At 44.6% G+C, this 71,692-nt stretch overlaps 2 protein-coding genes and 1 pseudogene across 2 annotated transcripts; all 3 read right to left on the reverse strand.

The window, feature by feature from the left end:
• Positions 1–12,829: 12,829 nt before the first annotated feature.
• On the reverse strand, positions 12,830–13,802 carry LOC129151933 (MYG1 exonuclease-like; annotated as a pseudogene).
• A 2,854-nt stretch (positions 13,803–16,656) lies between these two features.
• Positions 16,657–37,679, reverse strand: CKAP2L (cytoskeleton associated protein 2 like). Its single transcript, XM_008160250.3, has 9 exons — positions 37,605–37,679; positions 35,879–35,945; positions 34,204–34,255; positions 30,832–32,072; positions 27,363–27,570; positions 23,405–23,560; positions 20,006–20,069; positions 18,433–18,625; positions 16,657–17,709 (listed from the first exon to the last, which is right to left on the reverse strand). The coding sequence occupies exons 1-9, from the start codon at positions 37,633–37,635 to the stop codon at positions 17,484–17,486; spliced, it is 2,238 nt and encodes a 745-aa protein (XP_008158472.2). The 5' UTR covers positions 37,636–37,679; the 3' UTR covers positions 16,657–17,483.
• A 5,344-nt stretch (positions 37,680–43,023) lies between these two features.
• On the reverse strand, positions 43,024–51,337 carry IL1A (interleukin 1 alpha). Its single transcript, XM_008160251.3, has 6 exons — positions 51,291–51,337; positions 50,262–50,310; positions 49,263–49,485; positions 47,577–47,750; positions 45,467–45,585; positions 43,024–43,280 (listed from the first exon to the last, which is right to left on the reverse strand). The coding sequence occupies exons 1-6, from the start codon at positions 51,335–51,337 to the stop codon at positions 43,089–43,091; spliced, it is 804 nt and encodes a 267-aa protein (XP_008158473.2). The 3' UTR covers positions 43,024–43,088.
• Between the last annotated feature and the right edge of the window lie 20,355 nt (positions 51,338–71,692).

The following is a 71,692-nucleotide window of genomic DNA, read 5'->3' on the forward strand; positions in this document are numbered from 1 at the left end:
CTCCTTTCCCCGGGCCAGGGAGACTGACCTCCTGTACACATGGGACGAGGCCATTCTCACAACCTTCACCTGTGGCCATCACCTCCAAGAGGACATCCTGGCTATCAACAGGGCCCTCCCCTCACTGCCAGCCACATGCCCGAGACTCCCCACGCTCACAGGCTGCCCCTCAGCCTGCCTGCTTCTGACTTACCTGTAAGGCTTCCTCCTCCAGGAAGTTCCCCCTGATTCCCTGGGCTCTCGGGGGCTTGGGTTTCCTTTCTCACCGTCTCCTTGGACTGCGACTGACTTGACTTCAGGGCAGGTAATATGTCTTCCTCATTGAGCCCAGCACAGGCGTGGCGTGAGGTGATGCCTAATGAACACATGGTGTCTGACGAGGTTGATTTATGTACTATGTGCAGGAGGCGACCGAAATAGGCACCGTTTCTGACTCTCCCGCGGCCTCCTGCTGCTCAGGACTGTGCTCTGGCCTGTCCCCAGCTTGCCCAGATCCCGGTGAGCAACAGCCCGTTCCCTGACTCAGGATTGCAGCAAGGGAATCTGTGGTCTCTGTGGGGGGAGGTACCTGCTCCCCCGACCAGGCCTGGGAGCTGGCCCCATGGCTTCCTTCCTGCCGAGACCTGCCTCGGGCTCCTCAGCTCCTGCCTGTGCCCACCTGGATGGCCTTCCCACGTGCCTGGACACAGCCCTCAAGGGCAGGGCAGGCTGCCCCAGGCTGCTTGCCCTCCCCCCTTGCCACCCTCAGGGTCTTCCCAGACCCGTGCCCGCCGGGGCAGCACTGTAGGGAGCCCTGGATTTCCAGTTTAGGGATAAATGAAGTCTCACCCTCAGGGGCCAAATTACCTGAAAGAGGATCCCCCAAAACCTTGTATGTTGTCACTGGGAGAGCTTGGCCCCTGGCGCCCCTGCCCCCAGCCTGGGTCCTGCGGGATGGGCAGGCCAGGCTGTGTGGGCGGCAGGAGCTGCAGGAGCTGCAGGCTCCCTGGTGCTCCAGTCTGAGCTCAGGGGTCAGGCCCGGTCTCAGCACTCACACTCCCACCCACCTACGTGCGCGCGCGGCACACACACACACACACACACACACACACACACTCTAACTGCACTCACACCCTCTCACACTCCCACACACACACACACACACACACACCTCTAACTGCACTCACACCCTCTCTCACACACACACACACACACACACACACACACACACACACACACCTCTAACTGCACTCACACCCTCTCTCTCTCACACACACACACACACACACACACCACAAGCTCCAGCAACGTCCATTCTTTTGATGGAAGGAGGTACAGTTTCTTGCCTCTCACCCCTAACCTATCTCTTCTCCTCCCCCCACCCATGGAGGGGCTGGCCGTTGCCCCGGGTGGGGCAGAACTGTCCTTGGCCCAAGGTGCCCGATGGCCCTGTCTCAGGCCAGGCCCTCCCAGTGAGTGGATTCCAGCCTCTGGCCTCAGTCCCTGCCCATCCACACCCAGGACATGCCGTTGGCATGAGGTGATGCCTAATGAGGCAGGTGACCCAGGCTGGGCTCTGAGGGCCATTGCCCTGAGCCGGCTCCCGGCCTCTGCTGCCCTCTGTGGCCATTTCCTTGCTGTCCTCAGCACTGAGCTCTTTGCTACTACATGAAATTCCTTCACCTCTAAACAAATAAAAATCCTACATCTAAGACTCTGCTCTGTTAAAAGCCTTCACGGTGCATTGCTCCCCCTGCCCCCCCCCACAATCCGCCTGTGCCAGCTGCCCGTGCCTGTGAGGAAGCCCTGGTTTCTGGTGGCCTCAGAGGGCTTCTCCAAGCCCAGGGGATGGACGGCCCCTCCGCCCCCGGCCCATGGCCGGAGTTGTAAGGCAGCTGTGGAATAGTGCCTCCTGCAGGTGGAGGGGAGCGTGAGGGGTGACAGGAACAAAGCCTCATGTGCTGGCCTGGACTCTCTGAACTGACACAGTCGAGGTGTAGAATCAGGAGGAAACCTGCTCTTTTGCCACCACAGCCTCGGGGACGATGCTGGTGGGGGCGGGGGGAGCTGAGCAGGGCTCAGGAGCAGGTGGGGGGAGAGGCAGCTCCAGGACTGTCCCCTGGGGCCCGGGGACACACACCCTCTATGGAAAACTTGTACATAATCTCAAGTTTATGAGAAACTGTGAAAATAAGACATAGTACAAAGGACATGTGTTCTTACACCTGTGGCCAGGTTTACGTCTTGTTAATGAACACTTCACTCCATGTGTTTATCATGTATCTGGCCAGTGACGCACGCGGCTCTCTAAGCACATGCACAGACCTTGCCTGGAGGTAAGTTGCACACATCACGACCTTTACCCTAAATACTTGAGTCTTTCCAAGAACAGGGCTTTTCTGACATCACCGCAGCACAGGGTCAGCTTCACAGGTTTACACAGAGACAGCACTTGAATCCACCATCCCATCCCTAGTCCAGTCTTATGACCTATTAACATCCTTAGCATCATATCCTCCTCCCTGAGTCAGTGCCCAAATGCAGATCTTGATTCTGTTGGCCACCTCTTCAGTCTCCTTTAATCTGAACACATCCTCAGTCTTTTAAAAAATATCCTATATAATAAAGAGGTAATAAGAAAATTGACCGTCACACCTTCGCACAAGATGGCCACCCCCATGTGGTCACAAAATGGCCTGCAGTGGAAGGCAGTTGGGAGCGACCAGGCCTTCAGGGGAGGGCAGTGGGGGGGGGGGGCAAGGCCTGCAGGGGAGAGCAGTTGGGGGCAACCAGGTAGGCAGGGGAGGGCAGTTAGGGTCAACCAGGCCAGCAGGGGAGGGCAGTTGGGGGCAACTGGGCCAGCAGGGGAGGGCAGTTGGGGGCGACTGGGCCAGCAGGGGAGGGGAGCAATTAGGCATCAATCAGGCTGGCAGGGGAGTGGTTAGAGGGTGATCAGGCTGGCAGGCAGAAGCAGTTAGAGGCAATCAGGCAGGCAGGCAGGCAGGTGAGCAGTTGGGAACCAGTAGTCCCACATTGCTAGAGGGATGTCTGACTGCCGGTTTAGGCCTGATCAGGCCTAAACCGGCAGTCGGACATCCCTCGAGGGGTCCCAGATTGCAGAGGGTGCAGGCTGGGCTGAGGGACACCTTCACCCTCCCCCCTCCTGTGCATGAATTTCGTGCACTGGGCCTCTAATATATATATATATATTATAATTTTATTGATTTCAGAGAATAAGGGAGAAGGAAAGAGAGATAGGAACATCAGTGATGAGAGAGAATCATTGATTAGCTGCTACCTGCATGCCCCTTACTGGGGATCGAGCCCGGGCATGTGCCCTTGACCAGAATCCCGGGACCCTTCAGTCTGCAGGCCAATGCTCTATCCACTGAGCCAAACTGGCTAGGGAAGGTCCTCAGTCTTTCTCTGTATTTTATGACATTGAGAAGTTCAGGGTTCTTGAGCAGAGACAGTTTCACCCAGTGGTTAAGAGTACAGATGTGGTGCCAAGCCTCTGGGCTCAGTCCCCTCTGCCACTTACTGGCTTTGTAACAGTGGGCGGCATGCTTAACTCCCTGGTGCCTCCGTTTTGTCATCTGGATATTCAGAAAAGCAGCAGGCCCACCTCATGGGGTTGTGAGGAGGCACACAGAGTTAGCAGTGCAAGGATGCACCTACTGTTTATGACAGCATGCCTCTTCCTGAAGGGGCTCTGGAATGCAGCACGCCCCAAGTGTGCCAGTGGCACAGGGTAAAGGGCCAAGAGGACCTGTGGCAGCCTGAGGACCTCCTGGCTAGACCTGCAGTCAGCCGAGGGGCTCGGGTCTGGATAAGCGGCCACATCCTGGGGTGGCAGCAGAGACCCCCAGCACACAGCAACGTGAGGAGGTGCCCCCTTCCTAGTGCCAGTGCAGGTCACACCAAGACCCACCAAGGAGTGATGGGCAGCTACCAGCCACCAAGTGCTAGTTTGGCTGGGCATAAATCCTGCACTGTCAGCTTTAGGAGACGGCTAGGAGCGTACCTGGAGAAGTCACCTGAGAAACACTAAAGTGACTGAGTGACTTCTCTGACCCCCAAATTCAGCTACAGGGACAGTAAGTTACATTTCTGCACATCTGCCATGCCAACTCCCAGTGGGCGGGGTAAGGAGCTGCCCATAACCAGGGAGTCCTCTTTCTGTTTCTGATTCAGAGGAAACATGCAATATGGGAAAGGGCACTTTTTAAAAGGTGTCCCTGAGATGAGCAGAAAGCACAGAATCACAGATGAAAGGGACTGTGGGAATCTTCCTGACTGCTGAATTTGGTTCTCCTCTTACACCCTTAATAACGGTTGCCATTTATAGTCCATCTCTCTGTTCATCCAATTATATATCCATCCATCCATCCATCCATCCATCCAATCCATCCATCCATCCATCCAATCCATCCATCCATCCATCCTATAATCCATCCATCCATCCATCCATCCATCCATCCATCCATCCATCCATCCATCCATCCATCCATCCATCCATCCATCCATCCATCCACTCACCCACCCACTCACCCACCCATCCATTGATCCCTCTGCCCATTGAGTCATCCAGTGAGGGAACACAGCTCCTGCAGCCTCAAACTCTTGCTTCGCCATCCTAATACTTGTAGTTGCTCATCCGGCATTGTCAAGGAAGGAACTATTTCATTGAGTTACCCTTTTCTCAGAAAATTCTTATTCCTTTAAGAATGCCTAACTTCATTGAATTTAGCCATAGTAAACTTGTCTTTCTTACATAAGGGGACCTGCCACGTCACAGAAGTCTTCCTGGATGATTCAGGTCAAAGCCTGGAATGGAAGTCATAAAGCCTGGTTGTAAAGTCAGCATTGTGAGCCCTCAGGGCTGCTGACAGTGCTAGAGTAAAAGGTTCCATTTGTACTTTTTTTCTGTTCCTGTGGTTCTAGGCACCTGCCATTTTTTATAGCTCTTGCCATGTTTCTGAACAATTACTTCTTCAAATGGCCGTGGGCTGGGAGAATGGATACCAAGTATGTTAGAATTGTGTGTAAAGTAAGAGTCCTGGTTTGTTTGTTTATTTACTTATGACTCTTATTTGTTAAGTACCAAAGTCATTTGCTTTTTAACCCCATGCTTGCTTCATTCTGGGTTCTCTGCTACATTTGAGGTGGTTAAAGTCCTTGGATGCATAAGCCCTAGAAACGGAGGTGGCAGAGTATTAATGAATTGTTCTTTGATCATACCTTCTTGCTTTCTTGAAGGGAGAGGATGCCAGAGATGGACCTGGCTGACTCCTCCTCCATAGGGAGGAGATGGGGGCCCAGGGTGGGGCCTGCTGGGTCCTGGTGTCTCAAGGGTTTGAGGGAGAGGGGAGCTGCTGGGCCCCACTGGTAGCTTGCAGTGGCCGGGGAAGGGACTCCAGGTGGCGACGGCCAGTGTGGATGAGAAAGAGCAAGGGACCCCAAGGGGAGCTGTGGGCCTGGTCTCTCAGGACTGGAGGAGGACTGGCCCCAGCGGTGAGATGGGCACTGGGGGCTGGGGCGGGGTCTCAGCCTCTAAACACCCCATTTCCTGGCCTACCGCACACAGCACAGCAGCCTGAGAGTGACTCCACTGACCACAGACACATGTGCTTGCAAGGGGACCCCCTGTGCAGGTAGGCAGGGGCACGTCAGATGGACACAGACTTACACACTCTGTGCCCTTTGCTTCCCTCCACACAGTGACAAGCCTGCCACCTGTGCACTTAATCACAGGGGCCTCTCAGGAAAGTGACGCCCCACAATCAAGGCCTCCCTCTCAGTTGCTTGTGATACACGCCCACAGTGAGACATGAGCTATAGCCTCTCTGCACTGGTGAGCTCACATACACATTCACACACGCTTGTGCTCAGACACACTCACATGCAAGGAGGACACCCTGGCTCTTAGAGTTTGGGGGCTGACCCCAATGTCTGCCTCCCCCTTCCTGGGATTTTCATCAACCACAGCCTAGTGCTGGGGAAGATTCAAAGATTCGCTACTTCTGCTTTGACATGGACTGCACTATGGCCAGGAGGGAGGGAGGGCGCACAGGGCACTGGGGGCTTGGGGCAGGGGTGGAACCCACCTGCCTGGTCCTGCTTGCCCTCAGCCTATTAAGTCCCAGAGGCGCTGGCCTTTGAGCTGCTGCTGCAGGGCCTGGTGCATTGGGGACCGGCATGAATCCCATGCTGCGTACCACCACCCTGCCTTCCCACCAGGTGTGGAGCCCCCTGGGTGCACTTTACGCAGGGCTGGTGTGTGCTGGGCTCTATGGGAACCTGCTTCACGGCTTCTCCTTCCTCTTGGAGTAAGGGAGAGAGTGGACGCAAGGACACCAGGGGATAGGTGGGACCCAGGCACAGGTCAGAGGGAGAGAAGGGGTGAGTGGCAGAGTAAGGAAGGGCAGGGCTTAACAGACCCCAGCGAGATGGGTTCTGGGCTTCCACTCCAGCAAGTGCGTTAGGAGGGAGACCTGCAGAGGTTCCACATCCTCTGCACACTCTTCAACTGACTGGGGAGGGGGAAGGAGGGTAGGGAGCGGATCCCCTGGGGCCCAGCTCTGGCCTGGGGCTGCTGCCAGGGTCCCTGGGCAGTGACTGACAGGCCTCCTCACCCCAGGGACCTGCCTCTGTGCCTGCCTGGTGGACTTCTTCTCCAGATGCTCCCGCCCGCCCAGCCTGGGTAACCCAGAGGACATTGCTGCTGCCAGGGGCCAAGCCCTGAAGTGGGGGCTCCCCTAAGGGGGCAAAGGCCCCACTGAGGAGTTTGAGGGGCTCCAGGAGCTCAGCAGGATGACCTTCACCACAGAGCCCACAACCTTATAACTGGTGCCCCCCAAGGGGTGACCTCAGCACAGGGTGACACCCTCCCATGACTCTAGGGTTGGTGATCAGCCTTCCGACCTCTCGGCTTGCCCCAGCTGTGACACTGGCTGTCAGCATGGGAGCCTCTTCAGTCCTTCCAAAGCCTCCTGCAGGGTGTGGCTGACACAGTGGACGTCTGCCTGTCGGTGAGGCGCCCAGGCCTCCAGGACTCTCAGGCATCGCCCTCACTTTCCTGGGCCAGCCCCCAGGGCTACAGCCCCTCAGTTTCCACTGCTTCCCACCGGCACTGTGGTCTGGGCTTCCCCATCTTGGACAAGCGCGCACACACACACACACACACACACACACGCACACATGCACACATGCACACACACGTGCGCATGCACAGCTGTGTCCCTCCTGCCGGCTGTCTCAAGGAGAAGACACTGGAGGACCTGGAAAAACAATGTGGAGGAGGATGAGGGGCCAAAGACCCAGGGTCAGAACCAGGCCTGTCCCTGGTCCCCTCCTCCTTTCCCTGGCCTCCTACCTCAGGTTTAGACAGAGCCTACACCTGGCCTTGCTCTCCACTTCCTCCCTGCCCTGGGTCCCTGCTGGAGGCTGAGACCTGAGGGGCCCCCAGGGCAGCCCTGGGAGGCACCGACCCTGGAAGTTGCTCTGTGTTTCCTCCAGGAACAGATCCCTGTCTTGCTGGGCAGGAAGGCGGCTGGGAGTGCTCCTGGCCACCACCAGCTGCTACAACTACAGCAGCGTGAGTGCATGAGTGATGGGGCCCTCGCTTCCTTCCCAGCCCTGGGAAAATGAGACCCTGTAAGGAACAGTGAGCGGGAGGGGAGGAGCCAGGACCCTGCTACCCCCACCATCTGGTTGGCATTTTGGGGTCTGATTCTTGGCCTCTTCAGGTTTCAGTGGAATGGGTGATGATTTTCTCATTGTTTTGCTCCTGTGGTCGCCAGTGGGTAAGGGCAGAGGCCGTCAGTGGCCCCGGCCCAGCAGCCCAGCCCAGCCAGGTGCTCTGGCCTTCGCTCTGTCCCTGCCAGGCCCCAGGACTAACCTGTTTGGTGCTGGTGAGGTGCGTGCCTCATGCCTGGGTGAGGTGGCTGCGCCAAGGTCTGGGAGGGCCAGGGTGCAAGGGGCCGCTCTCAGGCCCAGCCCTCCCCTCGAAGAAGAACCAAGTGTGGAGAAGGGTTGCGGCAGGATGGGCGGAAGCAGCCGCCTGGCTGAGGACCTGTGAGCCAAGGCAGGCTTTCCTGACTGGGTGTCTGCATGTGCCCCCTGCCCGCCCCTCAGGCCGAGGCCTCAGCCAGGTCCTGAGATCCTACTTTGACCTGCTTGTGGTGGACACACAGAAGCACTGCTTCCTCATGGAAAGAGGAAGACAGGTCAACATGGTAACGATAGGAGCTGAGGCCCCTTCCACCGTGATCTGTGGACCAGGCTGCGGGGAGGGAGCCCACCCTCAGGCTTGACCTGAGGCAGGAAAGCAGGGGGCTCTCTCAGGCCCTCTGCCGCCCTTCCTCCCACGCCATGGTCACCCTTGCTGTCCCAGCCCTGCCCTCCCAGACCAGGGTGCCCTCTACCCGCTCTGGGACTTGGGCCAGCTCTGTGTGTGTGGAGAGCAGCTACAGTGTTTGGACAGGTTCAAGCCTCGGACTATTGAGAGGGCACAGTCCTCTCATGGCCACGTGCAAGTCCCAGCTTGGAGGGCAGAGCCCTCCCAGCACAATTATAGCCAACAGCTATAGTTGTAAGTTTGAACCTATGGTCCGAACACGTGGTCCCACGTGCCTGAGTGATGTGGGCTTGATAGAGTTCAGGTGCATGTAATAGAGTAGGATTGAAACCCACAAGAATGTTGTAAACATCTTGACCACGCCCTTACTTTGCCTCGTGACATCTGGCTATAAAATAAAGACACGGCTTGTAATCTGTGGCGCTGTCTCCATCGGGAACAGTGTCCCACCTAGACCCAGCTTTTATTCTCTTGTTGTCTTTTCGAATCCTTCACCGCCCCCTCTCAGGGTCACTGAACCTGGCTGAGCAGGCAAGGCACATAAGATGCCCTGGGGCTGAGTATGCCATGGCTGTGCCGGCTCGCCACATGTGTGGGCATGTCAACTGGGAGCCCATGTCCCCAGCCTGCTACCTGGACAGGGAAGGGCTGTGAGGAAGCCTGTCCTCCATGATGGGCAGGCCCGTCTGATGTGTGTCTGCAAGCTGCTTGGGTGCAGAGGAAGGACTTCCTGTGCATCGGGGACCACATCTTTGGGAACAGCCTCAAGTTTTAGAAGTGGCTGGGCTGGTGGACTTGCCTGGTGGTTCCTGAGCTGTCCCAGGAGCTGGGCATCTGGGCTGGAGAGAGGGGTATGCCTTGGGGTGGGGAACAGGCAGGGGCGCTGGCCACCAGCCCAAAGGTTGTCACATTGTCACCTTCCCCTTTCCTGTGCAAGGTTAGCTGTGACTGTGATAACACCGTCCTCTGGTTTATGAAAGCAAGTCTATTTTATACAGGAGGGAACAAAGACCCAGAGAGGTTAAGCATCCTGCCCAAAGTCACACAGCCAGAAGGGTCAGAACTGGGACTCAAACCCCTGTCTCCTGACTCCAGAGCCGGGTGTGTTTCTGTGGCCTGGGGCTTCCTTCCTCACCTGACCCCCACCTCCCTACCTGCTCTGAGGATGCATAGTGAGTGGAAGGCACATTTCCCACTGGGAATGACCTGAAGTGTCCTTGGGGTCAGGAGTTGCTGTGAGCCCAGACAGCTGGGGTTTGAGTCACTGCGTGTGACCTGACTGCACTTGTCCGCAGGGCTTATGCTGTCCCTGCTGCTCTGGGCAGTAACTGATGTAAGGACACGATGCACACAGTCGCTGCCTGGGCCCCTGGTGACCTCTCCGCTCTTACCACATGGCTCAGCTGGGCCCTGGGCCGACGAAGGGGGCCAGGGCTGTCACTCATCCCGCTGTTCCCCACCCATTTTCAGAGCGGAAGGAGGAGCTGAGGAGGCTGGACCTGGCAGAGCTGTACCAGGGGGAGCCTGTGGACCCACGGGGAGCAGAGAGGATGAGGTGGTAGCCCAGTGCAGGCCTGGCAGCAAGGTCCTGCCAAGGTTGTGAAGGGGTCGAGATCTGTTTCATGCTGGGCTTCCCTAGTGAACTGGACCTTGGGACCCTTCTCATCCCCTGGGGGCCACCCACACTGTGACCTCTGAGCCCTTCCTCCAAGCCACCTAGCATGGTCTCGGGACACCTACATCTCACACACATGCACAGGCCCAACCCAGTGTCCTCACTGGGTGCCCCTCACCCGCCACGGAGCCAGGGAAGTTGTGCGGGGAGACTGGAGGTCTGCCTCCTCCCCTCCTCCTGGGTCACATGGCCACTTGTATAGCAGCCACAAGGATGGGAGCATCATGGGCTGCAAGTCATCAGCTCCACCAAGAGGGAGATTCGGGTGCCCAGTGAGGAGGGGACAGCCCAGTGGGGCGGAGGTGGGGGGGATGGGCCTCGCAGCTTCCTGTCCCAGGTCCCTGAGTCCAGTCATCTGATTCTTCCAACCTCTGGGAGTTTCCCTGTCTTTGTCAGGCAGCGCCCTCTGCTGGCCCAGGTTCCCAGTGACATCGGTGTGCTCTGCTGTGGGTGATTTGTGGAGCATGGCCCTGTCCTCCAGTTCCACCATTACTGCTCCTTGAGAAGCACCTGCCTGCTGGGTTGGGTCCTTCTGTGAGTGACAGGCAGCTCTGATCAGTCTGGGTCAGGCAGTCAAGGGGCCTGAGGTAATGGGTCCTGGGAAAAGGAGGCAGGAAACCATCCCCAGTGGCTTACTGACCAGCCACCAAGGGGATTCAGGGCACAGGCAGTTCTCCCAGCCTAGCGTCATTGTTCCCATCTTCAAGGTGCAGAGTCTGAGGTTGGGGCCTGGGCATGAAGTCCGATCTCCGGGGCTCCTGCCTGCTTTCCTTGCTTCTCTCAGCTGCCCACACGGTTGAGGAAGGTGTGTCTGAGTCTCTCCTGTGCTTCCTGCACTGGGCTCGGTGCTTTATTTTGCTCAGTGCTCAGCAAGACCCTGCAAAGTGGTCCCCTGACCCTCGCTTACCACCGGCACAAAGGGAGTGCAGAGGACCTGCGGAACTCACTGTCACCTGCTGGAGACTAATGCCAGGAGTGGGCCCAGTGCTCTGTCCCCCCATCACACTGCCACATTCTGGGGACTGAGTGGTCACTGTGCAGCTTCGTCCATCTCTGGGCTTTCAGATGAGCAGGGCTGCAGAACTCCCGAGGGCAAACCCAGGGTTGGGCATAGTTATCTGTTCTGCCAGACACAGCTGCTGAAGTAAAGACCAGACAGGAGAAGAAAGGCAACCGATTCCTGGCCGGTGTGGCTTAGTGGTTGAGCATTGACCTATGAACCAGGAGGTCACGCACGGTTCGATTCCAAGCAAGGGCACATGCCCGGGTTGTGGGGCATGCAGGAGACAGTCGATCAATGATTCTCTCTCATCACTGATGTTTCTATCTTCTTCTCCCTCTCCCTTCCTCTCTGAAATCAATAAAAATATTTTAGAAAAACAAAAGGCACCTGAGGGAGTGGGTGAAACATTTAAAGAAACTGGCTCTTATGACACGCCGGGATCTCCTTCTCTGGACCACCTCTGCCCCGCCGGTTCCGTCTGCCGCCTCACTGGGCTGGGAGCCGCAGCTGTGGGCAAGGGCTGGCGTGGGAGTCATGATCACTGAGGACCTCGGAAGGCCTTACTGATGGACCTTCTCCATCTGTCCCTGTAGATGTCCCAAGAGGTGGTCACAGAGCAAGAACTGGCCCACGTGGACCCCACCTCCTGCCTCCTTTCCTGCCCCAGAGGGTGAGTGGCAAGAAGCAGCAGGTGGCTTCTTGCACAGCAGAGCTGGGAGGAGCCCCTTGGGGCTTCAGTGGGCTAGAATGAGCGTTCCCAGGGGAGGGCTGTCAGCCCTGGGGGCATTTTGGAGAATTGTGGGAGCTTTTTTGTCTTCCAGTGTAGTCATTCCTGAGTATTTACATAGAAACATACTATTTTATTATAAGTTACTTTTCTTTTTATTTCTTCTATGTTATAGTGAGGATATATTTATTTATTTTTAAATTATAAAGACAATAATTGTATTATCTATGAATTTCAATTTAGGATAGAAAAGGGGAAATTAAAATACTTTTAATTGGGCATTGGGCCCGATAGGGCCAAGAACCAAGGCTCTGCTCAGACCCACAGTTCTGCTCAGCCAGGCCCAGCTGACTGTCGGTGCCTGGCCCCCCTCCAGCCCCCTTTTGGCTGGACCATCTGACAGACACACCCTGCTCTGGGAGAGGTGGCCGAACCACGAGAATGGGGGTCCTGCTTCCACCCCCTCGTCCATTGTGCTGCCTGAGCCCCTGAGCTGAGATCCCCGCTGTCATGGCAGGCTGGCTCCCTGGCTACCCAGGCATCCTGGGGCTTAGTGTCCCCTCTCATAGGTTCCCTTTAGCTGGTGGTTCCAGGTTGTTTGTGGAGCTACTTCCCCATCCCAACCAGCAGAGGGCTGCGCACACTCCCAGCGGTAGCTGTGGCCTCTCTGCCCCTCACTTCCATCCCAGCCCAGAGAAGGGCATTTGGCACCTTTCCCATCCCTGACTGGGAGTCACGGTGTGAGCTTGGGAGGAAAGGTTCCGGGACCAGTTTTCTTGCCTCCCGAGGACCAGCAGAGCTGCATCAAGGCTGACCGAGTGCTGGGCCGGGGTCGGCACCATGGGTTGTCTTCCACTTGAGGTAACAGGACAAGTATGGACGAGAGAAGAAGCACCATGTTGACCTCTCGCAAATGGGACAGATTTGGAGCTGAGAACACTTCCTTCCGGGAGGAAGCACTGCTTATCCGAGGTGTCCCCCTGGCCTCTGAGCCAGGGAAATGTAACAAGTTCCCAAGCTGCATCATGCAACTTTATTTCTGCACATACCTCAAGTGGAAGACAACCCATTTCTTTCTTTCTTTTTTTAAATGTAAGAAATTTTATTGGATGAGGGGATATGTGGGAGGCATAGGTGCTGGTCCAAGGTGTCACCCTGTTGGGTGTGGTGACCACCAGTGAAGCCACTGGCATGGACAAAGATGCAGCCAGGAACAGCACTGACCTGGCCTTGGGCCTCGCCCGGAAGACGTCAGCATGGCTCTGGCAGGGGTCTTCTGGACAGAGACCAAACGTGGACCAGATGAGCTCCTGGGGCACACAGTACCCGCCACTGTCCAGCCTGGTCACTGTAGATAACAAAGGCGATGGTCACCAGGGTGACAGCTCAGATTCCAGGTGATAGAGATGCTCCTACCAGGGATAGCCACCTTTTGCCATTTCTGTTGGGTCCACCTGGAATCTCTGGGCCAGGGCCTCTTCCACCCAGACCTGTGTTGGCTGCCAGCTATGTTGGTAGATTAATCTCTGCAGAAACTCCTCTTGAATCAGATGCACTGCTCACTTGAGCCCGGCCTCGGTGTGTTGGTTGGGCTGCTTTCAGTTGGGATTAAGCCGGCAACCCTGGCACAGCTTAGTGGTCAGTGCACATCGAGGCTGTCCCTCCTCCCAGGACATCCACCTCCTCCATGAAGTTCTCCTTCATCTTGTCAGAGAAGGGGCCCACCCTCCTGTGTTCTTTACTACTACTCAGCATCTGGGCCCACAGTTTGTGCTGATGCAGGTAGATGAGTCCACACTGCTCAGCTGGGTTGGCCACGGATTCCCAGGGGACGGGGAGCTCATGGCCTCTGTGAATGACCTCTGGTGATGGCCATATTGGTGTCTGAGGGTCATACTCACCAATCATGTCTACCAGGATATCACAAGAAGCCAAGTTTTTGGGCTCTGGGTTGGCACAATCTTTGCATCCTGGTATTTTAACAGGAGATATAGCAAGGGGGTGCCAGGCCCTCATCACACTGGAAAGGGCCACTGTGTCTGGATTCCGGGGACGCCATGAGGTGCTTTGGGTTACGTGGAGGGCAGATGAACCCAGAGGCAGGAGACTGCACAAGAAGTGGTGGCCCCATGCAGCAGGGGGCAATTTCTTTTAAAAAACAGTATTTCTAAATTTAAGTCATGAAACCATAAAAATCCTAGAAGAAACCATAGGCAGCAAAATCTCAGATATCTCTCATAGTAACATGTTTATGGACACATTTCCTAGGGCAAAGGAAACTAAGGAGAAAATAAAAAATGAGTCTATATAAAAATAAAAAAGCTTCTGTACAGCAAAAGAAACCATCAACAAAACTAAAAGGGAGTCCACTGTATGGGAGAACATACTTGGCAATGATACATCTGATAAAGGGTTAATATCCAAATATATAAAGAACTCAGACAACTTAACAGAAGGAAGACAAACAATTCAATTAAAAAATGGGCAAAGGACCTAAATAGACACTTCTCCAAAGTGGACATACAGATGGCCAAGAGACATATGAAAAAATGCTCAAAGTCACTGATCAGAGAGATGCAAATTAAAATGACAATGAGATATCACCTCACACCTGTCAGAATGGCTATTATCAATAAATCAACAAATGACAAGTGTTGGTGAGGTTGCTGGTGGGAATGCAGACTGGTATAGCCATTATGGAAAACAGTATGGAATTTCCTCAAAAAGTTAAATATGGAACTGCCACTTGACCCAGTGATCCCACTTCCAGGAATATATCCAATTAGAAACACCAATCAGAAAGAATATATGCCCCCCTATGTTTATAGAAGTACAATTTACAATAGCTAAGATCTGGAAACAGCCCAAGTGTCCATCAATAGATGAGTGAATAAAAAAGCTGTGACACATTTATACCATGGAATACTATGCAGCAATAAAAAAAGAATCTCTCACCCTTTAATATAGCCGGAGGGACCTGAAGAGTATCATGCTAAGGGAAATAAGTCAGGCAGAGAAAGATAAGTATCTCACGATCTCACTCATATGTGGAATCTAAATAACAAAATAAACTGATGAACGGAGTGGATCAGAGACAAGGAAGCATGGAACAGAGTGCAGAATCTAAGAGGGAAGGTGGGTGGGTGAGAGGTTATCAATCAAGGACCTTGTATGCATATATGCATGATCCATAAACACAGATGAGGCCATACATATATGAGGCAGTGAGGGCCTGGGGCCAGGGGGCGGGCTAGAGAGGGTCAATGGGGGGTAAGGGGACATATGTAATATTTTCAACAGTAAAGAATTGTGGTTTATTTTTTTAAGTATTTCTGTGCACATAATAATACATGATTGGCTGTAGAGGACCTCATTCCAGGTCATTAGGAAGACAGTAAATGCAATAGCCCAGATGTCCTTGAACTTGGTGCATCAATACATATGAGAAGTTATACTTGTGCTTTAAAAATGTGATTGTGCCCAAGTTGGTTTGGCTCAGCGGATAGAGCGTTGGCCTTTGGACTGAAGGGTCCCAGGTTCAATTCTTGCCAAGGGCACATGCCTGGGTTGTGGGCTCAATCCCCAGTAGGGGGCATGCAGGAGGCAACTGATCAATGATTCTCTCTCATCATCGATGTTCCTATCTCTCTCTCTCTCCCTTAAATAAAAAAAATATATTTTTTAAAAAAGTGATCATACCGTACCCAGTTGCTCAGTGGTTAGAGCTTTGGCCCTTGGACTGAAGGGTTGCGGGTTTGCTTCCAGTCATGGGCAAATACCTTGGTTGAAGGCTCCATCCCTGGCCTGCTCTGGGCGAATGCAGGAAGCAACCAATTGATCTCTCTCACATTGATGTTTCTCTCTCTCTCCTCCTCCCTCCACTTGATCTAAAAATCAAATGGGAAAAATATCCTCAGGTGAGGATTAATAAGAAAGAAAGAACATTAAAAAAACACACACAAAAAACCATGATTATTACTTTGGTAGGAACTGCTCTGTGTGGTACTCAGCCCCGGCCTGCCTTGTTCTGATGTCACTGTCCCTTGTTGGTGGTGCCAGCTGGGATATTTGGAGACTTAGAATGAGTGTCTCTGCATTTGAAATGACAGACGGACTTTTGACACAGCTCACTGGTGCCATTTTCTATGGATAAACAAGGGACACACTTGGAACATCTGAAGATAAATAAGGGGCAACAGGCCATGTGCTCCGAGTGCTCAGTCATTTTTCACATCTGCATTTCAGGTTTGGAGCCCAAGGCCTTTCCTTCTTTCTGGGTTGACTTTGCGCTAGCCCAGGCAGGGACCAGGTATTCCTGGTCCTTTAAACACTAGATTCTTATCATGGGTAGAGGGTAGCATTTTATCAGGAAAGACCCTAGGTCCCGCTTTTCTGGAAAGGTGCTGTAATATGTTCAGTATCTGAATCTACAAAAATCAACTCTTACAATTTCCTCCTGGTGTAGGGAATGCAGAAAGGGCCTGAGGACAAAGAATTTGGAAAAATAACTCCCATTTTCAGATTTTGTGATCCCTAGTAACCCCCTTGGGCATTTGGTGGTGTCACCGGTAAACTGAGTCTGTCTAAAGGGAGGAAAGGGCTGGCTGTACACATTCCTGATTTTGGTTGTGGTAACAATCTACTTCTTAGTCTATCCGCACTTCGGCCGTTATAGCTCACTTTCATGAACCTTGTTATTATAAATCTGACCTAGAGATGGATCTGCTTCTCTCACAATGAATAAGCGTGATTCCTGGGTGTGGCTGATGGTCAGACCCTGATCAAGGTCAGCTCTCCAGGGTAATCAATGTCCCGTATGCCTCTGGAGTAGCCTATTGATGGTTCCCCAGACAAACCACTAATTCTCTAGGCCATGCCATCATCACTGTTTCTTTTGTAATAAACAAGATAAATGAAGAAGGAATAAACAACATTTAATGTTTTTTGGTTAATACTTAAATATTAAGAAAGCTATGTTGAACCAGGTTCTCTACATTATATTTACAGTGATTTGGATTTTACCTTCCCGAGAGCAGTTGCTCAGAAGGAAGAAAAGGCAACTCGTGGAGTCTCCGAGGCTCACACCACCTTCTCAGGCGGGGGTTTTTCCTAGCAGAGCAAAGAACTGAAGTGCAGAAGCAAGCATCCCCTTCCCACCTGCTCCCATTTGTGCTTTTACTTAAAGCATTTTGAATAACAAATGCAAAAATTAGGTCTGGATATAACAAACCCAACGAACATCCCAATCCAGGATTGTTTCACTAGGAGACCTGGCAGAGAAGGTTTCGACCCCTTGTCTCAAGGACATGGTGACAGAAGGCAAAGGTCATACGTAAATCATTTATGATCTCTGAGCAAAGGCACGGTGAGTATAAATTCATCTGTAAAATGAGGGGATCTGACCAGGTGGCCTGTCATGTCCCACATGACCTAAGCTCAGACCGTCCACGCTGGGAGGACTAAGGTGGACACAGGAAGGAAGGTCTGCCTTACTGGGGCACCAACCTTCCATGTCCTTACCATACTTGTGGGATAAATTCATGCTCAATAGTGTGACATTTCTGGATGCTGTAAAACTGGCAAACAACCACCTCAAACAAGCAAGCCAAGGCTGTCCTGTGTGAGACAGACAATTTGAGAGCGAGTCTTGCAGCTACTTTCCAAGCCCTGGTCTGCATCCATGAGTTTCCCCCAGGTCAGCTGGACGAGGGCATTTCCCATCTCATGGAGGCTCAAGAAATTATGATTCAAGGGTTTGAAACCCTAATGTTACAGGCAAAGCCTCATTTTTACGGAATACAAAACACTCTGTTTCTTCCACTTCTAACAGCTCGCTAAGAGAAGCCACCACTAAATCATGGTCCTGCAGCATCTCCGGGTAGCGGGACACAGCTCGCTCAATCCTCGTTGACCGCCGGACAGGAGTGATCAGCTTCATGTCCTGCACTTCCGGCATCCCACTTATTCTGAGAGACAAGAGAGGTATTCAGAACTTTATCACTTTTTTTGAAATTCCACTTTATCCTTATTTTTTTCTTATTCTATTAATAAGACACAATAGATATTTCAGTGTAGGTTGATAGTTCTGTCTAGAGCAGCTCTCGTCCTAAGATGGCTCTTTTCTGATTGTCAGAACGAACTGGGTGGAGTCCATCTACTCTCAGATCATGAACAGAGATTGATGTGACATTAATGTTTCAGAAAATGACACTGATAACCTGACACAATCCCTTAAATTACTATGGATTCTGCCTTAAACTTACACTTGTTGTTAAAAAGCCAACGGATACTCGGAGCAGTCTGTAACCAGTACACACCCAACCGCCCTCCCTGCTTTTATGGGGCTGCTCGCTGCCCCTCCTCCGCACAGCTGCAGAGGCTGCGCCTGTTGGCACTTTGTGCTCCCCCTCCCCCCAGTCTGGGCCAGGCTGGCAGGAAAGGAAGGTAGGGTCTACAAGTGCAAGACCAGTGAGGGTGAAGAGGAAGGAGAAATCCACTTCCAAACCCTCATTACTCCAGCAGCACCTCCCTCACTGCAGGCCAGTTCTCTCAGTCCGTTCCAACCTGCCCTTCACCCTCAGCTCCTTCCCTCAATGCCTCATCTTTCTTTGAGGCAGAAGATGTGAAAACACTGACAGTACTTGGATCTGTGGAGTAGAACTGGGCCCGTGAGCACAGAGAGTGCTTACCTGGGGATGGGGGCGACCTGTAATTTGATACCAGGGTGCCTATCCTGTTCTGCCTCAGTTATTTGGGGTGTTGATGGAACCTGTTCTCTCTCTTTTGCAGAAAGACAAGACTTTCTTCCAGATTCCATGTCCCTGGCCAGCTCTTCTATGGATGGTATAGTAGTTCCGGCAACCAAAGATTCAGAGGTAATTCCTGTGTACACAAGGTCAAGAAGGAAAGCAAGATTTAGATATTTAGTACTTATCCAAAATCAATACAATGAAATCATTGTAACCTATATGATGACTTCCTATGGATTCCCGATACGAAAAAAGGGAAACTGCTCTGAAGTGGGACTTACAGCCAGTCTTGCTGCTAAGCCCTGCAGCAGTGCCCAGCTACCTCAGGCTGCTCTTGACCCCTCTTCTGCCCCACTTGAGGATGGGTAACTAAACATGGCCCCACCCTAGTCTCTTATTCACTCTCCGATAGCTCTCCTAGGGACTAATCAATGGCCTTTTACCCTATACCACACCTTGGGTTAATTTTCTTGACTCACTAGGGTTAACTTCCCTCCTTACCAAGGATGACCATATGGCTATCGCCTTGAACAGTGGGTGAAAAATATCTTGTGTTAATTAAATTTGAATGATAGCCCAACCTTAACAACCAAAATGAAAAGAAGGAAATTAGACTGAGACAGGCAAAAACTGTGACTGGAGGCTGAGACCCTAAGAAAGTTCAATAAGGGTGAACTAGTAATAAGACATGAATTCCTATCTCCTCTTTTCATCTCTTTGAAGAATACTGTCATATATTATAAACAAACATTTGAATTTTAGCATCATTCCCAGTAAGAGTGCCACTGAGCATATCTACTCTGTAACCTCATTCTCCTAAGTAATGCGTTAGTAGCTGTAATTTCACATGACTTGTTCCCCAAAGTTAAATCTACTCTTAAAGGAAAAAGATTTGTTACCTTCTAATTTCATAAAAATAATCCATTTTATCTTCTGAAGGTAGCTTGAATGGATTAGACCACCTGGTTCTCCATTCATATAACAAAGATGACAAGCAACAATAATGTGCCACTCACTGTACCTGTACAAAGTTTTTCCCAGAAGAGTCCTCTAGAGCTTCTGACCCATGACAGGAATGCTTACCTAAGTGCAGAGTCCTGCCATGGCTAATTTTGGAGGGAACGTGAATTTGGATGTAAAAGTGTTGGTGGGTTTGTTATGATTAAACATGTGACTTGAGCTGAGGCATTTCTTTTTTTTTTTTTATTGACACTATTGCAGATATCTCTAATTTCCTCCTGCTGGCATTTCTCCCTTCTGCCTTAAAAAAGCCATTTGTCTTCTCTAACCTAGGACTCTGGAGAAGCAGGACACTCATCCAGGCTGCTCAGTGCTGAGAAATTTATTTACTTGTAACAACAAAAATAAGTCAGCCAATGATACTGATTGAGAGGGTCAGGCCACAGAAACCAAGGGTGAGAGGCATTTCAGGACTTCTTTTACCCCTAGGTGACCCTCAATGACTTGTACTTGTAGGGCTAAAGGGAGTGAATTTAAATACAAAACGCAGTACCGTCTCTGGCTCTGTTTTGGTCTTGCAAAATATTAAGAACAACTTCCCGCAACTCTTGTATTGGCTGGAAGGAAGGATGAAAAGACATGAACAATATTAAAACATTCATGAAAAAATGATCTAAGAAACTTTGTGTAACATCAAGTAAACTTCTTTTTATAATAAAAATACTTTCTTTTATCTCTTGTCTAAATATAAATAACATTTAAAAAATTTCAGACATATCGTTTCATGGAAAATATAGGAATAAAGAAAATGTCGGTTAAATGGTGGTATGCTTGACTTTAATGGAGAGATGGGTTGATGGAAAATTGTCTACAATAAAATTTATCTAAAACAAATTAATTTTCTTATTGACTTATATGATCCCATTAAAGATATGTTCCCATATAAAGATTCTGGCCCAAAGATATAAAGATAGCCATACAAAAAACATGGCATACATTTTTAGAGTTGTCTTATTTAATTTTGGTTTTTATCATAAAAGTCATATACCTCATTTAAAGAAAACGTTAACAATAAGTCAAACCTAAAAAAGGAAATCACCCATAGTCTCATCACCCAATTACAACCTTTAGTTATCAGCACTTTGGACAATTTTCTCCCAGCCTTCCCCTTCTTTCATCTTTTATTCGGTAATATAACCTAAAAGCATTACAAAAAGGTAATTTTCTTTAAAATTAGCTGAGAGAGCCTTCCTTTTCCAAAGTAGGCAAGCCAAGCCTTAAGGCAGAACATCACAAATGAACTGCACATCCTCATAGGAGGCTGGTCTTCTGACCTGGACTCTGTATCAAATAAATAATAGGTATGACCTGGTAACAGAGCATAAAAGCAAAGCTATCCATACATTTTTATAAAATCTAAAATGCTTTAGGCTTAAAAAGATGGAAAGAAATGTACAGAACACATTGCAAAGAGCCTGAATTACACAAAACATTCATCAGGTGTCTTTCATGTTTTTACAGGCTTCTAGTTAAAGATGATGAATTGGAAATACATTTATTTTTAAATCCCCTTGAAACTGATAAAAAGGGATTAAAAGGAGGCAATAACCATAAAAAATAGGAAGAGAAACAGCAACAAGATTTTGGAAGCTGGAATGTAGAAGGAAGAAATGGCCAACTGGATCAACTTAAAAGAGCCGACTTTGAAGCTGGCTGTATGGCCAAGAAACCACCTGATCCAGCCTCAGGGCCTCGGGAAGGCACAGGAATGGGTGGGCAGGATCAGAAGGACTCTTGAACATCTGTCTCCCAGTCTACTTTGCACTCTGAGTTCCATACAGCCTGGTGACTGTGCCCCACTCCCAACAGAACACAGCGGGGGCCTTCTCCAGGTCCACGGGGAACATCCTACAAGACTGAAAGTGGGGTGCCTACTGAAAGGAAGGGATAAAGGAAAGTTTCCTGCTGAAGCTCAAGAATCCCACTCTCTTCTCCCCACAACACTGGTGGCCTGTTCCTGGCTCCCAGAAGGAAACTGGAAAAGTCTTCTCTAGAGAAGATGATTTGTCTAAGAGGAAGGACCCAAAACTACTGATAATGAGGGTCTTCAACCAACTGACCTAGCTAGATCACCTATGGTAAAACTCCACCCATGTGCCCAGGTCTTTCAAGAATCCTTTTCAAACCCACCTCTTATATGCCAACAGCCCAGTTTCACTAGCATCTGAGTAGAGCTTTTAATGAGCAATAGAAAACAAAACGAATGAGAGAAAGAGAGAGAGAGAGAGGAGAGGAGAAAGCACTGGAGAAGAAAGAGACAATGCAGGAAGAAGTAAACTTGACATGGTTTCTAGGAACTGAGATGTAAGGACATAAAGGGGATCTGACGGTGAAGGTGAGAGGAGCTCCCACTATAGTTCATGAGGACTGGGGTAAGGCTAACCTGCTGAGACTGGGACAGATCAGAAGAGTCTGGGAGAAAAGGCTCAAAGAAAAAGAAATAAATACAGTGTCCGACGTTTTGAAAGTATAAAGAAATTTAGACAATTAGAGAAAAGTGTGTGATTTAATTATACAATAAACACTCAGAAAACCAAACAATTTTAGGAAAAGTAGAAAGTTGTGCTTGAAAAGCAAAGTAACCATAATATATAGTACATGGCTCAATGTACTCATATATTTCTAACACATTCATAACAATGAACGGAATATGGAATAGTGACCACAATTTCCAAAACTTTAATGGAAGGAAGCATGAAGGATGACACAGGTATGCCAGAGTCATAGGAATATGTGTGTATTGGGGGTCTGTGCAGGTGTGTATGAAAGAGGTTAAATCCTATTCCTCTGTATTTGGAAGTCCACAATCATGTCTAAAACTAAAAAATCAGGTAATAGCAATATAAGCATGTTATCTGAAATTATAGAGGTAAATATAAAAATAATCAATTTGTTTTGGGAAGTTGGAAATGGGAGGCAAGGGGAGCAGAAGCCTTATTGAAAGAACCTTATCAAACTATTTTAAACAAGGGGCCAGTTCACTGTCCCTCAGACCGTTGGAGGGCCGGACTATAGTTTAAAAAAAAAACTATGAACAAATTCTTATGCACACTGCACATATCTTATTTTGAAGTAAAAAAACAAAACGGTAAAAACACCTGCATGTGGCCCGCGGGCCGTAGTTTGAGGACGCCTGGTTTAAACTATAGGCATGTACAACTCTGATTCTGAACAATCATGAAAAAGGTATGTAGAATAAATATATGATGACACAAAAAGCAACATGCAAGTGAAGAGCTATAAAACTATTTTGATATTTTTGTTAAAAATTATACAGAGATAGTAGTTTTACAATTAAAAGGAATTTCATACAATGGCTCTGAGTTATTGATTTATAGATATTGCTGTGTTGGAATTAGCATATGTGTAGGTTCTTTATGGTGAGGTATGACTTTATAAATATTGAAAATTGATGTGATTTTATAACGTGCTATGCTAATACTTTCCATTAGCGCATATTTATATGATAAGTACTACGTGAGACAAAGAAAGTGACTCTGTTAGTTTACACAGCATAAATATTTTTTAAAAAATATATTTTTATTGACTTAACAGAGAAAGGGAGAGGAGAGATAGAAACATCAATGATGAGAATCATTGATCCCTCCTGCATGCACTCAACCCAGGCATGTGCCCTGACCGGGAATAGAACCATGATCATTTGGTTTATAGGTTGACACTCAACCACTGAGCCACGCTAGCTGGGCAAGCATAAATATTTTAATAAAATGTTCATAAAGGACATACTGAACTTCGTATTCTATGTATAACTTTATGAAGTGAATTAGAAGTTACATTACATATATAATGCAATATAAACTGCCATATTGCAAACAATAGGACTCATATGAGAGAATTTTCAGGAAATCACCCACCCAAGACAGATACTCACTGTTGCCCCATTTCTAATGGCCTCTTCGTACAGTCCGATAACATCAAAGGTGCCTTTACTTGCCAAGAACTTTGCTTTGCAGATCCAGAATTTAGCAAATTTTTCAGCCTCAGGAATACTGGACAATATGGTAAATACCTCATTAGAAAGTACACCCTAGGAAAAAAAAATACCCGGAGGAAATGATTACCATCTCACTGTTACTCATGTCTCCTATTATTAACATAGCAGTTATGCAGAAATCAGTCTGATCAATTATTATTTTTAACTTTAAAAACATTTCAATTTTACCAAGGTACAGTTTACACATAATAATATATACCCATTTAAATAGTACATTTCAATGAGTTTTGACATTGATTATTAAATTTTAAGAGTTACATGAGCCCAAACAAACAGGAAAATGTTTATCATAGCTGAAGTAAGAAATATGTTCTACATTTTTATGTGGTGTAAAACCAAACCAAACCAAACCGAGTAATCAACACGCACAACAATGTGAACACTGAATAGTGACCATAATTTCCATATGACTCTAACAGAGGCGTAAAGGATGGCACAGGTGTGCCAGGGTTATAGGGGTGTGCATGTGTGTGTTTTGGGGATCTATGCAGGTATATATGAAAGAGGGTTAAGTTCCACAAAAAGGAACTTTAAAGTGGCCTCACCGGTTTGGTGCTGTCCTGGCTTGTACCCAGAGCAGGGCACAGAAATGGACCAGGAGGAACATGCGCCAGGTACCGGTGTACTCAGCCAGGCAGCACCTTCTACTCCTTGTGAGATGGGGGAAGGGTGGTGGGGAGACTCAGAGGTCAGCTCATAGTCAAGAATCACCAACACTACACGAGGAGGCATAAAACTCACCACCCAGAAGAATAGACACTGCAGCTAAACGGCTGAGGGAGGGAAGATGACTAAGTTTTAAGAGCACTGCAGTTAGTATCTTCAGGGTGGTATGAGAATATTGCCTTCATGAAACCAGAATGGGCTGCTATGGAAGAGAATCAACACAAGGGCAGAACGGTGGCTTGATGCTGCTGAAGAATAAACAGTGAGCTGAAAATCCAGGTGTGGTATTCTCCCAGAATCCAATGCAACAACAAAGAAATAGAGAGTGTATGACAAGAAAAGGTAAGAGTTCTGGAGGATATGTCTATTATGCAGGAATTTCAATATCGCCCAAGAGAACTTCTAGAAGGAAAAACAGAACAAAGCTGAACACACACTCAAAGCAGTTGTAGACGAAAATCTCCAAGAAATGACCAAGGAAACATGTATTCAGACTGAAAGGTCCTTACTTAGAAAACTATACCTAGAAAACTAACGATAAAAAGAAAACCCTAAGCACCTCTAGAGAGGGAAACCAGGATTATCTATAGAGGATTAGATTGACACAAACTTTAATAAATCAACAACCCCAGATGCAAGAAACAAAATGAAACAGTAGCTTCAAATTTTCCAGGGAAAACTATTTGAATTTAGAAATTTCCCCCAGCCAAACTATGATTTCAGCATGTAGGTGAAATAATGACATCTTCACAAGCGTAAGGACTCAGAAAGCTCACCATCCAAAAATCATGAAGTAACCAGTGAATAAACGTGAGAATTCAAGTAGAGGACTTGAAACAAAAGAAACTATAAAAAAATATGACATGTAACTTGCACACCATGTTTGAGCCTACATCTACCACTATCTTTTGTGATTTTAACTTATATGCTTTCTTTATGGAAAAAGGTAAATTAAATCAAACACAGAAATGAGGGAAAAGAAAAAAGAATTTATATAAATTGAATTATAAAATAAAATGACAGAGGTAAGTTTAAGCATATGAGTAATTACAATAAATGTGTGTGGGCAAAATGTGCTTTTTTAAAAGCAGAGAATTCCAGATTTGGTTAAAAAAATTCAACTGTATGTATTCACATAAGATATACTTCTAGAAATACAGGGCTGGAAAAAGATTTACCCTACAAAATCTAACAGAAACAAAAAGCAGGTGTGGCAAGATTACCATAAGACAGAAGGAAAATGAAAGCAAGTCCTGAGTCTTTCTGGACCTAATAAGAGAACTGGAAAACATGGCGAAGGGAGGAGACTAGACTTCGGGTGGCGAGCACGCAATGGAGTACTCAGATGTCATGTTATAAAGTTGTATACCTTAAGTTTATATAATGTTATTAACCAATGTTACCCCAATAAATCTAATTTAAAAATTAGGCAGTAAAAGTTTGACAGACATACAAGGAGAAATCATCAAAGTACCAGTGAGAGACTTTGGCATATTTCTTTTGGAAAGCAACAAATGAACTAACAAATACAAATAATTGCGCTATTAATATTTTCTAAGTTTGTTTTAATGGATACCCATGTAGAATTTTCCATTCAACAGAGAATATATTTTCTTTTCAAACACTTTTGCAACACTTACCAAGACTGATCAGACTAAGGCCAGAAAGAAAATGTCAACAAATTCTATGCAGTATATTAAAAATTAAAATAGCCAAGAAAAAAAATTAACACATCTGGAAGTTAAAGGAGACTTTTGAAGATAACTCTGAAGTCAAAGACCTGTTAAAAATGGAAGCCTCAAACCTTGTAGAAATGAGCAAAAAGAACACAACGTTACTACGCTATGGTGTCTTAGCTCCAAATCCTTCATTTCTTCTTGGCTTTGTGACCCTGGGGCTAGAATTCTGTAAACCACCTGCGGACAATAGCTCCCTACTGGGCTCTGCCAGTGTGGGGCGATGAGGGAAACTGCAGGGCGGGAGAGGAGAGGGGACCTCTTCTTCTTCACACAACAATGGTCTTTTACCCTGGCAGCAGCAACTGTTCTACCTCCCCCTTTTTCCTGGTATTCACAAACCCTGCCCACACCAATGGGGAAGCAGCCTTTTCTCAAGGTCTGACCCAGCCTTGCAGGGCCTTGTCCAGCTCGGTGGCACCAACCTCTGCTGGGCAGTATGCCTCTTTAGAGCTAGAGTCCCAGTCTCACCCGGGTTTGTCTCTCCTAGCTTTTAGGTCTGTACCCCCAACATGATATTCTCCTGGACCTAGAGTTATGGCTGCAACACCAATATCTCCCTGATGATCCCTTCACCATTTTTTGCACACATGCTCACAAAGTGCTGTCATGTCCAACAGCCAGCACCAGCACCTCTTAGTATGTGTCCGAGTCACAAGTGCCTGGGACTTTTTGTCCCCCAGGGGCAGCCATTAATCAGTGCAGTGCCCCTGATCAGGACCGACTCTGAGATGCATGGCTCGCACTGTCCCTAGAGCTTCCTGTGGGACTGTGCCAGTCACCCTCCGTGGACTTTGCTTGGCCTCCTTCCCTTTCTGGCCCTACCTCCCACTCCCTTTTGTTTTCCTGGGAGCCTCTTCCTAATAAATTACTTTCACACAAATTCTCCTTAGTGATTGCTTCTAGGGAACTCACATAAGACTCTGTGAAACCAATCCTAACACCACATTCTATCTATTACAATACCTGGTGTGGTTTCTGTGTTTCTGACTCGATTCTGACTGATAAAGGACATTACCTATAAAACCTGAAGGCCATGACCAAAGCTAAATTCAGAGACAAATGTAGCATTAAATGGTCCAAACTTTCAATGAAAAGACTAGAAAAAGAACAATAAACGTAAAAATAGATGTAGACATTGATATAAGAGAAAAATAATCAATACAACTCAAAAGACGGCCTTTTAAAAAGATTAATAGAGAACTCTTTAACAAGTTTGATTTAAATAAAAGGCACGAAAATAGTGAAACTGGCCCAAGAAATACAAGCCCTAAGCAGACTAACAACCACAGACAAAACTGAAAAGATACACACAAAACTATCCCCCACAGCGAGTAATGAAATTTCTGTTTAGACAGAGGTTACCTCCCCAACACTTTATTTAAGAAAAATGTCTCTGGGTCAAAGCTTTGGAGATTACCCTCCTCACTCACCCCTTCGATGAGCTGCAGACACTCGGTCAGAGTGCTGTTAATTTTATTGGACAGTTCAAGCTGTGCTTTCCTTTCTTCCTCTTCTTTTTCCATGCTCTTCCAGAACGAAACATTCATTTCCTCTATTATTTTTCTTTTTGTTTTAAGTTCCATTGGAGGCCGCTTATACATTTTCCCCTTAGATTTCTGCCATTCTTCTAGCTGTTTCCTGTTATGCAATTAGAGGGGAGGAATGGTTTTAGGTTTTGGGGTACATGGTCAAGCTTCAAAGTATATGCTATGCATGGATTTGAGTACCATCACTGAACACCTTCAAGTACAAAGTCAGGAAACTGGAATTAAAAGCAACTTGCAAATGGGCAATGGCAGCAGTGGTTACCCCTCCTCAGAAGGCAGCGGCATTACTAGGATTAGCGGTGGCTAATATCTCAGTCTTCAAATCCCTTGACATCAAGATTATACACCATTTTTCTCTGAAAACTTTCATTTTACTTGTGTGCCAACTCTGGCACTTGACTTTAATCTCAGAGCTCACTAACTCAGCACTCCATTTCTCTTACCACAAGCTTGATATTTGCCTCTGACCAGACTCAACATACTGCACTATGCTTTCAACAGGGTGTTGCCACTCAAAGTGACCCACCCTGCCCAGTTCCTTAGCCTGCTCCTGACCACACATGACTCCCTTTACTCTAAAAAATACCTTTAATTTCAGGATTCTTTTTCAAAAGATGATGACAAGTCCAATTCCTCGCTCTCCCCCACTTTTCACAATCTCCACTCCTACTTCTGAGTAGCCGATAGACTGCTGCTGGGGGAGGAACCAAGACATGTGGGCCTGTGTGTGGATGTAGACTTGCTAGCTTCTTTAAATTGTAACTAGTTCATAACTCACAAATGTACATTTCAGCCCAGATCTCTCCCTACAGCCCCAACCTTTGTAAAACCCACAGCCTGGTTTGATACCTTGTATTTGATGTCTGGCAGGCATTTCAAATTTAATATTGTAGGAAAAAATGCTTCATTTTCATCTCTAGATCTGTCCCTGCATCTGTAACAGTGTCCCTATCCACCCAGTTATGAGGGCCGAAAACTAGGAGCTGTCTGTGAGCAGTACTTTCTTTTCCCACATCCTCACACCATCATATGGACAGTACTGCTCCCACCTCCACCATCCTAGACCACTTCACTGCCACTTTCCGCTTGAAATGCTGCAGCTGCCTCCTAACTCATCTCCTTTCTTGATTGCATTTTAACCCTTAACAAATCTATCCTGTGAATAAGTATCTAGAGTGATCTTTAAAATGTAAGTCAGACTGAGTCATCACCAGGAATAAAATTCAAAACGTTTCCTATGGCGAATGGCAGTGTAACTGGAGTTCTGCCAGCCTCTCCAAGATTATGGTGCACCACTCCCCCTCCCATCCCTACCCTCTAGAACAGTGGGGCACACGCCCCACGGGGGAGGGGAGCAATTTGACTTTTTAAGGCAGGAAAATTCGAGAGTGAGTTAACAGTGAATTTTTTGCATTTCTTATGGTTCCAGGGGCCTCATATACAGTATATAAATATATATTGTGACATATTTATGCATTTCTCTGTTATATGTTTTGAAACTTTATTTGCTATTTTTCATATCACTTCACATTATTTTTTAAAACAATTTCTTAGTGATTTCTTCCTCAGTACTTCGACTTCCTTTCATTCTTTTATTTTTCTCTTTCATGGATGCCATGTTCTGTGGAAACTTGTTTAGACCTAGTTAATGGCCTTTTAGGCTTTCTCCATGTGAATAGGAGTTGACTTTTATTTTCTTTCAGAAAAAGGAAAAAAGGAATCGATTTATTTACACTTTGTACAGTAGTTTCAAATAAACTTGTAGAAAAGATGGTATCTGGCTGCCCCATGTTGCCTTGAATCCCTTATAATTCTTTTTTTTTAAACATTTTATTTTCCTTATCCCCCCATTATCCCCTGTATCCCCCCCATGCATGCCCTCACCCCCCTGTTATCTGTGTCCATTGGTTAGGCTTATATGCATGCATACAAGTCCTTTGGTTGATTTCTCCCCCTACCCCCACCCTCCCCTACCATTCCTCTGAGGTTTGACGGTCTGACCGATGTTTCTCTGTCTCTGGCTCTGTTTTTGTTCATCAGTTTATGTCGTTCTTTATATTCCATAAATGAGTGAGATCATGTGATATTTATCTTTCTCTGACTGGCTTATTTCACTTAGCATAATGCTCTCCAATTCCATCCATGCTGTTGCAAATGTGAACTTCTTTTTTACTGCAGCGTATTATTCCATTGTGTAGATGTACCATAGTTTTCTAATCCACTAGGCGTTCACTTTTTGAATAATAAGAATTATATGTCACAGTGAGGGGCACCAGGTTTTAGAGATGCTTACGTGAGGCATGGCCAAAAAAAGGTTGGGAACCACTGCTCTAGAAGCTCTGGTGTCCTTTTAGTCTTTTGACCCAAACTCATCCCTGCCTCGGGGGTCTGGCATAATCAGCCTTCAGTCCTTCCTAACTAGGAAATTATCCTGTCTTATTTAAACAACTAGAGGCCCGGTGCATGAAATTTGTGCACTTGGGGGGTTCCCTCAGCCCAGCCTGCGCCCTCTCACAGTCTGGGAGCCCTCAGGGGATGTCCGACTGTCGGACATCCTTAGCACTGCTGCAGAGGTGGGAGAGGCTCCTGCCACCACCGCTGCACTCGCTAGCTATGAGCCCGGCTCAGGGCTTCTGGCTGAGCAGTGCTCCCCCTGTCGGAGCACACCGACCACCAGGGGTCAGCTCCTGGGTTGACTGTCTGTCCCTTGGTGGTCAGTGCATGTCATAGCAACTGGTCATTCTGCCATTCAGTCGAACTGCATATTAGCCTCTTATTATATAGGATGTGTTCACTTCCTGTCTTTTCCACTAGAATGCAAGCTGTAGGAAGGCAAAAATCCTGACTGTGCTGGCACAGTACCTAAAATACACAAGTGTTCAATAACATGCAGTAAAATTTACCTTTTTAGGAGTTCAGTTCTGTGTTTTAACAAATGTAGTCATGTAACCATAACTCTGACTACTCCTCTCTGTCTTACTGACTTTCCAAAACTTTGCCCATTCCTTCTTCCTCGATAGCTTTTCTGGACTTAACCCCTGGTCTGCTTGACAAAGGACTAGCATCTCCCCACCTCCTCCCGGCCCTCTTCCCTTGCTGCTCAACCTGAAGGGACTTCTTGAGCGAGTCATCTATACTTGCAACCACAACTCTTTACTCAACCATCCTGCTTCAAGCACACAGAAAGTTAGAGAATATTTACTATATTTGCTTCCAATATTCTTTTTTTTCAGAGTTGAAGCTAAGAGGAACCCAGGAGCCATTATTTATGGCCTATTTTCTGACCAAGTACTCCTGGTGGTCAATTTGCCTAATCATCTTAAACTGCAATTTTGGAATTAAAGCAACATACCTTCGATCCTCTGCTGTGATCTTCTTCTTAACATCCGGGTGAGTCTGGGTCCCCTTTGGGACTCTTCTTCCATTTACGGCTGTGCCACCAGCTTGAGTTTTGGGAGCTGTCTTGTTTAGAAAGGGGTTTTGGGGAAGAGCCCTTTTCAACTTGGAGTCCAGGGTCCGTGCTTTGTGTTGGCAGCTGCTGCTGTGTTTATGCCCCTTGGCTGTACTTACTCTTACGCTTGGGGTGTTGGGAATGACTGACGTGAAGCTGCCAACAGCCAGGGCAGGCCTTTGGCTCACAGCCTTGGATTTCTGCTGCACACATGACGTCTGAGGTCTAGAACTAGGTTGAGTGGGTTTCTTGTCTTGCTTAAGGCGGTCAGGTCCACCTTGAAGTAGACTGGGGCATGTCCTGGGTCTGGTATGTTCTGCTTTTTGTTCAGTAGCAGCGTGTGACTGTAACTTAGCTGCACCTGGTCTTTCATATTTACCCCTATTAATATTTATATCCTTCAGGTCCTTGACCCCTGGTTTATTCGATGCTTGAGTCCTACTAAGGGTCTGAACAGAGTGAGAGGGAACTGTCTTTGGGGGTTTTCCTCCTAGTTTCACAAGAGCTGCTCCCCTAGGGAGCTGCTGTGACTTTCCTGGTGGAATCCTGGTTTGTGTTTCTCCAACAAATTGTTTATTAGCTCTGTCTTTCAGAACAGCACGATTCAATGAACTTTTACCCAAGGCTTGTTTAGGGGTCAAAATGCTCTTGGTTTGATTATAAGAGCTAGTCTTTGGCTCACTTTTGGTCCATAACTGAGGATGTGGTGTCTTCTCAGAGTCCAGTACAGTTTGGGACAAGTTCTCTTTGTTCACCTCTTTTAGAAAGTTGTGTGAGGACTCACTCTCACCACGGACATTGTCCACAGAGTTTGCATGTGCAGTATTTCCTTGATCTGCCACCTGCTGCTTTGCAGCTTTCAGTTCCTGTATATTAAGGGACCCTACAGTTTTCCTCGACAGCTCTCCAGAGGATGCTCCAGCTTTGTGCTGTTGCTGACAGTTGCTGGAAGGCTTACAGTTTGGGAGAGAAGAAACACATCCTGAAGTCAGCCTTTTGCCCAGAAGTTTTGGAGGCTCCAACTTTGGCTTCTGGGACCCTGGGATAATGGCAGCTCTGGGCTGATGTTTAAGGCTGATGGGTCTTGTAGCTTTGACAGGCAAAGCAACATGGTTGGCAACATCCTTTTTGGGTCTAATAGTCTAAAAAGACAAAGAAAAATATAAAAAAAGAAAATTTATGAGAGAATAACTAACTTTAAAAAAAATTAGTTACTTTATTTAGAATTTCACCAAGGAAGTTGAAACCTTAGAAAATAAAGGTTCACTAATAGAGGATTTTAATAATGAGTTCCTATAAAAATATATCAGAATCTTTTAGCTTGATAGAATTAAGGAGAGATGCAGTGAACATACAAAACTTGCTGTTTAAAAAACTATGCCTCAACCAAACAAGTACTTGCTGAATGCATGCCCATTAGGTCCCAGTGAAGTGTTCCTCTGAGGGACCCTGGAAAGATATACACACAGTATACTTAGGTTAGAATACCACTCAAGTTCTTCCTAGTCATTTGTACAGCTACACTAATATTTTAAAGACAACACTGCCTTTGTAAAGGCCACAGTGTCACTCAAGAACCTTTGTCTCATCACTTGCAAGGACATATAGTAGATGCTGGGAGGCCTGAGAAACTTTTTAACAGCTCTCCATAAGCATCTAACATCACAGAAGTTAGTCATATTTGTGAATTCAGGATGGGTTTTAAGGTTAGATTCTATGTTATTAATAAGTAAATGTTTCAGTCATGTGACTTAATTTTAGATAAGAAAGGTGGGACTAGAGTACAGAGAACTTTGAAAAATAGGGAGGGGAGTTAGAATTGATATGGTAAAGAAGAGGCACATCAGTACTTAGCAATTACACAGGAAGGTTAATTTGGCAGACATTTGTAAAGCATAGGTTTCCAGGGGAAAATATGCTAAAGCTATACTCTTTATGTTTCATTCAATAATATTGTCAAGAGTTCCTATGTAAACTTTGTGAGTATGTAAAGAAGTCTGAAACCAGAGCCACTTGGAACTAAGGGCGAGGCAATGTCCACTCAGAGCATTGTATGGGTATGTGTGGTGTTGCTGGGGTGGGGGCAGAAATAGATGGTACACCCACATGGCTATAGCCGGGTTACTCCTTGAGCCGCAACATTCATATCCACCTCTGATCTCTCCATTATCACTTACTGCTGAGGCATGGAGGTTGGTATCAAAGTGTGCTGTTCTTTTTTGTACATTAAAAAAAACTTATTTGCTCTTTTTTGTACATTAAAAAAAACCTGAGATATAATTTGCATCCCCTTAAAATTTAAAGTGTACAATTCAGTGGGTTTTAGGTACAACCATCGCCACAAGTTCCAGAACATTTTCAACACTCCAGAAAGAAATCCGTATTTGTTAGAAGTTACTCCCTATTTCCCTCTCCCCTCAGACCCTGGCAACCACCAACCTACTTTGTTTCATAGAGTTGCCTATCCTGGACATTTCATATGAATGGAATCACACAGTATGATGTGATGTGGCCTTTTGTGTCTGGCTTCTTTCACTTAGCATTATGTTTTCGAGATTCACCCATGTTGCAGCATGTATCAGTACTTTATTTTTTAATTAATAAACTTTAATTTTTAGAGCAGTTTTAGGTTCAAATCCAAATTGAGTGAAAAGTACAGAGAGTACTACAGACTCCTTATACTAACACATGTACTACATAACTTTTTATGGCTTTGTTCTGTTAAACCCAAAGTATGTTAGGTCCTTTTCCATTATATCCACAACCTAGCTGAATGGAACTGATTAGGGAGCATATTCTTGTTAAACAGCATTCCAAAGTAGTTGAGACCAATAGCTCTCAGCTCTGTCATTTAATAGCTGTCCTCTGACTCAGTTCCCTTATCTGTAAAATGGGGCTAGTAACAGTACCTATCTTATAAGGCTACAAGGACCTGCAAGTGAGACACATAATAGGTGTTCAAAAATGTTTGCTATGAAGAGACCAAAGTGCACTTAAAAGATTTTTTTTGTTAATAAAATTGAATTACAACATTTTGTACTTTTCAAAAAACAATTCTGTCCTGTCCCTTATACACTGTTACCATATTTATGAGAAATATTTGTGCAAAACATTTTCTTTAGGTTGCTAACATCTTTATTATTTTTAGTACTAATCACCCAAAATGAATATTTTTTAAAAGGCTAATTTTTTAATGAAGGGATGAGGACACATATGTAATACCTTAATCAATAAAGAAATTAAAAAAAAAATAAAAGACTAATTTCTACTTACAGATTTAGAAGATGGAGGATTTGGGCAATTATTCTTGGCTTTTAGATAAGGCCTATAAAAGAAAAAATAAGATTAATTTTTAGTACAGAAAGATCAACAAGGCTTGGAAAGTAGAGGGATTAAAAATGAAATTTTAAATCATTAAAATGTCTGTATATGGTAAAAGAATTAAAAATTATATTCAATGAAGTCTCCTTAATCTCATTATTCTAATCCTCAGGAAACAAAACTGCTCTTATTCACTACCTGTGATCCCTTCAGAGATGTCCTACACATACACATAATATTCCAGCAATTTTAATGCACTGTGCCAGGCACTGGAGATATAATGCCTAACAAGTTTAAAAAACTTGTTTTAAGTATCTCCAAATAGTGAGTTACCAGGGGAAAAAGTGATACAACTAAAGAAAGAAACAGGCACATATAAAATCTAGCTAGTGAGGCAAAAAATGCAAAAAAAGGATAGGAAAGTAGAGGAGAATTTAGAAGGATTTAATCTCCATGGATCAAAAGCAATTGCCAAGCTAACAGGGACTTCAATCATGACTTGATCGTGAATATAAGCCCTGGGAGGGCCGGACTGCTGTTTTGTTAAGCAGCATGTCTTCAGAACCAAGAGAGATACATTACACAGTTATTAAATAAGTATCTATTGAATAAATGCAGTAGGTTTACTTAAAAAAAGAAATAAAGTTGAATAAAAACCCAAAGTAAAAATAAAATAAAATGTGAAAGCTAAATTTATAAAAATTTGTTTTGTGAAAAAAAAAAAAAAAGGTTTAGCAACCCAAGCGAGCAGAAAATTGATCAATGCTCAGAAGAGGGATAAATAACATCGCTAAGATGTTGACAAAAGATAAAAGTGAATCGGTCACATCATGTCCACCTCAAGAGTAAGTGCTGCCAGCTGATGTGGCTCAGTGGTTGAGCATCAACTTATGAACCAAGAGGTCATGGTTCGATTCCCAGTCAGGGCACATGCCCAGATTGTGGGCTTGATCCCCAGTGTAGTGTGCAGGAGGCAGCCCATCAATGATCCTCTCTCATCATTGATGTTTCTATATCTCTCCCTCTCCTTCCTCTCTGAAATCAATAAAAATATATTTAAAAAAAGAGTAAGTGCTAAGGCAGCAATTTTCAATCTGTGTGCCACAGCCAACACAACAGCTGTCTGGTGTGAATGAATCAAAATTACATTTTTTTGGATCAGATCAGCAAAAATATATTTTTCTTGGTGCAGCAGAATTTTGGTAATTAGTCTATGTATGCCATGAGATGAAAAAGATTCAAGTCGCCGAGCTAAGAGAATGACCAAAGAGCAGGATGTTCATGTGCAGCTATGGAGGCCTGATCATTCAGCTCTTGACCAAACACTGCCTTCACAAGAATTACGTTCCCAGGAAAAAAGCCGGGATAGAGGAAGCTTCCAGCAAGGTAGGTGATATTGTACATCCTCCCCTCCTTCCTTTGGAGACTGTCACAGTAACAATGCCTAAGTCTTTGCCAATGTACCAGGATACTGCCCAGAGGTTTTTGTCATGCTGGAACTGAAACGCCCTCTTTGAGTTACCACAGGATGCCAATGTAGTCAGAGCAGAGCACAAGCAAAAGGGCTTTCCATTGCCGTTAGCAACCAGGGCAACGAGAGTCCCCTAACTGTGGGAGACAAACTCACTTGCTGTTCTGGCACTTTAGTCTTCCCTTGGCTGCTAGGTACTCCTGGAGCTTTCTCTGCCGCTCTTCTGCAAAACAGGCAAGCAAAGAACAGAACTTCAGCGCGGGGTCTTAACCAGTTCATTTGTATTCCTTTTCTTTATTTGGTTGTTAATCCTCACCCAAGGATATTTTTTCCATTGCTTTTCAGAGCGAAGGGAGGGAGGGAGGGGAAGAGACAGAGGAGAGAAGAGGTTTAGAAAGGAAGTGAGAAATATCCATGTGAGAGAGAAACATCAAATGGTTGCCTCCTACACACCCCCAACCAGGAATCAAACCTGCAACTCAGGTACATGACCTTGACTGGGAATTGAACCCGAGACCTAAGGTGTTCTGGCAGATGCTCTAAGCACTGAGCCCACCGGACACAGACCACGCCTCCAAGTGAATATCAACATTAACCGTATCATTTATATGTCAGGCCCTACAGTCTGAAATTTAAAGAGGGTAAATGATATGCCCAAAGTTACCCAGCTAATAGGTGGCAAAGCCAGGATCCAACCCCAGAGCGCTTGCTCACAGGCACCGTTCTAGGCTACAACATATACCTTGCATGAGGAAATTCTGTTACTGGCCCACCTGAGCTGGTGATCCAGGCCTGGTCTTATTATATTTTCCCCAACAGGGATGATGATCTTTGCCTACAAACCCTTCTTGGTTTCCTTTGGGACTAAGGACAAAATAGGCCAGGTTAGGAGGTTCATGGCAAACATGCCTATGGTGATTTTCTAAGCAAGACATCTATGAGGGGTAAAACTCAGTATTTCTGTTTTTAAATTTCAATGTAGTAGTGGAGATAAAATAAACAACAATAATTACAACACAAGGCAAAATCTAGGTGCCATGAGAGAGGGTTAAAAGAAAGAATTAAGGGAGTTCTGAGGCAGGGACTGAGGGAAACAGGTGGTTGGAAAAGGCTAATATTCAATAATGGCAAACAAAACAAAACAAAACAAAACAAAACAAAACAAAACAAAACATTACAGGGTGCAAATCTGCTCTCCGCCTCCCTTAACCCGAGCTGCTCGCGTGGCCCTCTGGGTTAAGGGAGGCGGAGAGCAGATTTGCACCCTGTAATGTTTTGTTTTGTTTTGTCAGGCCCCACAGCCCCTGCTCTGCACTGCACTGGGCGCCGGACCGCGCAGGCAGTGCAGAGCAGGGGCTGTGGGGCCTGACAGGCCGGCGGGGCCCCCAGTTCTGAGACGTCCAGCACGTTAAAAACCTGCCGCAGCTGAGCCATAACATGGGGACAGAGGCGCCCAACTTCAGGCGTTGGGTCGTTTAGTGAAGCGCCCGGGAGGCGTCAGGTCAGCAGATGACATCGCCGACACCGTCCAAACGCCGGCCCACCCAGGAGGTGGGGTTCGGGACCCAGGCCCTCGAGGCGCTGTGGCCGCACGCAGTGCAGGCTCGGGCCGGCGGGGGCCACTCCGGGCCGGGGGTGGGAGGTAGGGGGCGCCAGGCTCCTCTGGGACGCGCAAACCCCGCCAACCAGCCAGGGGTCGGTGACGCCCCCGCATCGCTGCTGCAGAACCTGCTGGGGTAGTGCCTGCGGGGTCTCGGGACTCCCTGCGCGCGGACGTCTCCCAGGTGTCCCAAAAGCCGGGTGGGGACAACGAGGCAGGCAAGGGGGCCAGCAGCCTCCGCGGTACCGCCCGCCCGCCGCGCCCGCAGGCCGGACCACTCACCCGCAGCGGCGGAGACACCAGATCGCACCATAATGGTCCCTCCGCGACAGTTGCTCTTCAAGGGCCGCGCCCGCAGTTGAGGACCGGCTCGGCGCCTGCGCCCGCTCTCATTGGTTCCCCAGTGTTTGAAACCCGCCAGTAGGAAGCGGGAGAGGGCGGGACGAGGCGGGTAGCTCAGAGCTTTTTGATTGGAGGAGCGGGTGCCGTTTTGATGATAGAGCTTCCGGCCTCTGCCGGGCAGGCGAACTTCCGTAAACTTCCCTCCTCCTGTCAGAACCGGAAGGAGAATAGGATAAACACCAAAATAGATGCAGAAAAAGCATTTGACAAAATTCAATAGCTATTCATGATAAAAACTCCTAACAAAATGAGTATAGAAGGAATGTCCCTCAATATAATAAGCTCATAAATGACAAGCCCACAGCTAACATCTAAACAATGAGGGAAAGTTTAAAGCTTTTCTCCTAAGATCAGGAATAAGACAAAGATGCCTGCTCTCATCACTTTTATTCAACATAGTAATGGAAGTCCTCCAGAGCATTTAGGCATAAGTAAAAGGAAACCAAATAGTAAAGGGAAAAGTAAAATTGTGTCTATTTGCAAATGACATGATTTATATAGGAAACTAAAGACACCAAAAAACAAACAAACAAAAAACACAAACCCACAAAAAAACAAAACCCCAAAAAACTATTAGTTTCAGTAAATTCGCAGGATATAAAAACCAATATATGAAAATCAGTTGCATTTCTATAAACCATCAGAAAGAGAAATTAAGAAAACAATTCCATTTACAGTTGCATAAAAAAAGAATAAAATACTTTGGAATGAATTTAACCAAGAAAGTGAAACATCTGTAGACAGAAACCTATAAATAAATGGAAAGATAATCTGTGTTCATAGATTGGAAGAATTAATATTGTTAAAATGTCCATACTACCCTAAGCAATCCACAGATTCAATGCAACCCCTATCAAAATTCCAATGGCATTTCTCATGGGAATAGAACAATCAATCCTAAAATTTATATGTAATCACAAAAGACTCCAAATTGCCAAAGAACCCTTGATAAAGAATAAAACTGGAGTCATCACACTTCCTGATTTCAGACTATATTACAAAATGATTGCAATAAAAAATATGGTATTGGTATAAAAGACACATAGATCAATGCAACAAGACAGAAAATGCAGAAATAAACCCATGCATATACGGCTAATTAATTTTTGGCACAGGAGTCAAGACTATACAATGGAGAAAGGATAGTCTCTTCAATCAATGGTGTAAGGAATACTGAACAGCCCCATGCAAAAGAAAACTGTACCCCATCTCACACCATATAGAAAAATCAACTCAAATGGATTAAAGACTTAAATTTAAGACTGGAAGCTGTAAATCTCCTCAAAGAAAACAGAGGGTAAGCTCCTTGACATTGGTCTTGGTAATAATTTTTTATTTTTTGGATTTAACAGTAAGACAGATTCAACATGCAAATATAAACAAGTGAGACCACATCAAACTAAAAAGTCTCTTCACAGCTAAAGAAATCATTAACAAAATAAAAAGGCAATCAATGGAAGGGGGTAGAAAATCTTTTCAAGCTATCTATCTGATAAAGGGTTGATAGCTAAAATATATAGAGAACTCACACATTTCAACAGCAAAACAACAACAACAAACAAAAAAGAAAACAATCCAATTAAAAAATGGTCAAGGAAGCTGAATAGACATTTTTCAAAAAAAGCCATTCTATGGCCAACAGGTACATGAAAAGATACTCAACATCACTAACCATCAGGGAAACGCAAATCAAAACTACAATGAGATATCACCTCATACCTGTGAGAATGGCTGTCAGAAAAAAAGACAAGAGAAAACAAGTGTTGGTAAGGATCTGGAGAAAAGGGAACCCTCCTGTACTGTTAGTGGAAATATAAATTGATATAGCTACTATGGAAACCAGTATGGAGGTTCCTAAAACAATTAATAATAGAAATACTATATAGCTTAGGGTTTATATTTCTAGGTATTATATCCGAATAAAATGAAAACAGGATGTTGAAGAGATACCTGCATGGTCATGTTTATTGCAGCATTATTTATGATAGTCAAGTTATGGAAAAAACTGAAGTGTTCATGAGTGGATGAATGAATAAATAAATTAAAAATATATAATAAAATATGTATATACATGGAATATTATTCAGACATGAGAAAAAAAGAAATCTTGATGTTTGCTACAATATGGGTGGACCTTTAGGACATTATGCTAAGTGAAATAAGTCAGACAGAGAAAGATAAATACTGCATGGTATTCACTTATATGTGAAATCTAAATAAAAGTCAAACTCATAAAAGTCTTTGTATAAATTGGTATTTTGTTATGCAATCATACATTCATTTAAAAAATCAGAAAAATATATAACCAAAAACTCTTATAAATCATTCAATCACTCAGAGTAAGATTGTTAATATTCTTTCAATAATCATTTAAATATAGATTGTAGGTATTTTAAATAAAGACAGGGATACACTGTAAAATCTTTGTAGTACATTCTTTATACTCAACAATATGGTGTGAACAAAATAAAAATATGCTCATCAAATTACAGATGCTACAAAACTGAGGAGAGGAAAACCCAGTGTTTATAAAAATCAGAATCTGGAACAATCTAAAAAGATCTTGGGTCAAATTAACAAGATTAAATTTAACAGAGATAAATTTAAAGTTTGAAATTAGGTTGAGAATTGGTCTAGGTCTTAACTGCCTACAAATATTATAGGAGTCACCAATTTCACCTGCTTTCAAAAAGCTAATGTTGCTTCCTAAAAAAACCATGGGGTCTAAACAGGAAGGACAAAATCCTATTCTGGTTTCTGCTGGTCTGACAAAATCTTGAATACTACATCTAATTCTGGCCTACAATTGTATAAAAGATATTGACCACATTGGTCAAGACTCAAGAGGACAATTTTGACAAGTGTATATAGTCATAAAACCACCATATGATCAAGGAATAGATATAGATATGCAAACATATTTATACATACTACAATAATTATTACTATCCCAGCTATTTTCATCACCTCAAAAAATTTGTGTGTGGGTATTTTTAAATGTCTGGGGATGACTTAGTGGGAAGAGGGCTAGGGAGATGTCCTTTGGATTTTTGTTTCTATACCTTGGACTTAAAGGTGGAGATTTGGCTTTTCTCTCATCAATTTGAAAACTGACTTATAAAGACCATCATAAAAAAAAACAGGGTCTAACAAGTTCAGTGCCAAGATTGTTGAACTCCATCATGGTGACCTTCTTATCATTTAGGCAGGGGAGATGGCAATTGCATGAACAAACAAGTGTTCACCATATGCTTCTCTTCTCTTCTTTCTCTGATGTCACTTTTAAGATTTCACCTACTGTACACCTTCTGTCTTCCAAATCTATATCTAGTTCTAACTTCTCCTGGGTTCCAGGCATATTATCATCTATCCATTCCACATATACACCTGGGCGTCCTGCAAGTAGCTCAAATTGCATGCCTAAAATGGTACTCATCATACTGCATCCTGGTAGTGAGAAGAACTCCATACTTCTACCAAAAGTACTGATTGAAACAGTCATTCACCTACTTCCCAGTAACAGGAAACTGAGAGTCATCTAGAACTACTCCTTCCCCATTATTTCCAACATCTAATTCCAAGTTCCCTTGATTTTAACTTGCATTGGTTAGTTATTAATCTGGCTCTGTATGTGTGAGTTTGTGTGGATAGATGAACACATGTGTTATAAATTTGTAAAATATACCTGAAAATATTATCATTTTTAATGCCAGTTATGCTACTGGCTAGCTAACAAAGGGAGAGAAAAAAACATAAACTCATGGTTTGGTTTGTAATGTAGCACTATAGTTATTTATGTGAACTTTTACTTTTTGTTCCTAGTTACCATCTATATATATAAAAGCCTAAGTGACCATTATGACAGAACAACAGGAACGACTGGAACAACTGATCAAACAGTCGCTATGATGTGCACTGACAACCAAGGGGCAGATGCTTAAGGCAGGAGCTGCCCCCTGGTGGTCAGTGTGCTTCCACAGGGGGAGTGCTGCTCAGCCAGAAGCTGAGCTCACAGCTGGGCTGGCGAGCGCAGCTGTGGTGGCAGGAGCCTCTCCCGACTCTACAGCAGCACTACCAAGCAGTCAGACATCCCCTGAGGGGTCCTGAATTGCGAGAGGGCATAGGCTGGGCTGAGGGAACCCACCCCCCATGCACGAATTTCATGCACTGGGCCTCTAGTGCAGTAAAATAATGATTAAGACAATAATTATATGTCATATTTACTTTTTTGTCATTTTTATTAAATTGTGATTGATAATGTGTCAGTTCTTATTAGTGATAGTAATGTGACACTGTGGCTTTAGCCCAACTTTTAGAACCTAGAAGTAACATTGCTTATGTTCCAGAAAGTTTAGATAACAGTTGTCCCATGGTTGCCAAAGTCAAGTTCATTCATTTTAGCTAGCAGGAATTGATAGAGGTGAAATATAATGCCACACGAATGACAAAGCAAGTTTAAAGGCAGAGGAGTGAAAGATTTTGGCCAATTATCAGCTCAAACAAAGAAAATAATTAAAATATAAATTTATTATCATAATTGCAAGGATCCCAGAATACAGAGCCTCATGGCAATGGAAAGAGCACAACTTGGACCAAAGTGCCTTAGTGTAACTACATCAAACTCACTCAGCCTGGAGAATACTGTCTGTTGTTTAAGATACCTGGTCACTCTCACAAATAAAAAATAATTGACATAAATATAATAATATGTTATAATTATCTTAAATTATATTTATAAATATTTATGTATATATAAATAATAACTTAACATTCCATGCTTTGCTTTATTCTTGAGGCTCAGTTTCAAGAAGCATTTTACTGAAATGATTTCATTGGTTTTCGTAAAATACTGTTGAGGCAGAAAGGACATTCCCTCCATTTTAAAGATGATCAAAATGAAGTCCAAGAAACTTACAGTATTTGATTAAGGATCTATCAGCAACTTAAAAGCAGAAGGCAAGCAGATGGAATGAAATCCTGGGTCTATGGCTTCTCATTTCAACTGCCATTGTGCACCTTTCTTAGTTTTTTGTGTGCCTTAGTTAACCCGTATGTAATATAGGTAGAGTCTTTTTGATAGTCAGGAGCCCTGTTCCTCCCAAGATTGTGATGAATAATAATAATTAAAATGATTGGTACTTGAATAGTATAGGGTGTTCCTTAAATAACAAGCAATATTATATATTAGTGTTGGTTCCCTAGATCTTACTCCCTCTCTTACAAAGAGAGTAAACATTCATTTAGAATTACAAAGGCTTAGCACATGCTCAGCAAGTGACTAAGAGTAAAGGATTTGACTGCTTCATGTACATGGTACAAATGGACTGTCAACATTTCACACATAAGTAGACTCAAGAGTCAAGGCTAGTTTTCCACTATCTGAAGGTCAATGATAGAGGGATTTCCACTTGCCATGTGCACCTGGTATTCTTGCTTTGTGGCAATAAACAACTTTGGATGGGCAACTGACTCGAAATAGTCCTTAGAGCCTTGACTTTCCCAGAAGAAGAGGAGGTTGGTCTCATCTGTGATGGTTTTGGGTGTCTCAGGCATCTCCTAGGATAAGGAGGACAGAGTTGTTAGAGAATAAGATGCTAGAACAAAAATCAAAGTTCAATCCCTTTGGCATGTATCCTTAGTGAGAAACATAGCACTTTAGGATTCTTACTCTGTAATATTATGTAGGTTCTTCATTCATTTGTTCATTCAGCAAGCATTTATTACATGCCTATTAGATGTATGACATCACCTATTCATAATAGTTGATTTCCATAGTTAACTGGAGAGAAATCCAAATTAGTCATGAAGATTGCCAATGACACCAGTCTCTCTCTGTATCCTGGCAGGTGGAGTTAAATGTTATTTTTGTCTTGCCTCCAACACAAACATAAGATGTTTTGCATCAAATTTAAGCACTAGCAATTCTAAGACCTCTAAAAATTTTGACCTCTAAGTGTGTAAATCATACCTTTGGGGAAACAATGTATAATGTAGAGATGTTTATGTATGTATTTAAATAAACAATTAAAGGTTGAAAAAATATCAACACACACACACACACACACCCCTACATCCACGCCTCCCCCCACTATACAGGTATATTAGCAGCTGAATTCTTTCTATAAAATTGTTGATGATTGTGATCTCTTTAGACTGTATCCTTCTTGTGGTTATGAATAGAATTTAGCAATACTTTCAGGAAAAAGTAAAATTCAAATGCTAACTTGAGATACTTCTCTACTCTTTTTAATCTAAAGGAACTAAATATTCTTTTTGAGGTTCCCTTGGGGTTTTTAATGTCAATAAAGATTTTATTACCCAAACCTATTCCTTTCCTAATTTTTCTCATCTCAATAAGTGGAGTTTCTCCTCTTGCTCTTTTAAATTCTGTCTTCAAACTGTAATGAGATTCTGTCTACTGCTTTCCACCTGTCTCAGCACTTCCCACCCCATGACAGTTATTGCCTCCTAGTGTGGCTGTCTGCTTCCTCTATTGCCTTCCGTCTGATCTATTCTCCATTTTAGAAAATATAAATGAATTCCCTTTAATGTCTTTTTATTGCACCTCAGATGAAATCCAAATGCAAGGCTCCACCAATACCAGCTTCTGCCTTTCCTCCCTCCTCCTCTTGGTGCCCAGCTCCTAGAGTGTCCTTCTGATCTTTGAAGCTAGCCTTTAAGCTCTTAAAGATCTAGGGCTGGGAGCAGTCAGACCCCTCTGTTTACAATGCCCTTCTCCCCCCACTCCGCCTTGTATGATGGCATGCCCCCCCCTCCGCCATAAGCAGCTCTCATCTCACAGGGAACTCTATTCTTGCCTATCTATCTAAAGAGAACTCCCACTTTTCTTTATCTCAGTACCTTGTCCATTTGCTTTACAGCATCTTGCACATTGTGCTGGTTTCTTGGTTTGTTTATTGACGGTGTCCCCCAGGAGACTAAGTTCTATAAGGTTAGGGACTTTGGTGTACCACTGCCTATACCGCTATTGGCACTATGCTTGACAGACAGAAGGCTGTCAGAAAATAATGTTTACTGAATGACTTCATGAATGAAGCTACTGACACCGCTTTCATTTCACTTGGTCAAGTAGAGAAACACATGCACCACATAAATTCTGGTGGGGTTGGATTATAAATTTACTGAATAAGAGTCACCTATTTATTAGTGGAGAAAACTCTAAGACCAAAGTGGGCATCTGTGTATTTTTGGTAGTAGAGATGGGGCTGAGATGAAGGATAATGTGGGCACCAATGAAGAGAGAGAGGCGCTAGAGTCAGAAGGCCAGGGTTAGAGTGTTAGCTCCAGCTTTTTCCCTTGTGCCTAGTGGCACATGATTAATCCTCTCTGATCTCAGTTGACTTGTTTGAGTTTCTTGGAGGCAGGCCCATCATCCTAATGCCTAAATAATGTAAGCCAGATAGTAGATGTCAGTAAGGATCAAAGGTGGATTGAATAAATGGATGTCCTGGGATGGGAGGTGAACAGGATCAGGTAGATAAAGGAAAAAGAAGGAAGAAGGCAATTTATCTCTTATATACTCTTGCACCTTCATTTTACTCTCTCACAGATTCTGCCTAGAATTGCCCCTGGGGATGGGTGAGAAGCAGGATGGGGCCAGATGAGCAGATGGGGACTGTGGTAGGAAGAGAAGAGGACTGTGCACCCTGCTAAGGGTGTCTGCCATTTGGAGTCATTTACAAATGTATGAGAAGGTAAGTTAGAGACAGAGGACAACTGACCTTTAGTAAAACGGGTTCGCCTTCGTTTTGTGCACTCAAAAACAGTCGTGTGTCTGAGATTCTTAGAGTCACAGGACGTTTAAGATCATCTGATTTATAACCACCCATGTCAAATTTCACTGTAAAGAGAAAAGCCAAAAAGAAAGTAAATCTATGGTATTTGTATAGAATCAAGTGTTTATGTAGATATTCTGTATGTGCCTATGTGTGCCTGTGTGTGTGTATTAGGTCCCTGATTATGGTGTAAGTGCCAGAAATGGAACCTGGCACATTGTTGTGTCCTTTATAATGTCTGCCATATTTACTAGGCAGATAGCTACTTGGTTAATATCCTTAGAATCATCTAAGTTGAACGAATGCTTGGGGGCTGAGTATTTATTAAATCTCATGTAGTTACATTAGTGGGATAAGACACTGCAATTTGTGAGGTCATGAGTTCATAATGACTTAAGATGGAGGGGTTTAGAGAAGCTGATACCCATGTTGCTAGTGTTAGTGACAAGCAATTAATTTTTTCTTAGAGAACAAAGCTTAATAAGAGTTGTAAAATTATATATGCCTAGAAACCCAGGAGTTTCACTTTTGGGATATGCTCTTCTAAAGAAATAACCTCATAGGAAAAAATGTATATATACAAAGATATTTGCAACAGAATTTCTTAGAGAAAACCCAACTCTCTTTCTCTCTCTCTCTCTCTCTCCACACACACACACACACACACACACACACACACACACTGAGTGGCCAGATTATTATGATCTCTAGATGCATAATAATCTGGCCACTCAGGGTGTATATATATATATTAGAGGCCCAGTGCATGAATTCGTGCATGGGTGGGGTCCGGCCAGCCTGGCCAGGGGTCAGGGACATGGGCAGTTGGCCAGCCTGCCTGCTGGTCGAACTCCTGGTCGAGGGGACAATTTTCATATTAGCCTTTTATTATATAGGACTAGTAGCCCATTTGCAGGAAAAATCCTGCAATTGGCCGCTGCGGCGAATGCGCTGCCGCTGCTGCTGCTGTTGCAGCCGCCGTGCCTGCACCCGCGTGCCTCTGCCACCAGCCCTGCTCCGCCCTGCCCCGCCCCGCCCCGCCCGGGCTTTTCCTCTGGCAGCCATCTTGCTTTCCACTTTTCCTCCCTCTTCCTTCTAAGTTGTCTTCAGTCTTCACTCCTCCCTCCCTCAGCGTATGAAAATTAACTGTCATCTTTGTTGGGTAATTTGCATACTCGCCCTGATTGGCTGGTGGGCGTGGCTTTGGGTGGTGGGCGTGGCTTGGGCGTAGCGAAGGTGCGGTCAATTTGCATATTACTATTTTATTAGGTATGATATACACTGAGTGGCCACATTATTATGCTTTCAGAGATCATAATAATCTGGTCACTCAGTGTATATATATATATATAGCTAATATATAGGAGAATTGGTGAAAATAGAACACAAATGATTTGTAACTGTCATAGCATGGGAAGCGTGCTAGCTGGAGTCCAATCAGAGAGCCCTGCTGTTTACTGCAGAGGATCCTCTGTGGATCTTGGGAAATAATTTTGTATATGATGACATATCTTGAAGCTAACCATGTACACCATGGAAATGGTGTGATAAAACTTCTTAGACACTAAGTTTCATCCTTCAGAACATATTTGCATCCTATTGGATATTTTGCCTCCAATTATGTTATATACTTGAGATAATGGTTCTTTCTAATTTTGTGTTATTTGTAAGTTTGCTTGCCAGGCTTTCTAATGAAGCATGATGGCTCCTCATTGGTTCTGGGTAAACTGGGGTGAGTAATTTAACATGTTTGAGCCTCAGTTTCCTCATCTTTAAAGAGGAGGATAAGACTGAGAGAGAACCAAAGGAGAAACTACATCAGGAAGCTGCACACTGCACTTAGTGCTCTCAAGGACAGGACACCTGCTTGTGGGGCTCCCAGGTTTGGTTGAGGCTCCTGTCTTTGCTGGGGGTTTTAACTGGGGTGATATGCATCCTTCTGTTCTAGAAAAATTGTGCAAAGCCAGGAGTCTAGAGAGCTGTATTCTTTGAAAGTAGAAAGCTTGAAAGAAATACAGAAATAAGAGGAGGGAGGATGACCGCATTGTCTGTTTACCTGCTTGGTCCAGATTATTTAATGCGGCAGCCATGAGGAAGCGACCCGATGTATCTCGAATGATGCTTTGATGGAGGTTGTCATTCAGGATGAAATGCCTTTTGATGACCCTCATGAAGGGGTAACTCACATTGCCCTGGAAGCTGTAAGGAACTGACGTGGGCTGGAGTATTTCTGCAATCATTAGCACAAGCTCAGATTAGTGTCTGGGTGCAAACACATGACATGTCTGCTCTAATACAAGCACAGAAATGAGGAAACAGAGAAGTGGAATCACCCAGCAGTAGCAGAGTGGATTCTAGCATCATTTCTTTTTAAACTTTGATGCCTCCATATTTTTTTAAACAGAGATTATTTGTGCAATGTCTTCATTTTTGGTTGTTTGGAGGTTTCTAAGTAACTAGGAAAGTTCCTAATATCCCCATCTATATTTTCAAATGAATGCACTCTGCGTAAAGAAATACATACATTAAGAATTTTGTATGTTACTGAGGGAGCAGGTCTAAATGTCTGTCCCCCTCTGAGCAGTGATATAAATCAGTATCTTCACAAATTTTCATGGCTCTGCATAATTCTACTTCTAGGAGTCTATTCTAAGGGTGTAAATGGTGATAGAAATGATGGCTTATTGATATGGATGTTTGATGTTACATTATTTATATTGGTGAAAAATTTCACTCTAAAATGCCCTTGATATATTGCTACTTGAAAAACACACACCTAGATATGAAATTGTGTATAGTGTGATGCTAACATGGTCATGTGTATGTATGTATATAGAAAAGACTATCAGTACTGGCAGCTGTAAACTCTTAGTAGCAGTATGAGTAATTTTTATTTGTTTCTTACATTTTCTTCTACTTCTTAATTTTCTAGGTGAACATGTATTAGTGTTTAGCTGTTACCTTAAACATATTTGGTTTTTGTTTCACATAGAGGGTTGTAGAATAGAGGCATGGGAGAAAAATGGTTTTTATGCTTAGAACCAAATTTTGGTTAAGCCTTTCCCATTTACACATTGTGTGACTTTGGGCAGGTGACTATCTCACTGAGCTTAGTTTCCTCATCTGTAAAATGAGAATGCAGATTTGTTGCAAAGTGTAGAGATAATGCAGCAATTAATCAAGTGGTATTGTTGGTAGTATTAATAAAGGCAGTAGCAGCAGTAGTAATAGTAAGAATAATAACAACAGCAATAGCTGATATTTACTGGGTCTTTTCTATGTGCCAGGCATTATTCTAGTCAAGAAGCTTGCAAGTATTGATGCATTTAATCCTCACAATGAGTAGGGGCTCTGATGATCTCCATTTACAGTAGGGGAAACTGGAGCACAGAGGGGTGAAGTTATTTGGCTAAGGAGGCATAGTTAGCATGTGGAGGAACGCAGCTTGTAAGTTGATACCCACTAACCGTGTATAAATGCTTTCTGCCAAAGGCCTGAAAGTCGACCTTTACAATATGGCCATGAAATGAGCATGTGAGCAAATATTTTAGATACAGGCCACTGCTGCTTCCTCCCTGCTGGAGAAGAATATAATTTAATCTTCCTTCCTTATAGTTACCAGACTAGTGCCTGGTTGCCTTCTTGTTACTCTGACTTTAGGTTTTATTTGCCCCCATACACTATTGTCCCTACATTTGCTTAAAAATGGAAAACAAGGATATTATTGTACTTGACTCCCTACCTTCTTCTGGATCATTGGCAATGGTTTCCAGGTCATCATCGGTAATGAACTGATTGAAACTCAACCATCTCTTCTTCAGAATCTTCCCACTGGCTGCCACCACCACCATACTCTCCTTGTAGGTAAGCTGGGATGTCTTAGAGGTCTCAGAGGTACTCAGAGACAGGAATTGATCCATACGGTCCTTGGGAAGTGGGTCGTAGCTTGCATCATAGAAGGATTTCTGTGAGAAAGGGAAGTAGAACCTGAGAGGCTGCCCAAAGCCACAGAATGAGAATCCTTTCAGCAGGAGTTTTATTCCACAGACTCAGTGAGAAGGAGCTGCATTTTGGCCTTGAATAACCCATGTTTCATCAGTCTTCCCCTCTCCCTCCCGCCTCCCTTCCTCTCAGGATTTCCCTGAAAGGACGTGACCTCTTGGCCGGTTATTGCCATCCATTGGCCGACTAAAAATGAGATGTAATAAAATAGGTTTACAAGCGAGACCTTTGTGAGTGGTGGCTCTCCATTTAGTTCTCTCTCAGGAAGTTAGACTTTCACTGGTAGGGCGCAAAGAGTCTAGAAATATTCCTCTGAGAACAGCTTTTAGAGCCAGTATCTAGTATATACAAGCAGTACTTGTGTGGTCTCCTTCTTCCAGCTCTGCCTCATGGGCTGTTCCATTGCAGGGCTCTCACTAATTTCTGGAGCTGGACTCAGAGAGGATGACTCCAACACATCTCTTTAGGAGACAGATCCCAAAGGGGCTGTCTCAGGATGGCATAATATTCTGATGAAACCTGGCCAAGAGTCTTCAGTTCTTGGGGTTCAAGATAGTTCTGCTCTGTTCTGGGAAAATATAGTGAGCATGATGAAGGTCATCAACTCTCAGTGCACAGAGGCAGATACATGTCAGGGTATGCCAGAAGCATCTAGGATTTGAGCCGCTGCGGTTTTCTTCTGGCAGAGAAAATACGAGTGTCAGGATAGCAATCCCGCAAGAATCAGTCATTGGCTTACCTGAGTCAGAGAGAGTTGGTCAATTTTGGAACTGTATTCTTCATTTTCACTGTCAAACAAGATGATAAGAATGTAATTGTTTGTTATATCATTACAGTCACTGGGCAACTTAGTTTAATGACCATATTATCTTTGGGTAATACACACACACACACACACACACACACACACACACACAGCCACTACTGTCATCTTAGAAAATGGAAGACTTCTATAACAGACATCCATACAGTGATTTGTCCCTCACTAATTTGAAATTACTGTAGTAATCATCAGGGCAGGCTTTGAACTTTACCTGGGTTTTATCAACAAAAACAGAGTTTGACTAACAAATTGAAGAGTTGTAATTAAATTTCAGAGAAAAATGTTAAGCTTCTCAAGAGAAAAGAAATACTTTGGAAGCATCTCACTTTAATTTTAGCCAAATAGATGTTACATGCTGCTTTAATGTATTCACTAAACTAGATTTAGTCATTTATACTTGGCAGCACATCCAAACAACATCTGGATAGCCTAGTGTGTGTTAGTGCATATTAAAAGGTAATGGGAGCACCGTGCTAGCTTAAGGCTCTATAATGTTACCTTCTTATTCACTTATGTTTCTCCTATGTCTGGATGAGGTTGGACTGTGTGTAAGCACTCAAGTGCTCAGACTGCTGTGGAGCCATTTCCCATTCCAGATTGAGATCAAGAACTTTTCTGAGAATGGTTTCCCTCTCTGACAGTCCATTAAAACCTATCACTGTCAGACAGCTGAGGCTGTGTCTGAGGAGATGTTGAAATTCACTAGGACTCATCAGGCCTTAAAAATAATTTTTCTATAATAGCTGTCTCACAATGTCATCTCAGCTTAACATGCTGGATGCTTAGTTGCCCTGGGTCTTTGCTGAACCTGCCCTGATTTTGGGAGTTAGGACACATCTCTTCAGTGTCTGCTAAGTCTAGCCTCATGCTAGTCACCGTAACCCCTAGCTGAATTCTAATGTGCCTTGATCCCCTCATCAAATCACAAAAGTATCTATTTCCTACCTGTAGCAATTCTTCAGGTCTTCAAAGAGGTCAGGAACCTGAGCCATCTTGACTTCTGAAACAGAGAACACCAGGGGCTGTCAGCCCAGCCAGTTCCTCAACTAGATGCCTTCATGGAGAACCACCTCCGCTTTGTGCTTCTTGAGAAACGTAATGCATGACTTAGCCCACGCTCAGCATTTTCCCCATTCTTCTTTTGACTCCCTTAAATGATTTGCATTACATCTGCCTCCTCTACTAGATTGTAAATTTCTTTTAGAATCTTAGTATCCCTTATGTGTCTAACTCAATGCATGCACATAGGCATTCAGTGAACTTTGGTTAAGTTAAAACACCACAAGAATGAGGTATTTGCCTTACACAGATGCAAGAGAGAGACAGTTTTTGGGAGCAGAGTTCCCTTAGAGGAAAGACTTGCTCTTATATGAGACCAGTTCCTCTGTCTCCCAGTTCTCCACTGGGAGAAAGAATCATTTTCTGAAATCTGACTGTGATTCTAACTCCCACTCCAAATCAGGAAAGGACAAGAAAGGAAGGAAAAGGCTTTAGCTCCAGAGAAGGCAGTTTGAGAAATAACAGTTAAGGACAAAAAGAAAAAAATATTTTAAAAGCCAAAGATGTGATAAGGACAATACCTTTGCTACTCAGCCGCCAGTGCAGTGACTCCTTCTCTGGCTGGAGACTTAGCCTGAGTCCCGTGCTTTTGCCTTTTGTCTTCTGTGGAGTAGGCGTGGCCATGGGTGCGTCACAGGGAATTCACAAGGAAGAATCTGCTTTGTATGCTTTTATGTTCCTTTGCCCTTATAATGGCAGATGATAGACTTGATAATGTTGTTTGCAGAGATTACCAGGGTTTATGACTTGCTCTGTGTATGTATTGCTCTGCTCTAAACAATTATAAACACACAGTCTTGGAAAAAAAAGGAAGAAAACATAGGTCATGTAACAAGTTTCTAAAAATATATGATGGAAGAGGAAAGAGAACTCCTAAAATCAGAATTATAGGTGGCTAGAGTTGGAGGGGAGCTTCGGAGCTGTGGTTTGTGTTTTGGCTTAATTTGTTTATTGTCCCCTGTGGCTGAGTATGAATGGATGGAGTACTTGGCAGCCCCTGGCAGCTGAGGGGTGGTCCTTAAGGGAAGATCTACTTTTTTTTCTGAAGAAGGAGTTTGTTTGAATAGGAATAAATCACTCAGAGTATGGGGTGACAACGTGCTGGTTAGGGCAGGTCAGAGGAGACAAAAGTGACATTCAACTACAAAAGTCTTCATCCTCTTACTCCTTTGAATACCATCAACCCATTTCCTACAGAAGTGACAGGTTCAGGAGAGAACCCTGGGCTCTTGCATGTTACAGCCTCCACCAGAGACCAAAGAGTGGTCTGGTCTTTTCTAGGACAAACCCAAGGAGTGTGAGGATAGCTGCAGACTCAGGGAGGTGTGGGCAAATCCCCGGCCAGAGCCAGAGCCCAGCGGCTAGACTCAAGAATAGAGGTTGGGAAAAGGAAGGGACTCATGTCTGACACTAACAGACTTTCTCAGTATTCTGAGACTAGCCCAGTTCCGGTGGTGCAACACCAGAGCCTTAGCAGATATATGTTTTAGGTTTCCTGGTTGGAATTGAAGCCACATAAATTTTAAATAAAGGAAATGGATGGAAGAAGGAAGAGGAAGAAAAATAAGGTAAAGAGAGTAAGGTGAGGCATGGCAACATGGCATAAAAACGCATTCAAGCACAGAACTGGGAGGAAGTGGCTTGTGTGAGTTGGGTAAAGCATTCTCTCTGGCTCTGTGCCTTAAGGAGTTGGTTAGGTGATCATTATGGTCTATCCTAGGTGCAAAATGTCTGGTTCTGATTCCTTTGCCCAGTTCAGTTCCTCCTGATCATAGACTTGGTATTTCAATAGCCATAAACAAGAGCTACAGAAATAGCTGGCATCTTGAATTAGGCAGTGTAAATGTAGGGCCAAATTGGGGCAGAGGGTGGGTGTCTCAGTACGATCATTGTAAAAATGGTGTTGGTAGCCAGTTATCTATGTCTGTGGTTCCCCTTTAGGCAACACAGAAATGTTAACCCTAGTCACCCATTTGCCTCACAGAGATCTTGTGAGGACTATTACTAAGAAGCGATTGCAAAGCACATTGTGAATGTAGGCTGTTATGGAGATGCAGGGAAACAAAAATAATAGCAATGCTAATGATGGCTCTGTCACCTGGGAATCTGTATAGTCATCATTGTAATGTCTTGGTTCACCAAAGGAAAAATAGTTCTTATGAAAATATTGGTTTAAAATCTTCAATGGGGCCCGGGGGGGGGGGGCGCATTTTCAGATGAAGATCTCCATTGAAACCATGAAGATATTTAGTTTTTGGGAAGAACATGCAACACCTCTTTGGTAATCCAGGAAAATACTGTTGGTTCCATTATCAGTGGCAACACCCATGCTGGCCAATGGCATTCTCTGTTGCAGAGAATTCCTCATTGTGGTTGTTGAATTTCTCAAGGAGAGCTTGAATTTTTTTTCTGGACAGACAACTTAGGTTGGGGTCTCATCTAACTTTTCCTTCATGTGACCTTGGAAACCAGTTTTCAAATGACAAACTATGTGGTTGAGGTCACTGCTTGGTTTTGGGGAGCCTACTGTTCTGTGAGTGTGAACAAAGGTTGACTTGTAAGGAAGCCTCTGCACCAGGCCCTCTCCTTCTAGGGGACAGAAAGAGGAACATACTAGGTAGAGCTCCACTGGAGCCACAGTATGTTTGGGGCTGTCCTGTGACAGGAACTTTGGGTAGCTTCATGCACCTACCTCCTGATTCTGAGGAGACCTCAAAAACCCTTCTTTAGTCATTTTTACCTAAATATTTCAGAAAAAATTCTGTGCACTTATTCTGTGCCAGGGGTTTTGCTAGGGTCAGTGTTTTTCTTTCTTGATTCACAAAATTAGATATTTGAGATGAGATGATATATTTTGGTAGGTGAGTGGATATGCTCTATAAGCTCAAAGGTTGTATGTCCAAAGAGTCATGGCAATGCTTTTCCTTTGAAAACTGCTTTACTGTTCACAAAGAGCTCTCACCTGCATGGTCTCACTGGTTCTTTACTCCACCTATGAGAAGTACTGATTACTGTCCTCTTTCATATCTGGGACCCCTGAAGAGGTTAAGTGACCAACATATGGCCATAAAATTGACAGAGCTAGCAATGGAACTCAAGTTTTTAAATTCCAAGTTCAATCTTCCCTTTCCAATGAATATAGATGCTCAAGTCTCTTATCACCACTAATGCCAAGTGACAGGGCTGAAATAGATAATCCTTAAAGGTATTTCCTGCCTCAAAACCCTATCATTCAGTGATTCTAGGATACTTTGTAAAGAGGAAGAGAGAGAGAGAGAGAGAGAGAGAGAGAGAGAGAGAGAGAGAGAGAAGAAATGGGTTAAAATATTTTCCCTCCTTCTCTTCCCTCCTCCAAAGAAATCTCATGTTTTTCTTTAAAATATATTTTTATTGATTTCAGAGAGGAAGGGAGAGGGAAAGAGAGATGGAAACATCAATGATGAGACAGGATCATTGATTGGCTGCACGCCCCTCATTGAGGATCGAGCCCACAACCCGGGCATGTGCCCTTGACTGGAATTGAACTTGGGACTCTTCAGTCCACAGGATAATGCTCTATTCATTGAGCAAATCCAGCTAGGGTCTCACGTTTTTCTGTGACATACAGGAAAGGGTGAAAGTGACCAGTATAACTGAGTACATGGTCAGTGGTAGCTGAATGGGGACTTTAGTCATGCTCTTGCCATTGTATCATGAAGACAGAAAACATCTGCAAACATCTTTGGAACAAACTTTAAAATCATTGCATGTAGTTGAACCTCATAGGATTGCTTGAATGAGGAGAGAAACCCAACTCTGTGAATCTTCAGGGATGCAAAGTTTGTTTGTTTGTTTTAAGTGGTAGAAAGCCTCTGCAGAGGAATAAAGTGCGCAGGAATCAAAACATGCAGAGACAACTGAGCCTTTGTCTCAACTTATACCCTACTTAGTTATAATCCGCTTTAAAATTCCATGACAGTCAGTGGGAAAACGGAAAGGAACTAATACGTACTATAGACTTCCATGTTCCCTGTATTATAATACATCATCTCATTTAATCCTCTAACCAGACCTGTGAGGGAAGTATGCTTATTACATTGTACACAAGAAGAAGTCAAGGCTCAGGGACATTAAGCAATCTGCTCAAGGTTACAAGGTGACCGAATGCTGAAATGGGATTCAGCCACCGAGCCCAGGCTCAATGAACCACGAGGCCTTCTCCCTTTCTTAGTGTGACCTCTTCCTTTCCTTTGCTTTTTAAAATTTCTTTCTCTCTATTTTCTTGCTTTGTCTTTTTAGTCTATTGAAGGACCTAGAATGCTGTGTTGGGAAGGAGGCACCTCAGATACTGTCTGGATTAAACTCTTACTTTATAGAGGAGGAAACAGGCTCAGAGAGGGAAGTATCAAGGTCCCAAGGTCACATTGGGAGGTCCATATAAGAGTGGGAGCAAATATGGAAACTCACTGTTTCTTTTTAAAATATATATATATTTTATTGATTTTTTACAGAGAGGAAGGGAGAGGAATAGAGAGTTAGAAACATCAATGAGAGAGAAACATCGATCAGCTGCCTCCTGCACACCCCCTACTGGGGATGTGCCTGCAACCAAGGTACATGCCCTTGACCGGAATCGAACCTAGGACCCTTCAGTCCTCAGGCCGATGCTCTATCCACTAAGCCAACCGGTCAGGGCAGAAACTCACTGTTTCTTGATTTCTAGTTCAAAATATCCTACTATTACCTACTGATACTAGCTCTTCATTAAAGAAGGGTAAGGTGAAGGAATCATCTTACCCATAAGTAAAAAGAGTTAAAAAGAGTGAAACTCCATTCAATGGGCAAAACTGGCCATGGTAGCTGCTGTACTGGAAGAGGACAGTGAAGATATCACTGAATGAGCAGATAAGCACACATTAAAATCAATGGAATGAGGGCATCTAACAGAGGAGCTCAGAGACTGGGAGTGGGTAGTTCACTGGGGAGGGAAGAGGGAACATTTGAGGATGAGCAAAGACCATATGGTCAATTTAATAAACATAGGGTACAAGGCTGGATTCCTGAAAGATGAGGGCTGTAGGGGTGACGAAATGAGGCTGGAGAGGAAGGGTCATATAGGCAGGACCTGGTGCAGACCCACTAAGCCCTTTACCCATTTAACATTGGGTGAACTTTGGGTAAGTGCTCTGGGAACTCAGAGAGCAGAGGGATGCTATGGCTTGGAGTAGATGGAGGACTCAAGTTGGCAGAACTCGTGCTGAGCCAGCAAATCCCTGTGTAGCTGTGATCCCTTCTCTTTGCCATAGTTAATTTGTTCTCTAATTTTTGTGCTTCTTTTTTTTAAAAAAAATTATTCCACATTCCCTTTCTCTCTTCTCTTGAGATGGTTGTTAGTAAGGGTGTGCCCCTCTTTGCCTGGCCCCTTGGCTCTGTGACCTCCTTTTCATCTTTCACAGATGCTTTGTGAGAATCATGAAGGGATTAGCCAAAGAACATATATGCATAACCCATGGACACAGACAATAGTGCGGTAAAGCCAAGAGAGCAGGAGGCAGGGGCAGGGTGGAGGTGGGCAAATGGGGGACAACTGCAATAGTGTCAACAACAAACATTTAAATAAATAAAAAAAGAAACACACACACACACACACACACACACACACACACACAGAATATCAAAGTTCACTAGAGAGCCTCCTGTGTGTCAGCAGGCATGCCTATGCCTATCTCTCACTTTTATTTTTGCTGGCTAATTGTGACTGTCCAATCAGAAGTTCATTTTAAAGAAAGTCCCTTTCCTTTTGAGTCATTTTCCTCATTGGAATCATAGCTATCCCTGGTCTGAACTTGTTTCTCAATTAAAAAAAATAACTTGTTTTACTTTTTTGGATTCTAAACATGTTTATTAAAACATGTTTATTAAATACTGCTAGGGAAATATAAAAAACACAAAGAAGAGAAGAAAACCCACAACCAATGGAATAACTGGAGGTATTCACTATTACTATGTTAGTGTTATTTCCATTCATTTTTCTTTTTTTCACAGCATCTTTAGATTTGTTTTTATGCAAATGGCATACTCAGAGCAATATTTGCTTCCCTGAAATCTAGGAAACATACGTGGTAGATTGTACTCATGAAATATCCATCTGCTCACTTGTGGTATTACTTAATAAATGTCGGTTTTCATTTCCTGTCTCTCTGGCCATCAATTAGGGACGTGTGGCTTGTTCTGACCAGCGCACTGTGAGCAGGAAGTAGTACGTTCTGGGTTGCACTTCCAGGCTGATGCAATCAAGGCCCAGCGTGTGACCCTGTCATCTCCAGTTTCCTTTGATGCAGCAACTTTGGAAGTCACCTATTCGAGATGGTGTGGCTGCAAGTGGTTGAGGTGTGGCTCCACTTGGGTGAGACTTGAACAACCTGCCTTAGACTTGGCATCAGTGGGAAACAAAACTGGGCTAAGTCACTGAAATTTTTGGGTTTGTTTCTGTGGGATAAGTTGACTTAACCTGCTACTAAGAATGACTTCCCTTCTCTATCACAGAATGCAAGGTAAAATGCACTTTATGGCAAATTCCTCTTTCAGATAACTGATTGGATGAATTTTCCAATAAAGCAAATCAAGAACTTAATCAGATGCTTTAATTTTGGCCAAATTCCAATTCCAGATAAAAAGATATACTAGCTATGAAGATAAACTGTCCAATAATTAAGTTGGTACTGTTAAGATAACATCCCAGATACAAATCACATGATAATTACATTAAAAGCCTAACATATGGTGCTTTGCAGTTTTCAAAGCATTTTTTATAACCATTAATATAAGCAGTCAATGTGATATGAGGCTGACTTATTATGTATGCAAATAGTCATTAGCAAAGGTCTTATGCCCAGAGCACAGTTCTCCCCTTTTTTCAGACTCCTGGTTGTTGGGAAGGATGAGCTCCAGTTAGAGTAGTTGTGCCACAGGGAAGGGAGTGGCAGATCTGGCAGGTGTGGCATACAGTGTGGTTGGAGAGGCAAGAGGCTTGGATCTGGCTCTGACCCTAACCAGTCTAGTGACCTACAACAATTCCTACATATCTTCAGGATTTCCTCATCTATAAAGGGAGGGGTTTAGAATGAATGACTACTAGGGTTCCTCCAACCCTGGATGTCCATTCCATATTTCATGACTACTTTGAACACGGCCGTGGTCTGCTTCATGAACTGTTATGCTTGGTTACATAGGGCCCACCCTGGACTCATTCCTTACTGTCTTTTTGTAGAAGTTTTCTCTGTCACATGTATAGTTGAGTTACTTAGATACACCCTTTTTTCATTACTTCAATGGCAAATTTAATTTGTCCTGCTGAGTATAAAATAGAAATAAGTCCCCCTTCTAGTACAGGCATGTAGGACAGTTGCTGATAAGTTGGAAGGAAATGGGGTAGTTTACCCCTCTGTTAAGTGGTGATGACTCAGGCTTGTTTTCTAGAAAGCTTGGTTTAAACAGAGAATCATCTGGGCCCTTGATTACCCTCAGGGAAGTTTAAGTTTTTGAGTCTGAAAGGCTGGACCAGTTTTGGAGCATTTGGTTTTAAAAAACAACAACTTCCAAGGAAAAAGTATAATCTTTCTTTTTTCTGCACTCTGCCCTTTAGGGTCTTAGTGCTGTTCCCAGCTGGTCACTATACTCCCTGCAGGGGTTCCCAAAGGCACCGTGGCTCCCCTGGGAGAGAAAGAGCAGACGGAGAGAGTCTGGACTGGGGAGTAGGACCCCGGGCCTGAAGACAGCAGAGGTTCCCACAGAGCGCATTCCCATGAAACCTGCTTCCCAGTAAGGCATCTTGGCAGAAGCCAGGGGGAAGAGGTGGGAAAGAGCTGCACTGCCCTTAATCAGCTTCTACCCTGTGGGCAGACCTGTGCAGATGCCTACTGTACACGCAGAGTGAGAGAAGTGCTGTAACAGGGGCAGAAGCACAGAGGGGAAGGGGGTGCCTGCAGCTGACACCGAGAATTAAGGAGCATCATGGAGGCTGTGTTAGCTGCGTCTTGAGGAGTTAGATTTGGAGAGTGGACATGGATATTCCAGGTGAGGACAGAGGGTGAATGAAGACATAACATTCCTTGTCTCTGTTTCCTACTCTGTGGGGCCATGGGCAAGTTACTTAACTTTTAGAGCTCTGATTGCCTCAGCTGTAAAACTGGATTAAGTAATTCTTACTTCATGGGGTTTGGGAGGATTAAATGAGACTGTGCTTGTGAGCTTTTTCAGTTTAGAGTCTCTTCTCCCCTGATGTCCAACATTTTCCATCTCTACCCTTTGTTCAGGCTGTTTCCCCATTTGGGACTTATTCCTCTTCCTTCATCCATAGAATTTAGACCTTTCTTTACTATCTAGGCACCTCCTTGATGTGGAATGGATAGCACAGACTTGCTGCAGATAATGTCAGGTGTGACTAGCCAGAAATCAGGTTGTAATCAAAGGAATTCTAAGTAGAATGTGAGCTTGTCTATAATGAATACTGTAGGCTCGAATATTATTAAGCGTTCTCAGTTCATTCATTCATTCATCACAGAAGATGGGGATCTTTGATCCAGGAACATGTTTGGAGCTGAAGACTGAGTGGTGATGAAGATGAACATAGTTTCCAATTTCACAGAGCATTTCAGCTCATGGATGAGCCATGTCTTGCACATATAATCACTGTGGTGGTATTTATTAAGGAAGGGGTGGTGTGGGATGCTATGGAGATGCATGGGGGCGGTGAAGGGGAGCCTAATCTAGCCTGATGGCCATAGAAAATCTCTCTGACAGGGCAGCATAATGGACAGGAAGGAGAGGGTTTAGCCAGATGAAGGCGCAGACAGACATAGGGAAAGAGATTCATGCCTCAGGCCATAGGTACAGCGAGCGTGTGCCTCGGCAGAGAAACTGGGAAAGGGCCAGTGTGGCAGAAGCCAAGTGAGGGACAAAGTAGCACAAGATGAGGCTGAGGATGTAGGCAGGGCCAGGTCTCAGGCAGCCTTGTAAATGTGTTAAGGACTCTGGATTGATCCTGGAGGCAGTTTTGAGATGTTTTAAACAGAAGAGTGGATACATCAGATTTGTGATTTTAAAGGATCTGTATGGTTTCTTAAGGGGAGAGCGCAAAGGAGGGAGAAGGCTGTTGAATCATCCAGAGCTGAGGCTGGTGGGGACATGGTGGCGGCAGTGCAGAGGAGAGGAGAGGAGGGGTGTACCTGAGTTGTCAGAAGGTGGAATCAGTGTGACATGTGACTGGTCAGATGTAGGTGTGCGGACCATAGATGGCGCAAAGCAAAGTCCCCGCTGATGGTTGATGTAGTTGAGTTACACTGTTCTGGAAGGAGCAGTGAGGGATACCAAAGCTCCATATCCTGAGAAGTGGTGCAGACATGGAGAAAAATGAGGTGAGTGGTGAAAGTTGCATGCCTGGGTTTACAGCTCAGAGAGACAGCGGCCAAGCTAGAGATGTGGAGTCCTTAGCAGCACAAATCAGGGGTGTGTGAGCGGTGAGGCACCCCTAGTCAGAGGGGAGCACACAGAGGGGCAGGTCAGGGCGAGGGGGAAGCAGAGCTGGGAGGGAGGGGAACATGGAGTGAGGTGGCCTGGGAGTGAAGGGAGCGGAGGCTCTGGCCCACCCACCTGGAGATACAATCAATGGACCACACTTGCTGCTCCTTCTACTTCTCTTGTTCAGCACTTTCTTCTCAGTCACCAGTGCCCTATTCTGCTCCAACTCTTTCCTAATTTACCCGAAACTAGTCTGATACAGTATTTGATGCAAAGTTTTTAGGGCCTAATTGGTGCAATTTTTGGGCTTTTATGTCTTTAATTTTTTTTTGTTAATCCTCACCCGAGGACATTTTCCCATTGCTTTTTAGAGAGAGTGAAGGAAGGGGGAGAGACACAGAGAAAAATATCGATGTGAGAGAGACACATAGATTGGTTGCCTACCACCCTCGCCCCGACCTGAGCTGGGGATCGAGCCTGCAATGGAGGTACGTGCCCTTGACCAGAATCGAACCGATGACCCTTCAGTCTGATGGCTGATGCTCTATCCACTGAGCCAAACCGGCTAGGGCTTTTATGTCTTTTAAAACAAGAACTTGGGAAAAGTTCCCTTAGACCTGGGAACTTTGCTTTTGTGAAGGTCACCGACTCACTGAGAAAAGTCAATACATGGGCATAAAGGTGCAAAGTAATACAAAATTTTAAAAATTAAGATCGGGCATCATAATACTTTACTCAATACTTGAGTAAATATCCCTAACCCCAGTTCAGACTAGAGGTAAAGAAGGGGAGAAATGACAATATTGGGAGATAGTCAGAGTAAGGAGGGAAGATTGGAGAGGCAGGTCGGGTGGACCGATGGCGGTGGGCCCTCATGTCCATTCGGGAGCAATGAGGGGGCTGGATGTGTCCTGCAGAGCCTTGATGTGGAAGGTATTGACAGTGATGGGCTCAGCAGGTTAGCACAGGGAGTGCGTGGGGCTGGCAGGTCACTGTTCCTCCCAGTGAACCTGGTGAGGAGAACCTGGGCTGAGGGAGAAAGTGACACACTAGGTGGTGGTGGGACAATGCATCTGTGAGGTGCACATGGAAGGGGAAGCTGACACTAGGGGTCCTGGCTGTGCCTGGCAGCAGAGAGAGGGCTAGAGAATGACATCAAGACCTGGAGTTTGGACACCAGAAATAGAGAAGCCTACAGGAGGAAATGGTTTGGGGATGAAAGTGATGATTTAAACTCTGGACGGTTTGAGTCATCACAGAGGGTAGGCTTAACTGAGTAGATAAGCATTTCCCAGATTTCCCCACATGAGTTAGTTCCTCCTTGTCTGCAGGCCCTGGGGATTCCTACAGAATGGAACCAATGGCCTAGCAGAGTTTGGAAAGAGGAGTTCGTAGAAACAAAGTGAAAAGAAGGGAAGTGATGTTCATTGTCTCATAGGTTTCAGGGAGGAAACAGCATCTTCTGACTTTCAATCAGAGGTAGCCCCAAAGGTCATGGATTGCACTTCACACAAACTTCCGATGTCTAAAACCAGATGGGGAAAGAGTGGATTAATTCATAAATTGTTTGGGAACCAAGAAACCATTTGGAAAAATAAAAAATGAAAAGGTTACATTCTCTTGAGGACAAATATGTGACACCTTAATCAATAAAGAAATTTAAAAAAAAAAAAAAAAAAAAAAAAAAAAAAAAAAATGAAAAGGTTACATTCTCTTCTTTGTACCAAATTAAATTCCAAATAAATTAAGGCTTTACATAAAAAAGTGAAATGATAAAATTATCAGAGGGAAATGTAGGCCAGTTGGTGGCTGGTGTGGCCATGGAGACTGTATCTTGTCCTTTCACTTCAGGAAGAGTGCCCGGAAGGGGGGATCCACAGTGTTTAAGACAGAAGTGGTAATGAATGGGGAAAAGGTATTTTGTTGAGGAAAACTATAGCAAATTCCATACATTGCACAAGAAGCTTAAGAAATGTACTTAAACTCCAGAAATTCTGTCTAAACGTTAGGAACTGGACCTAAAAGTCTTGAATAACAATGACAAGTTTTGGAAATGTACTTAATAGGCTGTCATTTTAGAAAATGCAGAACTTCTCAAGCTGTTTCTTGATTCCTAAGTGTGCAGCACTTAAGTCTATGCCAGAGGCAGAGAGCTGTGGCACTTTGGATGAGAACAAATCTGAAGAGTCAAGAAAATTGTCCCGACAGACAGCACTGCTGTCCCACAGCCAGGTTTCCCAAATGTGATTATGGAAGGACTTCTCTGTGCAATCTTCTACCCTCATCTATGGCTCAGGTAGAAATTATGCATTGTCAGAAGCTGAAGCCAGCTTCAAAGCTGATGGAAGAGAGACTTGACTGGGGTGATGAACACACAATACAATATACAGATGATGCATTATAGCATTGTACACCTGAAACCTATATAATTTTATTAAGTAATGTCACCCCAATAAATTCAATAAAAAATAAAATAAAACCTGAGCTGAGGTGGTGTGAGGTTCAGGCCAAGCATCTGAGAAGTAGAATGCAGCAGCCAGTGTGAAGGAGGCTGTAGAAGACCCTCATGAGCATCCAGTGTAACAAAACAAAGTGACTCTCAGCTCCAGCCGCACTACTTGGTAATTGAAAACCTTATCCTGTATCACACTGAGACTGATCCACTCTGGCAGCTTTTTTGCTCAGGTTTTGTGACATGAGAATCTTTGATGATGAGAGTTTTTTGGCCAGTGACACATTCTGAGGGTATAAGATGGCACAGAGAAGTCCTTCCGTAATCACATTTGGGAAACCTGGCTGTGGGACAGAAACACACTGCTTAATGTGCAGAAGGAAATAAACTAGAGATTAAATTATACTGTCACTCTTTTTTTAAAATTTAATAAATCTTTATTGTTCAGATTATTACAATAGTTTCTCCTCCCCCCTCCGCCCCATAGCTCCCCTCCACCCGGTTCCCACCCCAACCTCTGCCCTTACCTCCCCGCACTGTCCTCATCCATAAGTGTACAATTTTTGTCCAGTCTCTTCCTGCAATCCCCATATCCCTTTCCCCCTGAGAATTATCAGTCCACTCCCTTTCTATGCCCCTGATTCTATTATATTCACCAATTTATTCTGTTCATCAGCTTTTTAATTCACTTGATTTTTGGGTTCACTTGTTGATAGATATGTATTTGTTGTTCATAATTTTTATCTTTACTTTTTTCTTCTTCCTCTTCTTAAAGAATACCTTTCAGCATTTCATATAATACTGGTTTGGTAGTGATGAACTCCTTTAGCTTTTTCTTATCTGTGAAGCTCTTTATCTGACCTTCCATTCTGAATGATAGCTTTGCTGGGTAGAGTAATCTTGGTTGTAGGTTCTTGCTATTCATCACTTTGAATATTTCTTGCCACTCCCTTCTGGCCTGAGAAATCAGCTGACAATCGTATGGGTGCTCCCTTATAGGTAATTAACTGTTTTTCTCTTGCTGCTTTTAATATTCTCTCTTTGTCTTTTGCTCTTGGCATTTTAGTGATGATGTGTCTTGGTGTGGTCCTCTTTGGATTCCTTTTGTTTGGGGTTCTCTGCGCTTCCTGGACTTGTAAGTCTATTTCTTTCACCAGGTGGGGGAAGTTTTTGGTCATTATTTCTTCAAATAGGTTTTCAGTATCTTGCTCTCTCTCTTCTTCTGGCACCCCATAATTCTGAGGTTAGTACGCTTGAAGTTGTCCCAGAGGCTTCTTAAACTATCTTCAACTTTTTGGATTCTTTTTTCTTTTTGCTTTTCTGGTTGAGTGTTTTTTGTTTCTTTGAATTTCAAATCTTTGACTTGATTCTTGCATTCCTCTAGTCTGCTGTTAGATAGCTGTATAATATTTTTTATTTCAGTCAGTGTATGTTTAATTTCTAGTTGGTCCTTTTTCATATCCTCGAGGGTCTGGTTAAATTTATCGGCCTTTGCTAGGAAATTCTTGAAAAACCTCATAACTGTGGTTTTGAATTCTATATCCAGTCATTTGTTTTCCTCCATTTCTTTCGTTTGTGATCTGTTACTTTGTCTCCACAGTTTTGCTGCTTCCCTGAGTTGGTAGGGTTGCTTTGTGTGCTAGGTTTCCTATATGGCCCAGTGGGTCACCCTCCCCAGTCACCTCCACTGGGAGGAATTGACCTCCAGACCAATTGGCTATGTGTATCAGCTGTGTCTACGTCAGGAGACCTGTGCTGGAGACAGCCTTATAGGACCAGACTTGCAAAATTGCAAAAGCCTCTGTGCTCAGCTTGGATGGGGTGGAGTCTCAGGGCTGAACAGACAGTCTTGGCTTCCCATCAGCCCTGCCTTTGCGCGTGCGCCTTTAGACCTCTGCCTTCTGCGGCTCCCCTGAGTTTCCTCCTGACAATACAGGTTCCCCCAGGCTCGCCTGGAACTGGGGTTCAGTGCAGTCAGGAGCTTCTGATTCCCTTCTGCTAGGGAGAGCTAGTGGCAACCTCAGCAAGTCAGTCTTCTCTGCACACAGTCATGCAAGCACGCGCTCCAGCCTCCAGACCCCTGCCCACTGCGGCTTCCCCTAGTCTCTGAGTCTCTGTGTGCCTTTCTCTCTACCTGACAGTCCAGACTCCCCCTGTATGAGCCTGGGTCCACGGGGTTTTGCCCGAAACTGCGGTTCAGTGCAGTCGGGGGCTTCCTTCCCTCTCCCGCCAGAGAAAGCCAGCCAGGCACTCAGCTGCCCTACTTCTCTGTGCGCATGTCTCTGTACCTCAGTCCTTTGCAGCTCCTCTGATTCTCCGTGTGCTTTCCTCTTTCCTTCTAGTTGTAGAACTTCCACTCAGCCAGCTTTCCTGTGGTTCTGAATGATGTCCGTTCTGTCTTTTAGTTGTAGTTTTGAAATTGTTGTGTGAGGCAGCAGTTTAGGTGTTTACCTATGCCACCATCTTGGTTTCTCCTCTGGAACCTATACTGTTACTCTTAGGGCACTTTTTTGTTGTTGTTGTTGTTAATCCTCACCCAAGGATATTTTTTTCCATTGATTTTTAGAAAGACAGGATGGGAGGGAGGATGAGGGAGAGGGAGAGAAAGTGAGAGAGAAACATTGATAGGAGAGAGACACATTGATTGGTTGCCTCCTGCACTTACCCCAACCAGGACTGGGGATTAAACCTACAACCCAGGTTCATGTCCTTGATCAGGAATCAAAACTGTGACCCTTTGGTGCAAGGGTCGATGTTCTAACCACTGATCCACACCAGCCAGGGCATAGGGCACTTTTTGAATCATAGAATTTTAATTTACATTACAGTGAAGTTGTGTCATACCCAGGGGTAGCTTCTAATGTCAGTACATAAAATAAAATGGTACATTAAAGTTTCCTTGAGAGACCGTTAGAAAGGTGCCGTCTGCCACAGCCAGTTTCCCCCCAGTGACGGAAGAAATGACTGTTTCTTTGGTTGAAGACCAATTGAAGTTGTTGGTTTTTGTTTAGGGGCTATTTTGTATTAAAAAGAAAAACATCAATAAGCCTTAGCCAGTTTAACTAAAGCATCGGCCCCCAGACTCAAGGGTCTTGGGTTCTAAATAATCAAGTGTCATCAACCAAAAATAACAGATAGCAAAGCATTAGAGATATTTCTTAAATATTTTTGTTACCAGCTATTTTGAGCTAAATAGAAACAAGAATAAAAAGAAAACAAAGGCAAATATTTATATAATCCTTGGAATAAAGTTCCTTAGGGATGAATTCCTAAAAATGGAATTCATGGTCCAAAGGTTTATGGTGCTTCATTGCCAAGCTGCCCTTTAGGAGGGTTGTGTCCCTGGCACTGCCACCAGCATCCCCACACTTTCTCCAGCGCTGGCTAGTTTTGCTTTTTAAAATGTTTATTAATTTCCTGTTAATAACTTTTACTCTTTTTGAAATTGAAGGCATTCAACTTTTTATTGTTAGCTTTTGAGAGCTCTTCATAAAATAATGTAAGCCCTAGCTGGTTTGGCTCAGTGGATTGAGTGTCAGCCTGCAGACTGAAGGGTCCTAGGTTCGACTGCAGCCAAGGGCACATGCCTGGGTTGCGGGCTCGATCCTCAGTGGGGGGCATGCAGGAGACAGCCAATCAATGATTTTCTCTCATCATTGATGTTTCCATCTCTCTCTCCCTCTCCCTTCCACTCTGAAATCAACAAAAGAAATCTGTATATAAAATAATGTAAAATCATTGACACAGATGAAGTAATAAATGTGATTTTTCCAACTTGGTCTGCATTTCAGTACCTGAGCAGTGTATGTATTATTATTCCATTTTATAAAAACAGAAAAACCTGTCTAGGTATACCAATATATCAACAACAGAAATAGTTTGGTAGTGGGATCACAGATCTTTTTAACTTTTTCTTCGTGCTTTTTTTGATTAAAACATTTCTATAACAAGTATGTGTTACTTTTGTTATAATAAAGAAAAACATTCAAAATGTATTTCAAAACATTTCTGTTCTTGGGAATATTCTGTTCTGGGCTTCTGAGTGGGGTCCTCCTCTTCACCGGACAACAGGTAGCGCATCCCTATACCAGTCCTTCCTGCCTGTCCCTCTCCAGCTGGCTTGCCCATGCCCAGCGTTACCTCACATTCTGGGAAATCACCCTGCCCAGCCCTCACCCCTGTAATTAAGCCAGGCCCTAGAACCCTTGGCTTTATTGCCGTCTATTTGCATTGTCATAATGCAATCTCTGGTAAGGTCTAATTTGGCACTTCCTGTCCTAACTCTTCAGTTACATCACACAGAAACTTGAGGAAAGTCCTAGTAGGTGCCTGTGCCTTCTACCTGGCAGAACTTTGGAACTGTCTTCCTAGTCCAATCTCTCCCCCAGGGTAGGACCAAGTGCCACTAACCTGTTGCATTCCTGCAAAGATGGGACAAGCCACTTTGTGAAGCTGTGCAGTTCTGTTACTAACAGGTTCTCCCTTCTACTGAACCAAAACCCATGAGCTCGTCTGTGAGTCCCATCTGCTTGCACATGACGTGCCCTCGAGGGTGACAGAAGTTCTGACCCCACAGGAGAACCCTCTGAACGGAATGCCATCTCTTATGTGCACGCCCCTGGGCCCCCCCCCCCCCCCCGAGTCTCCCCTAAGTGCTGGTCTTACAGCTTCTCTCTCAGAGCCTCCTGAGCTGGTTACTGTCTCAGTGCAGATCCCTCCTGAACAGGGCTGCATCCTGAGCACTCCACGCGGAGGACAGGTGGGCTGTCCTTTCTGCTCCTCCTGGATCTGGTCTTCGTCACTCTCCAGTGGAGCGGAGGTGAAGCAAATTTTTCTTCTTCTTTTTTTAATATTGTGTATTTTATTATTTTATTTTTTAAATTTCTTTATTGATTAAGGTATCACATATTTGTCCTCATCCCCCCATTCCCATCCTAAACCCCTCCCCACGCATGCCCCCTCCTCCCTGTTGTCCGTGACCACTGGTTAGGCTTATATGCATGCATACAAGTCCTTTGGTTGATCTCTCCCCCTTACTCCCACCCTCCTCTACCTTCCCTCTGAGGTTTGACAGTCTGATCGATGCTTCCCTGTCTCCGGGTCTGTTTTTGTTCATCAGTTTATGTTGTTCATTATTTCCCCTAAATGAGTGAGATCATGTGATACTAGAAATACACTTATAAGAACTGAAAATGAGACAAGCAATAATGGTTATGCTGAGAGGCAAATGGTTATTCTTTTAAATCCTCAGCCACTCTGTCTCCAGAGGCGAGGCCTGGCCCAACCACGTGGTTAAGGATTGGTTGAGGATGACTGGGGAAGACTACTATGAAGCTGCAGCTCTGGTCAGTTTGTGGGACAGAGTCCGCATGTGTGGGGCCCCGAGTGGTTAATGCATCTGTAGGGCGCCAGTTGTGTCATTTCTCATCAGAGTAAGAAAAACCTGGGCTTTGGAGTCAGAAGAATTGAAGTTTCCTTCTTAAATGTGGGGAGGGTGCAGCTATCGTTTCCTATAAAAAAATCAAACAAATGTGAATTTCCTTGTAAAACATAAGACTCAAAAATATTAAAGTTCCCTTTCTTTGTGTCTGATGTAGTCCTTAAAATATTTGGCATTTGCACCTCTCATAGAAATGAAACAACCGATGTATGTAATTTTGATCATCCATAAACTTTGGCAAATTGGTTATTCCTGTGTTCCCATTTTACAGATAATTAATCTCCTGGGAAGTTAAGTGAGTTGCCCATGGCTGAATCAGCATTTCACCAGGTGATAGGCCAGAAGTAGGACCATGTCACCTTCTCACCCATCCCTGCCCTGACTGCTGTGCCCCGTCTCAGTGTTTGTGTATGTCCCTTCACTAGGCACAGTTTCACCCAGTGGAACTACCAGTTTGTAACTAATTCCATTTATTAGAAGACTGAGCAATCAAGCAACAAGTATTTTCTCTATGCCTATGCCTGGCACCATTCTGGGCGCCAAAGAAAATGCCAGTGCAACTTCAGACTCGGCACCTCTTTACACACACATAAGAACGTTTAAAATGAAAAAGTCTGCCCAGCCGGCCTGGCTCAGTGGTTGAGTGTCGACCTATGAACCAGGATGTCCTGGTTTGATTCTTGGTAAGGGCATATGCCCGGGGGTTGCAGGCTCGATCCCCGGTGTGGGGCATGCAGGAGGCAGCCGATCAATGGTTCTCTCTCATCACTGATATTTCTATCTCTCCCCCTCTCCCTCTCTGAAATCAATAAAAAATATTTTTTAAAATAAAAATGGATAAGCCTGACCATGGGAGAACCAGAACTCATACACTGCTGGTGGGAGTGCAAAACAGCAAGATCACTTGGGGAAACAAAAAAGTTAAACTTACATCAACCAGATGACCCGCCCTTCTGCGCCTAGGTCTTTATTTTCCCCAAAGAAATAAAAGCAGGTGTTTATACAGGAACACTCTTGGCAATGTTATTTGCCATTTCAAAAAACAGAAACAACTCAGTGTCAGAAACAGGTGAATGGGTGAACAAACCCTGGCCCATTCATACGGCGGAATGCTACTCAGCAGTAACGTGGAGTGGACTAAGGCTACACGCAGCAAGGTGGATGACCTTAAAGTAATTATGCTGAAAGAAGCAGGCATGAAGGCGTACACACTCACGTACAATCTCTCGGGTATAAAACTCTAGAGAATGCAAACTAACCTGTGGGTACAGAAGACACCAGTAGTTGTCTGGTGTTGGGGGGAGAGTTATGCAGACATGAGGACACTTTAAGGCAGTGATGGCGAACCTATGACACGCGATACGCGTAGCCATTTCTGATGACACGTGGCCGCTGAGGCGGCCGCATGCCGAGGATGAAACATTTGCTGCTCCTGAGGATGAAACATTTGCGAAATAATGTTTTTTCCTCAAAGTGACGCACTACCCGAGTTATGCTCAGTTTTTTGGCGAAGTTTGACACACCAAGCTCAAAAGGTTGCCCATCACTGCTTTAAGGGGTAATGGATACATTCACTATTTTGATTGTGGTGATAGTTTCAATGGTGTACACTGGTCAAAACAATCAAATTATGCCCTTTCAATGTGTGTATTTTAACAATGTAAGCTATACTTTGATAAATCTGTTGAAACAAGACCCTCTGGGCGTCACAGCTGTGTGGGTGCAAAGGGTCTGCAGTAGCCATGTAATTCCAATTTCCCTGCTTCCTGTGCCCTCCCAACCAGGAGTTCAAGCTCACCTGCTTATCTCAGAGTCCTCTCTCACATGCCAATTAGCTTGGCAGGGAGCTCGTGAGGGCACAGCACTGGCCATGCGGCCGGGAGCAGTAGAGAAGGCTGAGGTCCGTGCTGGGGCCCACCTCTCCCGGAGGGGCTGTCCTCTGAGGACTGCCTGTGCAGGCGCCAAGCTTCTGCATTAGGGCAGAAGAGGGAGGAACACGTCCTACCCCCTCCCTGTGTGTCGTGGGCACTTTTACATCACACCTGACAGAGTCTCTGGTGATAACTCCCCCAAGTCCCTTTCTCTGTCACTTCCTGTGCTGAGCAGAGAAACCGTCTCAAGAAAGATGCCCTAGTATTGCCTCCTGGCTGTTCCCCTGCAGGTTCTCCTGCTGCCACACTCAGATCAGTTCACACCAATGAGTGACTTCCCCCTGCCTACTCCACCTGCTCCCCAGATCTGTTGGACTTATGTGTCTAAGCCCCGGCTTCAGCCAGTTATTCCTTCCCTTCCCCCCACACTCCCTGGGAAGTTTGGTCTGGTTGGCAAGCCCCAGAAGGGGAGACCTAATTCCCTCCACCTCTTCCTAGGCTCCAAATCTGGGGAGGCAGGAAGGGCAGAAGAGGGAGGGGAAGGGCAAGAGTGAAGGGACAGACATGGGCTCCTGCCCTGGGCCGAGGGTCAGCTGAGCAGGGGCAGGAGAGAGACTCTTAGATGTGGATTGCTCTTCCTTCCTCCCCACTCACCCCTCCAGTTCCCACCGTGAAGATTGTCAAGGTTCAGACAAGTCTAAGTAAGAGCACATTGAACATCTGCACACTCATCTTCCTAACACAATGTTTTGTCACACTTGCTTTACACACACAGACACAGAGAGACATGCACACACAGAGACACACACACACACACACAGACACATACACACACACAAACAGGCTAATGTTTCTTTCCTCTTTAAATGCTACTTTTTGAGTAAAGATGGTGTGACAGTCACATGTGAGACAGAGTTTTGATTTTGAATGTAAGTTCGAAGCTTTGGTTGTAGCTGGGTGGACTAACCTGAAATGAGTTTAGATTACTGAAATAAGATTGTTGATACTTTTTTCTTTTCCTTTTAAA

Source organism: Eptesicus fuscus, chromosome 16 (assembly GCF_027574615.1).
Source record: "Eptesicus fuscus isolate TK198812 chromosome 16, DD_ASM_mEF_20220401, whole genome shotgun sequence".
NCBI classification, from domain to species: Eukaryota; Metazoa; Chordata; class Mammalia; order Chiroptera; family Vespertilionidae; genus Eptesicus; species Eptesicus fuscus.

Bases quoted from the DNA above. Each gene is read 5' to 3' on its own strand.
- IL1A (XM_008160251.3), bottom strand. From the start codon at position 51,337: ATGGCTCAGGTTCCTGACCTCTTTGAAGACCTGAAGAATTGCTACAG. The intron at 50,311-51,290 runs GTAGGAAATAGA...CTTGTTTGACAG, and splicing joins GACCTGAAGAATTGCTACAG to TGAAAATGAAGAATACAGTT. The intron at 47,751-49,262 runs GTAGGGAGTCAA...TAATGATTGCAG, and splicing joins TGCCAATGATCCAGAAGAAG to AAATACTCCAGCCCACGTCA.
- CKAP2L (XM_008160250.3), bottom strand. From the start codon at position 37,635: ATGGTGCGATCTGGTGTCTCCGCCGCTGCGG. The intron at 23,561-27,362 runs GTGAGTGAGGAG...TTTTTTTCCTAG, and splicing joins GTCTGCAGCTCATCGAAGGG to GGTGTACTTTCTAATGAGGT. The intron at 18,626-20,005 runs GTACTGCGTTTT...TTGTGTACACAG, and splicing joins CCAAAACAGAGCCAGAGACG to GAATTACCTCTGAATCTTTG.